Source organism: Megalobrama amblycephala, linkage group LG14, assembly GCF_018812025.1.
Source record: "Megalobrama amblycephala isolate DHTTF-2021 linkage group LG14, ASM1881202v1, whole genome shotgun sequence".
NCBI classification, from domain to species: domain Eukaryota; kingdom Metazoa; phylum Chordata; class Actinopteri; order Cypriniformes; family Xenocyprididae; genus Megalobrama; species Megalobrama amblycephala.
In genome coordinates, this window is record NC_063057.1 from 28,606,663 (window position 1) to 28,669,839 (window position 63,177).

Sequence of the window (63,177 nt, forward strand, 5' to 3'; positions counted from 1 at the left end):
TAAATTTTGCACTCTTTGTTATATTGCAGCCATTTGCTAAAATCATTTAAGTTCATTTTTTCCCTCATTAAAGTACACACAGCACCCCATATTGACAGGACCATGTGATATTTCAGTTTTTCTTTCTTAATAAATTTGCAAAAATGTCAACAATTCTCTGTTTTTCTAAGTATTCAGACCCTTTGCTGTGACACTCATATATTTAAATCAGGTGCTGTCCATTTCTTCTGATCATCCTTGAGATGGTTCTACACCTTCATCTGAGTCCAGCTGTGTTTGATTATACTGATTGGACTTGATTAGGAAAGCCACACACCTGTCTATATAAGACCTTACAGCTCACAGTGCATGCCAGAGCAAATGAGAATCATGAGGTCAAAGGAACTGCCTGAAGAGCTCAGAGACAGAATTGTGGCAAGGCACAGATCTGGCCAAGGTTACAAAAAAATTTCTGCTGCACTTAAGGTTCCTAAGAGCACAGTGGCCTCCATAATCCTTAAATGGAAGACGTTTGGGACGACCAGAACCCTTCCTAGAGCTGGCCGTCCAGCCAGACTGAGCTATCGGGGGAGAAGAGCCCTCTTGTGAGAGGTAAAGAAGAACCCAAAGATCACTGTGGCTGAGCTCCAGAGATGCAGTCGGGAGATGGGAGAAAGTTGTAGAAAATCAACCATCACTGCAGCCCTCCACCAGTCAGGGCTTTATGGCAGAGTGGCCCAACAGAAGCCTCTCCTCAGTGCAAGACACATGAAAGCCCGCATGGAGTTTGCCAAGATGGTGAGAAATAAGATTCTCTGGTCTGATGAGACCAAGATAGAACTTTTTGGCCTTATTTCTAAGCGGTATGTGTGGAGAAAACCAGGCACTGCTCATCACCTGTCCAATACAGTCCCAACAGTGAAGCATGGTGGTGGCAGCATCATGCTGTGGGGGTGTTTTTCAGCTGTAGGGACAGGACGACTGGTTGCAATTGAGGGAAAGATGAATGTGGCCTTCCAACAAGACAATGACCCTAAGCACACAGCTAAAATAACGAAGGAGTGGCTTCACAACAACTCCGTGACTGTTCTTGAATGGCCCAGCTAGAGCCCTGACTTAAACCCAATTGAGCATCTCTGGAGAGACCTAAAAATGGCTGTCCACCAACGTTTACCATCCAACCTGACAGAAATGGAGAGGATCTGCAAGGAGGAATGGCAGAGGATCCCCATATTCCAGGTGTGAAAAACTTGTTGCATCTTTCCCAAAAAGACTCATGGCTGTATTAGATCAAAAGGGTGCTTCTACTAAATACTGAGCAAAGGGTCTGAATACTTAGGACCATGTGATATTTCAGTTTTTCTTTTTTAATAAATCTGCAAAAATGTCAACAATTCTGTGTTATTCTGTCAATATGGGGTGCTGTGTGTACATTAAGGAGGAAAAAAACTTCAATGATTTTAGCAAATGGCTGCAATATAACAAAGAGTGAAAATTTTAAGGGGGTCTGAATACTTTCCGTACCCACTGTAGATACATGTGGGCTTGCAAAAATCTGCATGTGTTGATACAAGCATCCACAAACATACACACGTTCATGTACACAAAGAAACTATTTTGAGTATTACAGGTTTTCTTTTGCACAGAGAAGAACTTTATCCTCAAGTCAGTGAGGCTCAGATCAATAAGGCCTACGATCAATCAGTTTCACAAATGAATACAAAACCTGTCTTATTGAAAGAAAACAAGCTGACAATAAGATTGAATCCAAAATTTAGTGATAAGGTAGCATAACGAGAGATTTATCAGCAATTGTTTGCAGGCCGGTCATTTTTGACTGGGAACACCATGAGTGTTATAGGGTTGTCAACACAGCACAAGCTCTAATACATGCTTGTTCACCTCCTACAGCTGGAAATTTACCCAGGCTCATGCGTTTATCTGCCAAAAAATGTGTGGTGGTCAGCTAGTGTCACAGACATGCCAGGGCTGCATTCAGCCCCGACAAAACGTTGCAAAAGGTTTTTTAAATGGGAACGGTCTTTGTTAAGCGAAGTGATCGGTCTCTTAAAGGGCACAACACACCATAATGTGATGCATGTAAACACACAGTTCCCTTTCGATATTTCACTCGTACTGCATATGGGGGGAAATGTCTCCCTTTTTCCCCGCTACTGAAGCCTTTTCAATAACGCAGTGTAACTGCACCGTCATTGGTTCACTCATAGACAAGTTGTTGAACCAATGGCGGCGCGGCTCAGCTGCGCGGCCTATAGGAAGAGAGCGCGCGAACATTCCCGCCAAAAGGGGCGGGGTAATGTGCTATATAAGCGGGCGTTTCGCCATAGGCCATCAGTCCTTTCTCCTTCAGCGACGACTGTATTTCTCTTCGCTGATCCTCGCCGAAGCCTGCTCACCGGGAAAGAAGCTCTCCGCCTGAGAAGACGCTCTGCCGCCGTCGAAGAGGCCCTGCAGCAGGACCCAGCTGACTCGCCGGATCTTCACAGCGCCCGCGCCCTCGCCGACTGCCACCTTTGCACCGTCGTCGAGCCGCCGCCTCCCGCTTCCTACTACCGGCCGCTTCTCAGCGGGTCTCCTGCCGCCATCCGGCGCGCCCTTCTGAGCGTCCTCCCGCGGTTGTATCAGCCGCTTCCAGAGCATCTTTCCAGCAGTTTTCACCGCTTTGAGCACCGGCCCTCGCCGTTAAGAGCCTCCCAATCGCTGTTTTCACGGTGCACGGCATTTCAGTTCGGTCACTCAGAGCGACTCATATACCAGGGAAGAACAATCTGGGAGCAGATATGCTGTCTCGGAACAGCGTTCCCTCAGATGGGTGGATGCTCCACCCCCAGACGGTTCTCACTATATGGGAGTTCTTCAGGAGAGCGGAGGTGAACCTCTTCGCCTCAGAAGACAGCTCTCATTGCCCAACGTATTATTCGAAGGAGGACGATGCATTGGCCCACACTTGGCTCAATACCCTTCTTTATGCCTTTCCTCCGATCGTCCTGATCCCTCAGGTTATCAGGTGAATCAAAGAGGACGAACACAGAGTTCTGTTAGTGGCCCCACTCTGGAGGAGCCAGATTTGGACCTCGGAGCTGTTCCGGCTTTCCACAAAAGTCCCATGGCCAATCCCCCTGAGACGGGACCTCCTCTCTCAGGCGAACAGAACAATCTGGCACCCGCAGCCAGAGCTTTGGGCTCTACATCTGTGGATCCTCGACGGGAGCCACCTGACCTCCTGAGGGAAGAGCTAGATACCATTTCACAGGCGAGAGCCCCGTCCACAAGACGCCTCTACGCCCAGAAGTGGTCGGTCTTTGTTAGCTGGTGTTCCACACGCAGCATAGACCCGGAGGAATGCGATGTTTCTTCCATTCTAACCTTCCTCCAGGAGCGTTTGGAGTCAGAGCGAGCCCCCTCCACACTTAAGGTCTACGTAGCAGCCATTGCAGCGTTTCACTTGCCCATCGGTGGACAATCAGTGGGGCGGAACGATTTGGTCATTAAGTTCCTGAGGGGCTCTAGGCGATTGCATCCTCCTCGTCCCCTCACTGTTCCCCCCTGGGACCTCTCCGTGGTCCTCAGAGCTCTTAAAGGTCCTCCTTTTGAGCCACTGCGTCTAGCGGGCCTCAGAACCTTAACGCTCAAAACCACCTTACTAACTTGCTTTGGCATCAGTAAAGCGTGTTGGTGATTTGCAAGCACTCTCTGTGAGCCCTGCATGCCTTGAGTTCGGTCTAAACGGCTCCATGGTCGTTCTGAAACCAAACGTTGGCTACGTTCCCAAAGTGCTCTCAACGCCGTTAAGAGCACAAGTGATGTGAATAAATGTAACTCGTACACTCGTTGGGGTGGATAGTTTTTATTCAACGAAATAAAATGCACATAAAACGTGATGGAAACATATTTAGAGAATAAACTAATAGTAAATTTATTAATAAAACATGCATTAAAAAGTCTGTGACAGAATAATCAACTAGAAAAATCTTCGGACACATCGCATCTGAAATGATGCTGTGACCATTCTGAAATTCTGAAAAACTTGGACTTGTTAAAAAGCCTTTTTTTATTTTAATTTAATTTTTTACATTTTATAGATCAGCAATGCAAAGTCATAATGATGGAGACGCGTATATGAGCCTACTGTAGTACTGTTGTTGTCAATCCTAGAAATGTTTTTACCATTATGTCTGCATGTTTTAAATTGATGATATCTTATTGATATTAAAATCTTAGGACTCATTTGCATAAGACGCGCGGTTATGGATGTGCTCAAACACCTTTTATGTATGATGTGAAACTGAAGGTCAGATGAAAATCATGTAGAATCATTAACATGTATTAATGAATTAATAGTATAATAATAATAATAATAAATATCAGTATACTATACTCATAATAAACTCTGATCCAGTAAGGACAGTTCTGGGTTGAGGAAGCTTTTATGTTATTCATCAAATATCCATTTACAGATCAAGATGGCGCCGCGCATGGCAGCCACAGTGCTTAGCTCTTCAGTGTTTGTTCTGTTTTTGTTAGTTTTTCCTGTTTTCTGTTTTTCAAACACCATCAGTTTTACCAGGGATGAACTGCTGAACATTCGGCAGTTCACACCACAAAATCTTTTACCGGATTTCGATTATTCAGACGTTTTGTTGAATGTTGTAGTCGGCGGAGCGGCAGCGCTGTTTAGACGCTTCAGGACGCGCAGACGGGGAAAGCGCGCCGGCGCCCTCGTGAAGCTCAGACAGCGCGGATTAAGAACGCCGCTGCCTAGCATCCATCTGGCGAATCTCCGCTCTCTGCCCAACAAAACGGACGAACTCCTTCTGCTCTCCCGGACAAATAAGGATTTCTCGAACTCGGCTGCTCTGTGCTTCACGGAAACCTGGCTGAACGACGCCATTCCGGACAGCGTGTTATGTCTGCCGGGCTTTCAGCTGTTTAGATCAGATCGCGACGCTGAATCAACGGGGAAATCGCGCGGCGGCGGGACGTGCTTTTACATCAACGAAAGGTGGTGTTCAGATGTAACGGTGTTAAAGAAGATGTGCTGTCCAGATCTTGAAACACTCTTCATTAACTGCAAACCGTTCTATTCGCCGCGGGAGTTTTGCTTGTTCATTCTGGTGAGCGTCTACATTCCTCCGCAAGCGCACGTGAGCTCGGCTTTACAGTTACTCGCTGATATGATCACAGAGAGCGAGCAACAACACCCGGACTCTGTTCTAATCATTCTCGGGGACTTTAATAAAGCGATTCTCTCACGTGAACTGCCCAAATACAGACAGCATGTTACTTGTCCCACCAGAGACAGTAATATACTCGACCATTGTTACACAGCAATAAAGGATGCATATCACTCTGTCCCACGGGCAGCTTTGGGGCTCTCTGATCACTGTTTAATTCATCTCATACCAACCTACAGGCAGAAACTGAAATCAGCTAAACCTGTAGCAAAGACTGTAAAGAGATGGACCACCGAAACAGAGCGGGCTTTACAAGCCTGTTTCGAATGGACTGATTGGAGTGTTTTTGAAGTTGCTGCCACCGATCTGGACGAGCTCACAGAGACTGTTACATCATATATCAGTTTCTGTGAGGATCTGTGCATTCCTACAAAGACTCATTTATCTTACAACAATGACAAACCCTGGTTCACTGCAAAACTCAGCCAGCTCCGTCAGGCCAAAGAAGATGCTCGCAGAAAAGGGGACAGAGTCTTGTACAAACAGGCCAAATACACACTGGAAAAGGAGATCAGAGTGGCAAAGAGGAATTATTCTGATAAACTTCGGAATCAGTTCTCTTCTAATGACACAGCTTCAGTGTGGAAAGGTCTGAAAGACATTACCAACTACAAGACACCATCCCCCAGCTCTGTGGAGAATCAATGACTGGCAGACGATCTGAATGGGTTTTATTGCAGGTTTGAAAAATCACCATTCACACCTCCATCAACCCCACTCTCCCCCACACCTGCAATTCAGTTCAGTGAAGATGACGTGCGCCAGGTCTTCAGAAAGAACAAGAGAAGAAAGGCACCAGGCCCAGACAGCGTTTCACCAGCCTGTCTGAAAACCTGCGCTGACCAGCTGGCCCCCATCTTCACACAGATCTTCAACAGATCACTGGAGCTGTGCGAAGTCCCCTCATGCTTCAAACGCTCCACCATCATCCCCGTCCCAAAGAAACCCAAAATTACTGGACTAAATGACTACAGACCTGTGGCTCTAACGTCTGTGGCCATGAAGTCATTTGAAAGACTGGTTCTGGCTTTTCTGAAGGACATCACTGGACCCTTACTGGACCCCCTGCAGTTTGCTTACCGAGCAAACAGGTCTGTGGATGATGCAGTCAATATGGGACTGCATTATGTTCTCCAGCATCTGGACAGACCAGGGTCTTATGTGAGGATCCTGTTTGTGGACTTCAGCTCTGCTTTTAACACCATTGTCCCATCACTCCTCCAGCCTAAACTAACTCAGCTCTCCGTGCCCACCTCTGTCTGTCAGTGGATCACCAGCTTCCTGACAGACAGGCAGCAGCTAGTGAGGCTGGGGAAATTCTCATCCAGCACCCTCACCATCAGCACCGGCGCCCCTCAGGGCTGTGTGCTCTCCCCACTGCTCTTCTCCCTCTACACCAACGACTGCACCTCTAAAGACCCCTCTGTCAAGCTCCTGAAGTTTGCGGATGACACCACACTGATCGGCCTCATCCAGGACGGTGACGAGTCTGCTTACAGACTGGAGGTTGAACAGCTGGCTGTCTGGTGCAGTCTTAACAACCTGGAGCTCAACACGCTCAAGACAGTGGAGATGATCGTGGACTTCAGGAAAAACCCACCTGCTCTCCCCCCACTCACCATCATGAACAGCACTGTGACTGCAGTGGAGTCATTCAGGTTCCTGGGCACCACCATCTCCCAGGACCTGAAGTGGGACAACCACATCGAGTCCATTGTGAAAAAGGCCCAGCAGAGGTTGTACTTCCTTCGCCAGCTGAGGAAGTTCAACCTACCACAGGAGCTGCTGAAACAGTTCTACTCTGCCATCATTGAATCCATCCTCTGCACTTCAATTACCGTCTGGTTCAGCTCAGCTACCAAATCTGACCTCAGAAGACTACAGAGGGTAGTCCGGTCTGCTGAGCGAATCATTGGCACAACCCTCCCCACTCTCCAAGAACTGTACTTATCCAGAGTGAGGAAAAAGGGCAAAGAAGATCACTCTGGACCCCTCACATCCAGCACACTCCCTCTTTGAACTGTTGCCATCCGGTCGACGCTACAGAGCCCTGAGCACCAGAACGACCAGACACAGGAACAGTTTCTTCCCTCAAGCAATCCATCTCATGAACACTTGACAAACACGGAACACACAACACTATTACATATTATTTACTTAAAACACTTATTTATATCTCAATTTGCACACATAATTGTACATACAATTGTCTATAATATATATTGTCTTTTGCTTTTTTTGCACTTTGTCTATCTTGTAAATTTGTATATTATTATTTTATTCTTTTTATTATGTGTCTTGTCTTGTCGCTGTTACTCTGTTGCACTGTGGAGCTTCTGTCACTAAAACAAATTCCTAGTATGTGTAAACAACATACCTGGCAATAAAGCTCTTTCTGATTCTGATTCTGATTCTGATTATAATTGTTAATTTAATTATGTTAAAATGGTGTCATTATCACTGTCTATTAACATTAATTTATTGTTTGAAAATACAAAAGTAGGTTTTGATCTTTCATCTGTATCTCTTCATTATTGTGGCATTTTTCCCTTGTATTTTCCTTTGTTCTACCCATAGGTATTTGCTACTTGTATATTTGGCACTACTACCATCTACAGGACAACAATAGGAATAACAACTGGTCGCCACAGAAAATAAACAAGTTTTATTTTTTATTATTATTATTTTATTATTATTATTTTTGTAATGATTTACATTTGTATCATTCCAGAGCTAAGTTAAGGTATGAGAAATGTCCTGACTGCTTAACAAAAAAGAAACACCAAAAGTTAAATTTTACATTTTAAATGTCTTTATTGGCAACACACAATGATTGTTAACTCGCTTGCTTTTTTTTTTTTTTTTTTTTAAATGAAAGTAAAATTACATCATCCCAGAGCAACATTATGAATACAATCTGCTCATTTGTGACACATAACATATTCAGTTCATTCAATATACTATAAATCAGTTTTAGATGATTTTCACTTTTTTTCATGTAATAAGCTGTTAGGCAGAATCATGCAGGTATGTATTATAGATCATATGAAGAATGAAGATGAAGACCATTTTTAAGCTGAAGTATTTTTAAAGGTGCCATCGAACGATTTTTTAAAAGATGTAATATAAGTCTAAGGTGTCCCCTGAATGTGTCTGTGAAGTTTCAGCTCAAAATACCCCATAGATTTTTTTTTTTTAATTAATTTTATTAATTTTGGGGCATCATTATAAATGAGCCGATTCAGGTTGTGGCCCCTTTAAATTCTCCTGCTCCCCTGTCCCCGGAGCTCTCGCTTGCCTTAAACAGCATAATCAAAGTTCACACAGCTAATATAACCCTCAAAATGGAATTTTACAAAGTGTTCGTCATGCAGCATGTCTAATCGCATAAGTACAGTATTTATTTGGATGTTTACATTTGATTCTGAATGAGTTTGATGGTGCTCCGTGGCTAAAGTTAACATTACACACTGTTGGAGAGATTTATGAAGAATGAAGTTGTGTTTATGAATTATACAGACTGCAAGTGTTTAATAATGAAAATAGTGACGGCTCTTGTCTCTGTGAATACAGTATAAATGATGGTAACTTTAACCACATTTAACAGTACATTAGCAACATGCTAACGAAACATTTAGAAAGACAATTTACAAATATCACTAAAAATATCATGATATCATGGATCATGTCAGTTATTATCGCTCCATCTGCCATTTTTCGCTATTGTCCTTGCTTGCTTACCTAGTCTGATGATTCAGCTGTGCACAGATCCAGACGTTAACCCTCTGGAGTCTGAGGCTGATTTTGGGCCCTGGAGAAGTTTTGACATGCTCTGACATTTGTGCTTTTATCAGTTGATTATAAACATATTAATGACAAAAGTGTCATTACACTGTATTCAGCACAAACTAGGCTACCATAATATGTGAGGAACATGTATGTACATGTTTGTGTTTTTAAAGGAATAATGTTTATGCGTGGTTATTGAAAAAAACAAAAAAAAAAAGTAACTGAAACAATACCTCAAAATGCATACTAAATGTTTTTTCACAAGACTTTTGAGAATTGTATATTTTAGTGTAGAGTTTTTGCTTCAAAATGATGTGGAAATGATCCTCCCTACTCTGACACATAAAACATTGTATTGATTTTAAATTTCTAAGACACTTTTTGTTGAGGTAGGCCATATGCGAAGAGGTGTGACTCTTCATGAATAATGAAGTGATTTACACCTGGGGAGATTAAGACCCTGCCCCTAATGAGCCGCATAATGAGCCATTCAGTCAGGAATGTGACTGAGTCAACTAAGAAAATGCAAAGACAAGACATATCATTGTTTTTTTCTTTTTTATTTAAAATAAAGTTAACAATATAATCCACATATAAACTAGGGTCAAAGGCACATTTTGTGTATACAGGCAAATAAAGGTAAGGTTTATAAAAAAAGCCCACTTTTACACCCTATACATAACCTGCTTGATCACATATAGATAATCTTTGCAGCCCAATGGTCAGTGAGAGGTGGTGAACAGAGAATCTGAACAGTCACACATCTGTGTGCCATTTTTGAAAACAGTTGCTTTTCAACTGAAGACACAAGTAAATGTCACATGCCTGGCATTTCCAAGGTGTGTCTTGCCTTTTACCAAGCTGTACTTTGCAAAGCATGCAGTTCCGACGACCAGCGGTGGCATTATTCCTTGCATTTTGAACATTTTGAAGAGACTCTTAGGAGTGTGTTCATCAGCAGGACGCAGCTGTGGTCCAGGTTCCCGTGCAGGTAGGAATCTCAGAGTCTGTGGAACCATGTCAGTGTCATTATCTGTTTTCCATGACAGAGCTGAATGCCTGTTGCTTGTCTGAATGTTTTTCTTGGCCTTTTTTGCAAGGGGTTTTGGAGCACTCTCATTAGGGCTATAGCTGGAGAAAAAAAAAACAGTGAGATGGTTATTACACAAGGAGCTATACTATTTGCATCATCAATAACTAATACTAATTTAATGTTTATTATTGTATATATTAACATTACCAAGCACTAATGCTAATATATTGTGCACGCATAAGAAAGAAAGCCATACAGACACATATATACATAAACTACCATTCAAAAGTTTGTGATCACTAAGATTTTTAATGTTTTTAAAATACGTTTCGTCTGCTCACCAAGGCTACATTTATTTAATTAAAAATACAGTAAAAACAGGAATATTGTGAAATATTATTCCAATTTAAAATAACTGTGTACTATTTAAATATATTTCACAAAGTCATTTATTCTTGTGATGTCAAAGCTGAATATTCACCATCATTACTCCAGTCTTCAGTGTCACATGATCCTTCAGAAATCATTCTAATATGATGATTTGCAGCTCAAGAAACATTTCTGAACAATTGTAAACAATAAATGTCTCTTGAGTAGCAAATCCTCATATTAGAATGATTTCTGAAGGATCATGTGACACTGTAGACTAAATAGTACACAGTTATTTTAAATTGGAATAATATTTCACAATATTACTGTTTTTACTGTATTTTTAATTAAATAAATGTAGCCTTGGTGAGCAGACGAAACTTATTTTAAAAACATGAAAAATCATACCGATTTCAAACTATTGAACGGTAGTGTACATAGGCCTACCATATAGTGGGTGAACATGTACTTACTCTTTCTCATTTCCCCCTGTGTTGCTGGGTGCCCTCTTTGTGGGAATTGCAGGTGTACAATTAACAATTACAAGTATTTAACAGGTTAACAGGTATACAAGCATGCTGTATATGTCTGTCAACTGGCCATTACCGGACAAAGTGTGCGAATGTGTAAACGTTACAGTCTGCTATATCAGTTTGCACATATAGTGGGTAAACGTGTACTTACTCTTTCTCATTATCGCCTGTGTTGCTGCGTGCCCTCTTAGTGAGAATTGCAGGTGAATGCGAGAGTGATGGATCCACATTTCTAAAACAAAACAAAAAAAACTGTTATTATTAGCATATAAGATACTACTCTCATACCATTAGCTATGCATAACTGACAGGAAATTAACAGGTATACAAGCATGCTGTATATGTCTGTCAATTGGCCATTACCGGACAAAGTGTGCGAATGTGTAAACGTTACAGTCTGCTATATCAGTTAGCACATTTAGTGAATAGCAACACGTTCGCGCATTTCACAACCAAGCATATTTTAGCACATTCACGTCTATCATAATATGCTATTCAACTGCATGCAGTTAATCGATCTAACGCGTGTATCCAACGTATCTATGCATATTAATAACAAGTCGAATATCAACAGAAAAGCATTCTATTTATAAGCATTTTTATGAGATAAAGTTATATAGATAGATGTAAATATAAGGCAAATATATATGTACGCTTATATAAAAAACACGTCAAATAATTTAAGTATATCAACAGAAAAGCATTCTATTTATAAGCATTTTTATGAGATAAAGTTATATAGATAGGCCTAGATGTAAATATAAGGCAAATATATATGTACGCTTATATAGAAAAAACACGTCAAATAATTTAAGTAAAACTAAATCACTTACTCATCAGAAACTGTATCTTCAGCTGGATCAAGTCGCTCTTCAAAATACAGACGTTCATCGTCAGAGTCGTGTTCTTCTTCCGAGGAAAAAAGTGAACTCTTCCTCACTGTCCAGGACCATCTGAAGAGGCTGCTCACCTGAGTAGCGTGCCATCTTCCAAACGCGCAGGAAAGCGAATGAATCTGATGAAACTTGATGCTTTTTAAGACGCTGTTAGGGGCGTTTACAGTTTGCATACATCGCCTCAGCACATTATCTTATGAATAGAGCGCTCTGCGCGTGGGCGGGCACACATTAAAGATAATTAGGTAAGACAGGAGAAACAGTACCTCTCTTTACTTTTATACTGATTACATAAAGGGAGAATATTTTTTTTAGAATTTATTTGTTTCGTTTAAAAGTAGACACTTAAAGCTTTGCAAAGACATATCTCTCATGTCCATGTAGCATGTATAAGCCGTCTATTTTAGTTACTTTTAGTGACCTTTTAGAATGATGTTTGCAGAGACGGAGATGGCAGGACAGCACACCCTGTATATTTATTTATTTTTAAAAAGCACAAAGTTTTATTTGATTGTGAGTGTACACAAAAAAAGAAGACATTCTATAGTTTCATTTGATATATTACTTATGTCTCTATGATAAAAAATGACGGAGTATTTTAAGTCTGTTTTGCTGCAATGTGAAAAAAAACTGCAAAACGCGCCGGCGCGTTTTTAGACCTCAGAGTGTTAACCCTCTGGAGTCTGAGGCTGATTTTGGGCCCTGGAGAAGTTTTGACATGCTCTGACATTTGTGCTTTTATCAGTTGATTATAAACATATTAATGACAAAAGTGTCATTACACTGTATTCAGCACAAACTAGGCTACCATAATATGTGAGGAACATGTATGTACATGTTTGTGTTTTTAAAGGAATAATGTTTATGCGTGGTTATTGAAAAAAAAAAAAAAAAAAGTAACTGAAACAATACCTCAAAATGCATACTAAATGTTTTTTCACAAGACTTTTGAGAATTGTATATTTTAGTGTAGAGTTTTTGCTTCAAAATGATGTGGAAATGATCCTCCCTACTCTGACACATAAAACATTGTATTGATTTTAAATTTCTAAGACACTTTTGTTGAGGTAGGCCATATGCGAAGAGGTGTGACTCTTCATGAATAATGAAGTGATTTACACCTGGGGAGATTAAGACCCTGCCCCTAATGAGCCGCATAATGAGCCATTCAGTCAGGAATGTGACTGAGTCAACTAAGAAAATGCAAAGATACATATCATTGTTTTTTTTTCTTTTTTATTTAAAATAAAGTTAACAATATAATCCACATATAAACTAGGGTCAAAGGCACATTTTGTGTATACAGGCAAATAAAGGTAAGGTTTATAAAAAAAAGCCCACTTTTACACCCTATACATAACCTGCTTGATCACATATAGATAATCTTTGCAGCCCAATGGTCAGTGAGAGGTGGTGAACAGAGAATCTGAACAGTCACACATCTGTGTGCCATTTTTGAAAACAGTTCCTTTTCAACTGAAGACACAAGTAAATGTCACATGCCTGGCATTTCCAAGGTGTGTCTTGCCTTTTACCAAGCTGTACTTTGCAAAGCATGCAGTTCCGACGACCAGCGGTGGCATTATTCCTTGCATTTTGAACATTTTGAAGAGACTCTTAGGAGTGTGTTCATCAGCAGGACGCAGCTGTGGTCCAGGTTCCCGTGCAGGTAGGAATCTCAGAGTCTGTGGAACCATGTCAGTGTCATTATCTGTTTTCCATGACAGAGCTGAATGCCTGTTGCTTGTCTGAATGTTTTTCTTGGCCTTTTTTGCAAGGGTTTTGGAGCACTCTCATTAGGGCTATAGCTGGAGAAAAAAAAAACAGTGAGATGGTTATTACACAAGGAGCTATACTATTTGCATCATCAATAACTAATACTAATATAATGTTTATTATTGTATATATTAACATTACCAAGCACTAATGCTAATATATTGTGCACGCATAAGAAAGAAAGCCATACAGACACATATATACATACACTACCGTTCAAAAGTTTGGGATCACTAAGATTTTTAATGTTTTTAAAATACGTTTCGCCTAACCCAGGTGAATGTGAGAGTGATGGATCCACATTCCTAAAAAAAACAAATTGTAAAAAAAAAAAAAACCTGTTATTATTAGCATATAAGATACTACTCTCATACCATTACCTATGCATAACGGACAGGAAAGTAACAGGTATACAAGCATGCTGTATATGTCTGTCAACTGGCCATTACCGGACAAAGTGTGCGAATGTGTAAACGTTACAGTCTGCTATATCAGTTTGCACATATAGTGGGTAAACATGTACTTACTCTTTCTCATTATCGCCTGTGTTGCTGCGTGCCCTCTTAGTGAGAATTGCAGGTGAATGCGAGAGTGATGGATCCACATTTCTAAAACAAAACAAAAAAACTGTTATTATTAGCATATAAGATACTACTCTCATACCATTAGCTATGCATAACTGACAGGAAATTAACAGGTATACAAGCATGCTGTATATGTCTGTCAATTGGCCATTACCGGACAAAGTGTGCGAATGTGTAAACGTTACAGTCTGCTATATCAGTTAGCAAATTTAGTGAATAGCAACACGTTCGCGCATTTCACAACCAAGCATATTTTAGCACATTCACGTCTATCATAATATGCTATTCAGCTGCATGCAGTTAATCGATCTAACGCGTGTATCCAACGTATCTATGCATATTAATAACAAGTCGAATATCAACAGAAAAGCATTCTATTTATAAGCATTTTTATGAGATAAAGTTATATAGATAGATGTAAATATAAGGCAAATATATATGTACGCTTATATAAAAAAACACGTCAAATAATTTAAGTAACGTTATATCAACAGAAAAGCATTCTATTTATAAGCATTTTTATGAGATAAAGTTATATAGAGTTATATAGATAGGCCTAGATGTAAATATAAGGCAAATATATATGTACGCTTATATAGAAAAACACGTCAAATAATTTAAGTAAAACTAAATCACTTACTCATCAGAAACTGTATCTTCAGCTGGATCAAGTCGCTCTTCAAAATACAGACGTTCATCGTCAGAGTCGTGTTCTTCTTCCGAGGAAAAAGTGAACTCTTCCTCACTGTCCAGGACCATCTGAAGAGCCTGCTCACCTGAGTAGCGTGCCATCTTCCAAACGCGCAGGAAAGCGAATGAATCTGATGAAACTTGATGCTTTTTAAGACGCTGTTAGGGGCGTTTACAGTTTGCATAGATCGCCTCAGCTTATTATCTTATGAATAGAGCGCTCTGCGCGTGGGCGGGCACACATTAAAGATAATTAGGTAAGACAGGAGAAACAGTACCTCTCTTTACTTTTATACTGATTACATAAAGGGAGAATATTTTTTTTAGAATTTATTTGTTTCGTTTAAAAGTAGACACTTAAAGCTTTGCAAAGACATATCTCTCATGTCCATGTAGCATGTATAAGCCGTCTATTTTAGTTACTTTTAGTGACGTTTTAGAATGATGTTTGCAGAGACGGAGATGGCAGGACAGCACACCCTGTATATTTTATTTATTTTTAAAAAGCACAAAGTTTTATTTTGATTGTGAGTGTACACAAAAAAAAGAAGACATTCTATAGTTTCATTTGATATATTACTTATGTCTCTATGATAAAAAATGACGGAGTATTTTAAGTCTGTTTTGCTGCAATGTGAAAAAAAAAACTGCAAAACGCGCCGGCGCGTTTTTAGACCTCAGAGTGTTAATGATGTATAGTTTGTCAACTGCACATTAACATTTAGGCTATATAATATAACAAATATAGTAGCTTATATGAAATGCCATAGAGGTAGGAATGTTCAGACGCTTTGCATCACAGAAATACATTATATTTTAAAGTATTTTAAAATAAAAAAGCATTGTTTGGTTAGAGACTTGAGACTTCTTTTTAAAACGTTATAATGGCAATGTGTTCAACATTTTGACTGATACTGTAATTTAACATAGGCTTATACAAAATTTTCTTCACATCATGTGCAATAATACGTGCATGCATGAGACAAAAATCATGTTTTTTTTTGTCAAGAGTGGACATTAATCCTGTTATCAGCATGATCACAGAGGGTTTTTTCACAGCCTACCTGTCTGAAAGAGCTCATTATTTATGTAGCACATTAGAGCTCTTTATGCGATTCTTTTGTCTTCTCAGGTGAGAATCACCCATTATTCATGATGATTCACGCCTCCACGCATACTGTGTTTCTTGACAAAAAGTGTCTTAGAAAATTTAAATCTCTCTGTTGTTTTACATGAACGATTCAGCATAATAATTCTTAAATCATTCTGAAGCAAAAACTCTAGTCTACAACCTCCAATACCCAGAAGTCTTGTGAACACAGATTTACTATAATTTTTTGGCCTTATTTCATTGACTTAAGTTTTTTGTTTTTTCAATAACCATGCATAAATGTTATTCCTTCAAAAACACAAACATGTACATACATGTTCCTCACATATTATGGTAGCCTAGTTTGGGCTGAATACAGTGTAATGACACTTTTGTCATTTGTATGTTTATGAACAACTGAAAAAAGCACAAATGTCAGGGCATGTCAAAACTTCTCCAGGGCCCCAAAAATTCTCAGACCTCTGAGGGTTAATAAGTATGGAGGAGAACAATAATGATGCTTCGCCTTTGGCAAGCACCATTAATAAGTATGGAGGAGAACAATAATGATGCTTCGCCTTTGGCAAGCACCATTAATAAGTATGCAAGAGAACTATAATGATGCTTTGCCTTTGGCAAGCACCATTAATAAGTATACAGGAGAATAAGAATGGAGCTTTGTCTTTGGCAAGCACCATTAATAAGTTTAAATAGCATTACAGTAAGTTGGCTTTTTCAAGCCAACTTAATTATGTCTCATGGGCAAAAATGTAATCATTTTATTTAAAATAGAGAAGTTCCTTTTACAGAACCAGCCTGAGACATCACAGGTTCTCTTTCTGAAAATGCTTGGTGATTTTTTTATAAGGAATTATTGAAAATGTTACACAATGTGTGAGACCCCAACATTTTACACATACACTGATAAATAAAAAATTATACTTCAGGTTTTAAGCCAGATAATCAGTCTTCTAGGAAGATTTGACTTAAGACTTTTTAAAAGATGTAATTAAACCTTTAAATGTATGCTTTGAAATAAAAGTTAGCACGGACAAAACAATGTTTCATCCACCTCCTGTCTTAGGTTTCACAGCACGATTGCATGAAGTTACTTGGAGAGAGAGAGAGATTTTTAGACTTCAATAGCATTCTGCTATTCATGTTAAGGACATCAAAAGAGTAAGGAGTGCTTTTCCCCCTGCTCTGTGAAACATATGTGTTGTTTTATAAATAAATGTTCAATACTGTTTTAGAAGCACACTTAATTTTATACAACAGGTCTTATAATTATACAATTTATTTATAAACTTTAAAAAGAAATGAATGTTTTTTCAATTAACTTTTTGAAATATACTAAATACACTAAACACAATTTATAGTACTCAACTGTTTGAATTACTGCGATGTTGGAGTTAAGGGCTAAGTGATAGAAAAATAGTCATGTCTATGAAAGGCCTCAACAAAACATGGACATGTCCACAAAAACCTCTTATGCTTTGACAAAGTTAAAATGAATATTCAACTTGACCGGCACAAAACAGTCATAAATAAACATTAATTTCACTCCAGCAACAAGCAGGCAGGAATCCAGGAGTGTGGCAGCCAGTAGTCCTTCTCTCTCACTCGCTCCTGTTTCTCCTGGCGTTTAAATACTCTCCCCACGGCAATTACTGAAACAAGAGACAGGTGTTCGTTATTTGCGCTTAACCCACTCACTCACCGCACGTCTCCCGACTCTCTCTCCCGCTGCAGACTTCGCCAAACCACTGCCCCCTTGCCACATACCCCCACCGCCCGACTCAGGCCGGGGAGCCATCCAGCCTGCATTGGGTCACTCGATACAACCTATTTTACAGGTTGTATCGAGAGGCTGACCGTCGATGGTACTGACCTGTTCAAACGCACGTTTCAGCGTCTCATCCTGAGACTGCTCCAGGGGAAAATCATCGCGCTCCGAGAGAATAAGTCTCTCAATTTCGCTCTGTTCCCCTGAGGCAGTACCCAGTGGTTCAGTCTCTCCCGCCTGCACACTCGTGTTCCCCTCTGGTGCATTTTTTCCACAAGAGGCATCCGTACATAAAGCCCCCAATAATTCTGTAAACGCTGGCCAATTGGTTCCCAAAATTAACAGATGCCGGAGGTGCGGGTTAACTGCCACCTCAACACTATGCTTTTGGCTCCGAAATTGGATAATGACTGGCACAATAGGATACTCCATCACATCCCCATGCACACACCGCACCTTAACCATGCGGCTTGTATCCAATGCACTGGATTGTATCAGATTTTGATGGATCGAGGTTTGGTTACATCCTGAATCCACCAATGCCTGATAGGTACCCCCCTTGATACTCACAGGTATTTGGTACCACCCAGCTTGACCGGGGCAGCCTGCGGACATCCGGGACCCAGACCATTGTCCCCACTTCCATAACGGGGCACCTGTCCACGAAATGCTCCGGGTCCTCGCAACGGCAGCAGGCCGGCCCAGACCTCCCTGCCACTCCAGTGGCAGAGAGTGGGTTAAGCGGCTGACATGGAGAGAGCGGAGAAACAGGAGCGGGGTCCAGCAACGAGCAGGCAGGGACTCGTGGAGCCGAATAGGGAACCTGGGGGCGGGGCGGGACTCGAGGAGGGCCGGGCAGACGGGACCTGAGTAAAGGGACAGGCCGAGAGAGAGAAGGAGCTGGAAGAGAGGGAGAGAGAGAAGCTGATGAGAGGGGTTCGCCGACCCCGGGGCACGCCACCATGTGGTCCTCTGCAAGGTGGATAGGGACTCCCCGGAGAGCAGTGGGACCAGCCGCATCGGCCACTGGTCCCGAGGCCATCCACAGACCTTGGCCGATTTTTCAAACAAGTCCAAGAATGCCTCCGGGTCATCCTCAGGCCCCATTTTATTGAGTGGGAGGTGGGTGGGCACAGCTCGTTGGACTGTAGCTTCCGGACGAACCTCCCGGTCAATCCAGCTCCGGAACCTCTCGCGGTCTTCCTGCTGGGCTTGGAGGACGGCCTGGAACTGCCTCTCCTGATCCTGTCGCAAGTCCAGCAGGGCCTGGTATTGATCATGCTGCATGACCACAAGGGATATAATAATCTCCGCAAATGGTGTACCGGAGGGCACTGGCATGTCGGCGGCATACATCTTCCTTCGGCACCAGTGTAACAGTGTTCAGATGTAAGGAAGGAAGAGGACAGGGTTGGCTTTGCCTACTGTCTGCTTTATTAAAGTGTTCTCCAAATAAAAGGTGTGCAGACCAGCACAAAACAGTCATAAATAAACATTAATTTCACTGAAATTAAGGTTCAATTAAGTTCAATTTAAGGTGAAAAGGTTCAATATTGAAGACACCTGGTGCCATACTCTAATCAGCTAATTAACTGAAAACACCTGCAAAGGCCTTTAAATGGTCTCTCAGTCTAGTTCTGTAGGCTACACAATCATGGGGAAGACTGCTGACTTGACAGTTGTCCAAAAGATGACCATTGACACCTTGCACAAGGAGGGCAAGACACAAAAGGTCATTGCAAAAGAGGCTGGCTGTTCACAGAGCTCTGTGTCCAAGCACATTAATAGAGAGGCGAAGGGAAGGAAAAGATGTGGTAGAAAAAAGTGTACAAGCAATAGGGATAACCGCACCCTGGAGAGGATTGTGAAACAAAACCATTAAAAAATGTGGGGGAGATTCACAAAGAGTGGACTGCAGCTGGAGTCAGTGCTTCAAGAACCACTACACACAGACGTATGCAAGACATAGGTTTCAACTGTCGCATTCCTTGTGTCAAGCCACTCTTGAACAACAGACAGTGTGAGAAGCGTCTCGCCTGTGTAACGGTGGTTCCCTAAACTATTGGAATATAATTAAATAAATATTAATTCAAAATCTTTGCTAATTCGGGCGCCAGGCAGACTCAAATCTACCACATTAAAATTAACTAACTGTTTAACCCAGGATAACTCAAACCACCAGTTACACAATTTAAATGTCAAAACAATATATTGGAATTCACAAAAAACATCCAACACAAAAATTTCAATCTTATCAAATTGTAATTGTAATGTCAGAATTAGAAAAACACTTTCACAGAGAGAATCCCGACAAATACACAAATGCAAAAAAGTCCTGTGATGTAATAGGCTATGTCGCAATTAAACCATGGGGGTAAAAGTTCGTGTCTCAATCAAAAAAGGAAATCACAAAACCAAACAAAAAGATTGGCAAAACACTTCAATAAATTCAATAAACAAACAACAAACAAAATTTCAATAATCAAAATATTCAGAAAAACAACAGTTCAAAAAACAAACGTTCACCCCAAAAAGAAAACAAAAACAAGAAAAGCTTTAAAGATAAAGAAAATTAATGTGTGTGTGTGTGTGTGTGTGTGTGTGTGGGTGTGTGTGTGCCTTGTACTGAGGCGAATAATGTCGGGGAAGCTTTTGGACGTTTTTAAAGTGCGTTATTGGTAGGGAATACCTGAGTTGAGTTGAGTTGAGTTGAGGCGGGACTCGGCCGTTTTAAGACCCAACAGTTCGGCAGTCGACATCGGTGGGGCGATATGACAGTGCAGCAATTAATTCCTCTGTGTACGGTGAACTGAAGACCTGAGGTAAAAGGCCAGCGCGTAGTTCAGGCCACGCTCCTCGCCGGCATCAGAGACGAAGGATCAAACGAACTCAGCAGACGAACACTCACGGAAACAACAGAAACCGGCAGCCTTCTGTCCATGCCAGGCAACGCTCTGCAGACAGCGCCGGTGACGAAGGATCAAGCGAGCTCAGCAGACAAACACTGAAGCGATAGGATCCAGCACCTGTGGTCATCCGCGCCAGGAAGATCCATCACAACGGCATGTGCATAATTAAACGCAGCAAACTGGCGTGCACATAATTTGAACAGCCCGCGACTCAGCCTCTATTGTTGGTCGCCCTCTCCCTGCGAACTCAACACGTCACTCACTACCTGTCGTTGCTCCTTCCACTTCCTCTTTTATTCAGGTATTTCCGTTCAATCAGTCACGCCTTTCTCCCGATTGATTATGACGACAATTCATTTTAAAAAAACAGTGCGGTATAATCCCAAAACCGTCACACCTGGGCTAAAGACAAAAAGGACTGGACTGCTGCTGAGTGGACCAAAGTTATTTTCTCTGATGAAAGTGAATTTTGCATTTCCTTTGGAAATCAGGGTTCCAGAGTCTGGAGGAAGAGAGGAGAGGCACACAATCCACGTTGCTTGAGGTCCAGTGTAAAGTTTCCACAGTCAGTGATGGTTTGGGGTGCCATGTCATCTGCTGGTGTTGGTCCACTGTGTTTTCTGAGGTCCAAGGTCAACACAGCCGTATACCAGGAAGTTTTAGAGCACTTCATGCTTCCTGCTGCTGACCAACTTTATGGAGATGCAGATTTCATTTTCCAACAGGACTTGGCACCTGCACACAGTGCCAAAGCTACCAGTACCTGGTTTAAGGACCATGGTATCCCTGTTCTTAATTGGCCAGCAAACTCGCCTGACCTTAACCTCATAGAAAATCTATGGGTATTGTGAAGAGGAAGATGAGATATGCCAGACCCAACAATGCAGAAGAGCTGAAGGCCACTATCAGAGCAACCTGGGCTCTCATAACACCTGAGCAGTGCCACAGACTGATCGACTCCATGCCACGCCGCATTGCTGCAGTAATTCAGGCAAAAGGAGCCCCAACTAAGTATTGAGTGCTGTACATGCTCATACTTCTCATGTTCATTCGCCACCGCACGGTTAAATAAACACATTTGCAGAGTACATTGGTATTAAAAACGGCTTTTAAAAAAAGCCTTTAATGTTTAGAGTGCGTGGAATAGTGCGCTGTGATTGGTTGAGCAGATATATCGCTGACAATACTGTATATTATACTAATATATATATAATATACACTTTTTATTCTTTTGTTATTTTGATCCAACTGTTTCTAGTCACTTGTTGCTTTCTCGTTTGCACAGACAGAGAGATGAGAGCGACATAAAATGACCACGAGCCAGCCGGAATGTGGATGCCGTCACATCGCACATATGACCCTCAAATATGGTGTGTTAGAGTTAAAAAAATGACCCTCAACCCTTTAAAATGATCTTTCTGCAATTTGATCAGACATCCTGACAGTTCACAGGGCAACATCGCTATTCAAAATATGCGGACAAAGGTTATATCAATCCTCTGAGGATCACCAACAATGTCAAAGGTCATTGGGGTGATACTATGGTCAACCATGGGAGGGGGAGGGGAGAACTTCGTGGGTGGCCCGTGGGGGAGGTAAACGTCGTGGGTTGGCTCGCAGAGGTCACGGGGGTCAGAAAGGTCAGAGGTCATCATCAATCATCTTGACACTACATGCAGGGTATCACTACTGACTTTTATTTAAAATGTTTTCCACACTTTTGTATTTTCAGATACAGAGATCGTAACACAATGTTGAGATGACAGTTGATTAACTTCAAAATAAAAGTCTTCTAAAATCATTTATATGCAGTTTTTCTTATACAAATTCAGATGTATATTTAAAGGAATCTGTTTCCACAGTCTAGATTCAGTTCAGAATGATAGTTCATCACCTCAGAGTGTCACTCACACAGAGTCAGGACTGTCTGATGTTAAACCCTTGCTCTTATAGTCATTGTCTTGTGTACACATTTCCTCCTGGTGTTTACTACAGTTTTTCACAAAATTCTTACTTGTCACACAATTTCTGAAACCTGACACTCAAACACCAGAAACACACAAAATCTGCAAAACCATACACTAATTCTCTGCCTTTGACTCAGTTTTCAGTTTCATGAAACACTTTTTACAAAACACAGCACACAATTCTCTATGTAACGCACACAAATCTAACAGGAGGTATCTTGATTTCCTTCTTCAAACACAAACATTGTTTCTGTCCAGCTACACAAGGTTGATGTATTTCTGTTCTTTCGTACTGTAATACTGTATTCACAAACACAAATGCTCACAGTAAAACAATATATAGTTTGGTTTCAATCTTTCTTTCGTGTTTTTGGTGAATTTTTCAACATCTCTGTCAATTAATTTCAATTTGTAATGATCACAGGATCTCATGAAAGAAGAGCTTTAGGTTTTGAATACAGGGCTCTCAAGTTTTGAAATAAAAATGAAAAGTTCGTTTGTGTATGTGTGTGTGTGTGTGTGTGTGAGAGTGAGAGAGAGAGAGAGAGAGAGAGAGAGAGAGATTATGACTGGTGTTGTTTATTTTAAGTGTTTGTTGCCTTTTTCCTTCTCTTCCTCTTCCACCTGTTCCACCGTCTCCTCCTCTAATGGACCTACCCTTTTCACCACCTTCTCTGGGCCGGCATCCTGTAACCTGGCCTTTTTGACATCTTTGAAAAACAGATGCAATGATTAATGCATCCATGGCCAGGATATATTTGACATGATTTCAAAAGTGACCAATAACATAGACAATGCAATTCACTTTAATTTATTTAGTGCTAATAAAATTATTAAGTCTATTTGGAGAGAGAGATGCTTAATGTGACAAAATGTCAGTCATCGTGTGATAACGAAAATATAACTAGGCCTAGACTTGTTCTGAGCAGGTGTTGTCAGTGAACAGGCTGTAAAACTGTTGGCTAAGTTCAGACACTCATGAAAAACTGATGCTGATTATCTGGGAAACATTCTCTAACAGCAGTCAAGTTGTCATTGTTTGCGTCAAACAAGTTGTGAATTTGTTGTAACATTAAAACAGGAGATCATGCTCAAAGTGATGCGCAGAGCTCCAGTGTCTGCCTCGCTGCCTCTGCCTCTGCGTCTCCGTATAGCTTTGTTTTCTCTTACTTTTATTGAATCTCTTACTTTTATTCATTGTTGCTTATATTATTATTATTGCCTACCACATTAATCTGACGTCGCTAGCCTGTAATCTTTGAATCTAAATCGCTGTTACAACACGTTTGCATCTCGCTTGTTAACTTGTTATCAGTCTTGCGCGCTCCTTTTCAACGCGTTCATCAAACAGCTGTGGTAACTCGGATCCGTCTACAGTGGTAACTCGGATCTGTCTACAAACACGGTGAGTTATGTCATCCTTTCCCACTGTTATTTCGTGTTCAGTTTGTCACATGTTCAGTGTAGCTCTCTCTGTCAGCGACGAGGGACTTACATGTCAAATGTAGGGAAATAGTCAGGCTGACAGAGAGAATCTAAAATTATTATTCACGTCGGCACAAATGATGTTCGACTTCGCCAGTCGGAGATCACTAAAATTAACATTAAAGAGGTGTGTGAACTCGCAAGTACAATGTCAGGAGAAGTAATTTGTTCTGGCCCTCTTCCTGTTCGTCGGAGTGATGAGATAGTTAGTAGATTATCATCACTCAATGGCTGGCTGTCTAAGTGGTGTCTGCAGAATAATATAGGTTTCATAGACAATTGGAAAAGCTTTTGGGGCAGACCTGACCTGTTGAAAAGAGATGGTATTCATCCGTCCCGGGATGGTGCTGCTCTTCTCTCTAGTAATATGGCACATAGTCTCAGAACTAAAACATGACAAACTGGGGCCCAGGACAGGAAGCAGACAGACTGGCTAAACCGACCGTCTGCTAGCTGCCTCACGTTACAGAAGTCAGATAATTCCCAACACGTAGAAACTCTTGCACCTAGATATTATCAAATAGAGACTGTGTCTGTACCCCGAATTAATAAAAACAAAAAACTTCCAAACCCATTTAATGGTAAAAATTTAATTGATGTTCAACAAATAAAAAATAGAGATAATAATGATAAACAAATGATAAAGCTTGGGTTGTTAAATATTAGATCACTTTCTTCAAAAGCACTTATTGTAAACGATATTATCACAGACAATAATCTAGATGTGCTGTGTTTGACAGAAACCTGGCTAAAACCGGACGATTACACTACTTTAAATGAGTCTAGTCCTCAAGGTTATGATTATCGACACAATCCTCGACAGAAAGGCAAAGGGGGAGGTGTTGCTGTAATTTATAGTAATATTTACAGTATTAGTCAAAAGTCTTTAAAATATAATTCCTTCGAAGTGATGGTGCTTTACGTAACATTATGTAAGTTGTCATTTGTGTTGGCTACTGTATACAAGCCACCAGGACACAATACAGACTTTATCTGCAGCTAGTACTAATTCTGATAGAAAATCGGCAATCTCTTTGATAAAGTCCTTGTTGTTGGTGATTTTAATATCCATGTAGATAATAAAAAAGACTCATTAGGATTGGCATTTACAGACATTCTAAACTCTATTGGTGTTAGACAACACGTGTCGGGAACCACTCATTGTCGTAATCATACTTTAGATCTAATATTGTCACATGGAATCAATATTGATGCCATTGAAATTCTGCAGCAGAGTGACGACATCTCAGATCATTATCTAGTCTCGTGTATACTACATTTAGTGAAAGAGGCTAAACTGCCTCCCTGCCATAAATATGGTAGAACCATCACTTTCACCACTAAAGATTGCTTTATAAATAATCTTCCTGATCAGTTTCATCGCCTTAGCATACCAGACAGCTTAGAAGACCTCGATATTGCAACAGAAACTATTGACTCTCTCTTTTCCAGCACATTAGACTCAGTTGCTCCTTTGCGTTTAAAAAAGATTAAGGAAATTAATCCAGCACCATGGTACAATGAGCACACTCAGGCCCTAAAAACAGCAGTTAGAAAAATGGAGCGCAGCTGGAAGAAAACAAAACTAGAAGTATTTCGCATTTTGTGGAGAGAGAAAATGACTGAGTACAGAAAGGCCTTAAAAACTGCTAGGTCTGCCTATTTTTCAAAACTTTTAGAAGAAAATAAACACAACCCTAGGTATTTATTTGATACAGTGGCTAAATTAACAAGAAATAAAGCTTCAACTTCTGATGTTTCCAAAGAGCACAGCAGTAATGACTTTATGAACTTCTTTACTTGCAAGATTGATAATATTAGAGAAAAAATTATAACCATGCAACCGTCTACTACAGTCTTGTGTCAGACAGTGCATTGTAGTGTCCCTAAAGAAAAATTCAATTCATTTACTGCTTTAGGAGAGGAAGAATTGTCTAAACTTGTTAAATCATCAAAATCATCCACATGTATGTTAGACCCTATACCGACTAAGCTATTGAAAGAGATGCTTCCAGAGGTCATAGATCCTCTTCTTAATATTGTTAATTCATCTTTATCACTAGGATACGTACCAAAAACCTTTAAGCTGGCTGTTATTAAACCTCTTATTAAAAAATACTAGAAAAGTCAATTACAGCATTTCAAATCTCACTTTTCTATCAAAAATACTAGAAAAGGCAGTTTCATCACAACTATGTTCCTTTTTAGAAAGAAATAGTATCTGTGAAGATTTCCAGTCAGGATTTAGACCGTACCATAGTACTGAGACTGCTCTCATTAGAGTTACTAATGATTTGCTCTTATCATCAGATCGTGGTTGTATCTCTCTATTAGTGTTACTGGATCTTAGTGCTGCTTGGTGCTGCATTTGACACTATCGATCACAATATTCTCTTAAATAGACTCAAAAACTATGTTGGCATTAGTGGAATTGCATTGGCATGGTTCAAATCATACTTATCTGACCGTTATCAGTTTGTAGTAGTAAACGATGAGATGTCATATCGATCACAAGTTCAATATGGAGTACCGCAAGGCTCAGTACTAGGACCGTTGCTTTTTACTCTGTAAATGCTACCCTTGGGAGATATCATTAGGAAGCATGGCGTTAGTTTTCATTATACTCAGCAAAAAAGAAACGTCCCTTTTTCAGGACGTGCTTTCAACAATAATGTTGTAAAAATCCAAATAACTTTACAGATCTTCATTGTAAAGGGTTTAAACTGTTTTCAGTATGTTCAATTAACCATATATTAATTAACTGCACCTGTGGAATGGTCGTTAAGACCTTAACAGCTTACAAAAAGTAGGCTTTAAGGTCACGTTCTAAAAACGCAGGACACTAAAGAGACTTGTCTACCACTGTGAAAAACACCCAAAGAAAGATGCCCAGGGTCCCTGCTATCTGCGTGAATGCATAGGCATGCTGCAGGGAGGCATGAGGACTGCTGATGTGGCTAGGGCAATAAACTGCCATGTCCGCATGTGAACGCCTAAAAACGCTACAGGAGACAGGAAGGACAGCTGACATCCTCGCAGTGGAAGACCACGTTTGAGCCTACTGTTGGACGCAGGGTAGGGCTAGGGCCATTCCCCCCAGAAATGTCCAGGAACTTGCAGGTGCCTTGGTGGAAGAGTGGGGTAACATCTCACAGCAAGAACTGACAAATCTGGTCCAGTCCATGAGGAGGAGATGCACTGCAGTACTTCAAGCAGCTGGTGGCCACACCAGATACTGACTGGTACTTTTGATTTTGAGCCTCCCTTCATTCAGGGACACATTGTCAAACATTTTTAGTTTATGTCTAGGTGTTGACTCTTTTATGTTCATACAAATATTTACACATTAAGTTTACTAAAGTAAAAACAGTTGAAAGTCAGAGGACGTTTCTTTTTTTGCTGATATATTTCTATGCTCTATATTTCTTCACGCCCTGCGAAACTTACCAATTCACTAAATTAACAGAATTAAGTGACTAAAAAACTGGATGACCAGTAATTTCCTACTACTAAATTCAGAAAAAACAGAGATTCTAATATTTGGACCAAAAACTACTTCACGCAGAACCTAGAATACTGTCTAACACTTGATGGCTGGTCTGTTAAGTCTTCATCGTCAGTAGGAACCTGGGTGTGCTCTTTGATACCAATCTTTCATTTGAAGGCCATGTTAGTAGCATCTGTAAAACTGCATTCTTCCATCTGAAAAATATATCTAAACTACGACATATGCTCTCAATGAAGAATGCAGAACAGTTAGTTCATGCGTTCATGACCTCAAGGCTAGATTACTGTAACGCTCTACTGGGTGGTTGTTCTGCTCGCTTGATAAATAAACTACAGCTCGTACAAAATGCAGCAGCTAGAGTTCTTACTAGAACTAGGAAGTATGACCATATTAGCCCAGTTCTGTCATCACTGCATTGGCTTCCTGTTAAACATCGTATAGATTTTAAAATCTTGTTAATTACTTACAAAGCACTAAATGGTTTAGCTCCCCAGTACCTAAGCGAGCTCTTAATACATTATAGTCCTTCACGTTTATTGCGATCTCAGAATTCAGGCCAGCTGATAATACATAGAATATCAAAATCAACCGCAGGCGGTAGATCCTTCTCCTATTTGGCACCTAAACTCTGGAACAATCTTCCTAGCATTGTTCGGGAAGCAGACACACTCTGTCAGTTTAAATCTAGACTAAAAACACATCTCTTGGCATACACCTGGCATACACATAACACATTATCAATTTATATTTTCAAATCCGTTAAAGGATTATTAGGCTGCATAAATTAGGTCAGCCAGAACTGGGAACACTTCCTATAACACCAGATGTACTCGTTACATCAGAAAAAGAATGGCATCTACGCTAATATTAGTCTTTCTGTTTATCCCGAGGTTTACCGTAGTCAACCGGATCCGGGCCGTATCCAGCTGAGACCAAGGACCTGCGCCTTGACACGACCACAACGCAGCCCTGAAGTATCATCAGAGATCGAGTCAACTAGATCATCCATTGTGAAGACATCATCGACACGACAGCCAGTGCCACAGTTCCTCAACAGACCGTCCATACCGGCGTGATGAATACGATCCTCAACTGGACACGACCACAACGCAGCCCTGAAGTATCATCAGAGATCGAGTCAACTAGATCATCCATTGTGAAGACATCATCGACACGACAGCCAGTGCCACAGTTCCTCAACAGACCGTCCATACCGGCGTGATGAATACGATCCTCAACTGGACACGACCACAACGCAGCCCTGAAGTATCAGCAGAGATCGAGTCAACTGGATCATCCATTGTGAAGGCCTCATTGACACGACAGCCAGTAGCACAGTTCCTCAGACCGTCCATACCGGCGTGATGAATACGATCCTCAGCTGGATGGAACTGAAATAAATACTCTGATTGTTGCGATCCTATCAGACTTATGATAGCAACCTGATTGTAACAAAGCACTGTTCGCCAGAGGAGAACTGGCCCCCCGACTAAGCCTGGTTTCTCCCAAGGTTTTTTTTTCTCCATTTTAACACCTATTTGACACTTGTTTGCCACCTGATGTCACCTGATGGAGTTTGGGTTCCTTGCCGCTGTCGCCTTTGGCTTGCTTAGTGAGGGAAAATTGACATTCAATAGTATTCTTGACTTTTATTCAACAGTGCTTCTGATCTGCCTGCGTTGACACTATTATTTAAGAGCTGCTGTGCAGCCAAATTATGTACCAGTTATCAATGTAAAGCTGCTTTGACACAATCTGCATTGTAAAAAGCGCTATATAAATAAAGGTGACTTGACTTGACTTGACAGTGTATTCCTCTGTGGGTGAACGAGGATGATGGCGAACAATTCCAGGTTATGCTTTTTTTTTTTTTTTCAATGGTTGTTGCATTAAATCTTACCCAGATACAATAGTGCTAGTCAATCTAGTCAAGTGTGACAGTCACTGATTCATCATCAGCTCAAAGCATTATGGGTAGAATCTCTCTACATTCTCATTCATCAACAGTTTCACGACTCCAACATAAACCCCAAACCCAGGATAGAGCGGTTGAGTGAATGTGGTCTGGACTGTGTGGATGAGGCTCATTGTGTCTCTCCTGATACTGTAGAAGGACAGAGTTCCTGCACTGTGATCCACATACACTCCTACTCTATAGTCACCATCATCCAGCAAAACATCATAATAATCACCCACTCCGGTTCTCCAGCTGATGGGCTTTACAGGGAGATCAGTCTGTATGTCATTGTGACTGAATGAGTAACTGACAGGAGTGCAGTTTAAACTCCAGGACTGATCATTAGATCCAAACACACACTCTTTACCCTCTCCCTTCCTGCTGATGCTCTTATATGACACTGATATAGACACTTTTCCATTCCACTCAACCTCCCATTGACAGTGTCGATCACACACACTCTCTTTACACAACACCTGAGGAACATCATCAAATCTGTCTGGATGATCAGGATACGACTGATCTGTATAAGATTTAAAAATCATGTCCCTCTGAAGCAGACGGAGGTCTTTATACACTGTGTTCAGATCCAGAGTGAACAGATGGTAATCTGATGGAGATAAAACACATCATTGTATCATTTATTACAGAAACTTTCTATCTTCAGTTCAGATCTGACAAGTTACAGTTTTTTTCAGTTGCTAACAAGCATTGTTCAATACCGAATCCACATTTTCAAAGCCCTTCACACAGTCAGCATTACCAGCATGAATGTTGGCCAAACAGTTAATCTCACCTACAAAACTCACCCAGACCAACATAACACTGGCAACAATTCTCATTCAGAAAACACACATTTCATTCACAACACACTGACCTAAAAAACACTAACAACAGGAAGCATTACATAATTGATGAACTTTTCTTTTTTACAGTTTCAATGATTTTCCACATAAATCAGGTCTTCATATTGAATACTGTAACAATATTTCACTTTATTGAAAGCATTTTTAACACGAATGAATCAGAAATTAATCAAAATTTCATTTTTTTTGTATGAATATAATACTTGAAAATTATAACCAAAAGGGGAAAAAAGAGGGAAAAAACTCCAGGGCTTCAATGATAATAAAAAAAGAATAAATAAAATACATTCTACACATTACTGTAACAACATGTGTAGTTGTTCATTACAGTAAATTACAGTGATGGTTCTAGTCTGCTCTCTCTCTTGCATTTGGCCACAAGTTCTCATCAACATCACATCTGATGTCATCAATTAGCTTGTAATGATTATATTTTTAATTTTTGTCTATAAAATTGAGAATATTTTAAAATAATTACTGCATAAATGCTTGGAATTTGCCATCATTCTGTTCTGAATGTGTTTTTAATCATTTTGAATGCAGTGTGTTAGCATTAGGAAAATGTGCTGAAAATACATAGTATTTTGCATGTTGTGGAGTACGAATGGGAAAAGAGTTCCTGAATTTTGAAAAGTGTGGTCACTGAATGCATTTTGTCTGGAAGCAATGAAAAATGGTTCACAGTTTGGTCTGCATTGACTTCTGTTTCGCTGGCTGTGTGAAGAGTTTTGAAAATGTGGTTTCAGTATTGAACAATGCTTGTTAGCACCTGAAAAAAACTAATTTAGGATTTTTCAAATTCTTATTACAGAAGCAAATCTGAACTTGATTCAGGATTCTTCTCCTATCTTACAGAATCTCATCTGTAATTATTAGGAAATCTTGAGTTCGGTACTCAACTCTCAGGTCTGTTGCCAAGCAACCAATAATAATAATACATTTAAGAAATGTCATTCTGTAATAGAGTTTGTGCTAAATGAGATTCTGACTGAAATCACCATGGTTACCAAACAGATAAGATGTGTGTGTGTGTGTGTGTGTGTGTGTTAGACGTACATTCCCGTACTCCTGGTGTAATCCAGTTCTCTCCTCCATGATCCACACTGGAAAACACACACAGACACAATCAATCATAGACATAATGGTTTTTATACCGTACAAACTGTATATTCTCTCCTCTTACACTAACTCTACCATAAATCTACCATCACAGGAAACTTTCTGCTGTTTTACATTCTCAATAAACATGATACTGTGTGATTTATCAGCTGGTTTCCTCATGGAGACCATAAAATGTCCTACAGTGATTTCAGATATTTCCATCTTTTTGGGCACATGTTGATCCACAGATACACGGCAGTGCATTGACTGTAGGCGATTAATCTAATTATTGATTACAGTTTCTAATGACATCTGAAAGGAGTGATTGGTTGTCAGTTTGTGTCTACATGTGAGTTTTTACCAGCTTTTTCCACTTTTGATGTCTGTTAACAGCACAGCACAGTTAAACACTGATTTAAGATCAGATGCTCGAGGTCCAGGGTTAATCAAGCTTTCAAATGTATAAAGTCAGATTTCTGTGACAATGACAGTAAAATGTAAACAATAATGTGTCCATAACAAACATGTCATTCATTCAACAGCCCATCTCACACTCAATTCTTCTGACTGAATGTTTTTTCAGGTTAAGTCATATTCCTTTTAACCCACACTCTTTTTTAATAGACTATAGCGTTTAAAGGGGAGAAGTTTGAAACTTTGTTTTTTCGCCATCATATTGAAGTCTCCTGTGACTCACTGTGCAAAGACAAATGGAAGCCCATTTCTGCCACAGTTGAGTAAACATATAATTCTGCAAGTCATAATAATGAGAAACTTTATCATAATTAGAAAGTCTTATTATCTCATAATAATGAGAAACTATGTTCAGGGGAAAAAATCTCGTAATAATGAGAAACCTCTACACATGCGCAGAGCAGCAGAGCCATCTAGAGACATCTGCTGGTCAAAGCTGTGTAATGCGAGAACACAAACATGGCACGTTCTGCGAAAGTGTAATCTATATATCATAAATAACATTAATAATAAATTATCAGTGTATGAGACGGTCTTTTATTCATTAGTAAAATTCATTTGTATTTTTGTGTATGAACAAGCAGCAACACAGGATGGTGATCATGGATTTCAAACAGATAGAGGATAAGACAGCACACACCTACACAAAGTGAAAGACATGTATAATGTGTTCTCGCATTTACACGGCTTTGACCAGCAGATGTCGCTAGTGTGCCAAGCCTTTCTGCTCCGCTGCTCTGTGCATGCATAGAAGTTTCTCATTATTACGATAAAGTTTCTCAGAATTATATTTTTTACTCAACTATGGCAGAAACAGGCTTCAGACACGTACCTGGCTGTTTGATTTTTTAGCCCATGAACTAAAAGCCTTTCCATTCTCACCCATTTCACTAAGCCAAGCCCATCTCCATTTATTTTTTACACTTTTATCGATCACCGATACATCGGAGCCTTTTCTGCAACTGTGTCCATGTTAGCTGAAATAAAGTTCTACCCAAGCAGCAACCTCCCCCAGTTTCTCTGAAAGCCAATACGGAAGAGACTTAAACTGCGATTCATTGACTGGCCACTAGAGACAGGCTATAAAAGAGCAGAATCTCATTGGCTACGCTTACATGCACCAATTTTCGTCAATTCAAATGAATCCGATTGTTTGTGCTTTAAACATTGTAATCTGATTCAAATATTCGTTTATATGTGTTTTATACATTCTGATTAAAACTTTTGCGCACGCGCTCTGTGTGTGTGATGTCATATCAATCACACTTGCGGTAACCCGGGTTGTCAAAGCAACAAATATTGGCAATATTAAGAGGATTTGGCATTTCCAATTACAGTTTTTTTCAATTGCTAACATACTTTTGTCTATTCTGTAGTCACATTTTCAAACCTCTAAACACATTTAGCAGAACATCTGTCTGTTGTGGCCATACCATTAACACAATTCATGTCGTTTTCACACAAAATGCAATCAATTAACACGTTTCTTAAATGCTTAAATTTTCTTTTCATATAAACTTACCCCATACCAAAATCATGGATCTTTCTCATCTTATTTGCAAATGCTTAAACACAGCAAGTCAGAAATGAAGACCCAATGATCCAATCTTTAAATATAGGATAAAACCTCTAATTCTGCAACAACAGCAGCTCAAAAGTATTGAAAAAATATATAAAACAAATACTGAAACAATTGATAAGCATTTTTAATTAGCAGATCACTGAAATATTGAGAAATAACAGATTCCAGTCTCAGTTAGAGGCATAGCCAGGTGTTGAACTTCTTTCCATTACATGGACATACACAGTAAAGACTCTTTGAATCAGATTTGTTCAGTGTGGATGAAGAACAACACAGAGGAGCAGAGAGAAAATAATATCTGAGTAAGGAAGAGGAATAGATTAAGGAGGAGAGGAGAAGTTGGAGCAGGACAAGGGAGAAGAAGAGGTATGGGAGAGGAGGAAGAATGTGTGCTGGACTGTGCATCTCTGTTTTTTAACTTACACATGTGGAACCTATGAAAGCTTATTTCTGCCATGAATAGAAAATAAAAAAGGTAATTATGTCTTTTTATCTCACAATTCTGTCTTTTTAAACTCAGTTCCTATAGTTTATATATCACAATTCTGAGGAAAAAAAGTCAGAATTGTGAGATGTAAACTCACAATTGCAAAATAATAAATAAATAAATAAATAGAATTGTGAATTAAAAAGTCACAATAACCTTTTATGCTTTTTTTATTCTGTGGTGGAAAAAAAGCTTCAGCAGTAACCAAAGGCCATGTATGTTGGATTTGTTGTTGATCAATGGCAGCAGTTTCATGTTTCATTTCAGTAAAAGCTTTTACTACAACGATTCCACTACCACTGTTCATTATATGCAGCATATGTGGTCTGCGTAGGGCACTAACTACCAAGGGGACACCATCCCACCCTCTATGAGGGCACCATCAACATCACCCAACCACAGAAAGAGATTTCAACAGAGGGATCAACTGAAGTTCAGCATAGGGACTCATCTGACCAGTAGCTGCCCTGAGCAATTCTGTTACTTTCTTCTTCTTCTCTTTTTCTACTGTACATTCTATAAAATAATGACCCACTTCTGTTTCCAAGAATGAACACATTCAACACTCAACCAAAAATGTAGAATGGCTTACATGCATTATACTATTACTGCAGTAAAAGGAAACTGAATTATAAAAACAATGGATTTGATATTTTTTCTGTTGGTAGAACTGAAAAATGACAGTAATGCAGTTTTCATAATGCCATCAACTGTTAGTATTTTGCGCTTTGATTGACTATATGTTCATGTTGGATAGAGAACTAGTGCTAGTGTTTGACAAAACGACTTGATTTTAAATCAGGTTTGCTGTGTTTTGATAGAGTTAATATGCGTTGAAAAAGGCTTTTAGCATTTTGAAATGTAGAGTTTGTGTTTACATAGTAGCACTTACCTTGATTTCTATTCTTCTTCTATCTATTTGTGTATTTATTAAAAAAAAATTCCTTGCTACGAGCACTTTACTGACATAACTGTGACTTCACACAGCACTTACATACTGTTGTTCTCATGTTGATTTGATTGATTCTACTACTCTCATTTGTAAGTCGCTTTGGATAAAGGCGTCTGCTAAATGACTAAATGTAAATGTGTAAATGTATAACAAAATATGGTTTTGGGCAGAAAATTAACTATTTGGCTAATTGTGTGATGTATGCGTGTTGCTGTGTTAAGAGTTTAGAAAAAGTACCATAAGTATTGCTAAATGTTTGTTAGCAATTGAAAAAAACTAATGTAGGCCTGTTACATTCTATTATTATAACTATTAGGTTCAATTTCTTTAATTATTACATTAATATTATACGTGCAGTGAGGATAATAAATGATTTGTCTATTAGCTCATCTTTGAAATGATTTAAACATTTTTAGGTCTATTATACAATGAATTATAGGCCTTTAATTAAAAATATTAAGAGTGTAGGCTATAATATTTCCTAACACCGCAGTCAAGCTTTACTTCAAGCACGAAAAACAACCTGTTTAACATGAAATACATTCTCATTTGTTTCACTAGCCTATATGTACAATCGTTATCAGCATATTATGTTGAAATTAGTCTCTGAGAGAATATGCTCCATTATTGCAGCGTCAGACAGCTCCGTCACTGTTTACTCTTAGTTTCTGTATTGAATACTGACTGAGGTTGACACACTCACAGAGTTTGCAGGTTGCTTCTTGTGTGATATCCATTGGCTCCCCTTCTTGATTTAAAATGGAAAGATTTCCAACATTATGAACAAGGGATACAGCTACACCACTGCCTGTTGGCATACATCTTTACAACTAAAGACGTGAATGTGAACTTGCTCACTGTGTAATGTGTGTCAGCATTGCACTGCGCATGTGCCCCAGAGACTTCTGAGTACGACTGATAAAGTAGTCGGATTCAAGTGTTTACATGGTCATTTGTTGTCTGTTGGATCGGATTAGAAAGTGAATAAACCACCCCCTCCAATCCGATTGTAAATGTAGCCTTTGAGTCCCATGTTAAAATGCCCAACTTTACAGCAGAAAAAACATGTTTACAAGTTGGTTCAAATTGTGGTTTTGGTCTATACTGCTAATTTTGCCCTTCATGACAACTCTGAGGGGGGTGAATTTTTTTTATTACTCATCCGTTTAAATTATATTAAGCCTTAAAGTTCTGCATTATTAAGGGCGTGATCACTTGAGTGACAGGTGGATGCCGCTGCTGTCTGTGAGCCGTCACTTTACCTCAGCTAATTCCAGCCGCTGAATTTGGCATCTCAGCCGTATTTGTGCTTTTTTCTGGATTATTTTATACAATTATAAAATTTGGCTTGCTGCATAATATTCGAGACACATGTGCGTCTGTGTAGATGTGCTCGCATGCGGAAGATAAACAGAGAACGTTGTTTGGATCGTGGCATTGGCTAAAAGTTTTGTTCCTGAGATTTACTACAATGACAATAGCATGAGGATATAAAACTCTGACAGCACTGCTTGGATATTATAACTAAAACTGCTGCACTATTTTGAAAAATTATCCTTTGGACACGGGCTCATTTGTTTGTTAGATACTATACAGTTTTACATCATAAACACTGTTCAGATTGCATTATTTCTTGAAGAACGATAATGAAGGGCAGATCATTCGTAAGAAATGTGATGCAAATAATAATATCAATTTTTCATGGATTTAACGCTTTCGTGGACAAAAAGTACTGTTTCTTGTTTTGCAATGGACACTCATGAACATTTTTACCCAAGTTCCACGGATTGGATTCATCTCGTAATCTCTATTTCATTATAAAAGTTTGATTTTTCATGTTGTTATTTGCACACCCAACTCAAATTAATTACTACTTTTGGAGCATTTATATCTTAAACACTGTTGATTGACAGTAAACCTTTAGAACTTTCTAATGATATAGGTTGTTATCTTTATTAATATTTTAGATCGTATCTAAGATAGATAGATAGCTCCTTTGCCTGCTAACATGGTCATGTCGAGCTAGGCGGGCGTGGTTTCAGTAACCAGTCACATCAGCTCAAACCACTTCCTGCCTCTTTTTCCCATTTTCAGTTATCCAAGAGTGACAAGCGGTGATGCGCAGCTAAGATGGCAGCGGCCTCATTTTCGCTTCTAATTCAATTTCAATTTCAAATTTCACTTCAAATGCATGCAGCGATCCACAAATTCACGGGAAGCAATTCACAAATGTACAGGTGGCGATTCATAAATAAATGCAGGCAGAGTTGTGCTTGTGACATAAAAACATATTTGTGAATGTTTACCACTGTGTGGCATCCCCTCTTCTTTTTATAACAGTCTGCAAACGTCTGGGGACTGAGGAAACAAGTTGCTCAAGTTTAGGAATAGGAATGTTGTCCCATTCTTGTCTAATACAGGCTTCTAGTTGCTCAACTGTCTTAGGTCTTCTTTGTCGCATCTTCCTTTTTATAATGCGCCAAATGTTTTCTATGGGTGAAAGATCTGGACTGCAGGCTGGCCATTTCAGTCCCCGGATCCTTCTTCTACGCAGTCATGATGTTGTAATTGATGCAGTATGTGGTCTGGCATTGTCATGTTGGAAAATGTAAGGTCTTCCCTGAAAAAGACGACATCTGGATGGGAGCATATGTTGTTCTAGAACTTGGATATACCTTTCAGCAGTGATGGTGCCTTTCCAGATGTGTAAGCTGCCCATGCCACACGCACTCATGCAAACCCATACCAGCAGAGATGCAGGCTTCTGAACTGAGCGCTGATAACTTGGGTTGTCCACAGAACAGTTTTCCACTTTGCCACAGTCCATTTTAAATGAGCCTTGGCCCAGAGAAAACGCCTGCGCTTCTGGATCATGTTTAGATAAAGCTTCTTTTTTGACCTATAGAGTTTTAACCAGCAACGGCGAATGGCACGGTGGATTGTGTTCACCGACAGTGTTTTCTGGAAGTATACATGAGCCCATGTTGTGATTTCTATTACAGTAGCATTCCTATATGTGATACAGTGCCATCTAAGGGCCCGAAGATCACGGGCATCCAGTATGGTTTTCCGGCCTTGATCCTTATGCACTGAGAGGCTCTTTTTATATCAAATCATGTTGCCATTTGACCTAATAAGTTGCAAATTGGTCCTCCAGCTGTTCCTTATATGTACATTTAACTTTTCCGGCCTCTTATTGTTACCTGTCCCAACTTTTTTGGAATGTGTAGCTCTCATGAAATCCAAAATGAGCCAATATTTAGCTTGACATTTCAAAATGTCTCACTTTCAACATTTGATATGTTATCTATATTCTATTGTGAATAAAATTTAAGTTTATGAGATTTGTAAATTATTGCATTCTTTTTTTATTCACAATTTGTACAGTGTCCCAACATTTTTGGAATTGGGTTTGTATTTGCTGCATCACGCCGTGGCACGCTGCACATGTCAGGAAGACGTGTTATAGCTGGGGATCTGTGAATGATCATAATTCATGCATAGCCTTTATCCCGATTCACTGATCCTGATGTTAATATAAAGAATATACTCCAAGTATCTTGTGTAGAGGACCCAGTCCGAATGATGTCTGAAACTTTACTGATGAGTTTCATTAAGTTTTATTGTACATTAGCTACCATGAAATGTTCATTTTTAACTCCAGATAATCACTGTAAGCTTTTTCAGGGTTGCTTAAACTGGTAAACTTTCTATCCGTAAGAAAACTCTGATGAACCATAATAATGTGCACAACATGTTCCCTTGTTCATTACTGCAGTGATCAGTAACAGTCATACCCGTCAAAATACCCTTTTTGTAAGACAGATAATGCAGACCTTATATATAATTACACCCACAAAAATATGTACAAAATAAATGAAAAGATTAAATCTCAAAGTCTGTTACATTTTGTAAACGGGGTGTTTTTAAATCACACAAAAAACACTTCGGCTCAATTTGAACAATGCGCCCATGGTGGAATAGTACTGAGCTCCTTTCAGTTTGTTCCTGCCCCGACTGTAAAGCAAAACGTGATTGATTGTAGCGAGAGTGTGCTGCGATTGGTCAGCGCAACGTGGCCGTTATCCGATTGTCTTTAGTTGTTGGGTGGAGTCGACCTATTTGTGGATTTAGAAAGCTAGAATTGTTCCAGAATCCACAAATGCATGTGGTGATTCACAAATGCACAGGAAGAGATTCAAAAATGCATGCAGCGATCCACAAATTCACGGGAAGCAATTCACAAATGTACAGGTGGCGATTCATAAATAAATGCAGGCAGAGTTGTGCTTGTGACATAAAAACATATTTGTGAATGTTTTTTATTAGCAAATCTCGTTTTATTTATTTGTGAATTTAATAAATTTTTGTGAAACTCCTAACATATATTTGTGGATTCTCAATTTGTGAATATGATTATTTTTTGTGAATATCTTTTGTAACGTAGTTCGTAGATACGGGAAGGAGGTGGCGTTAACTGGGAAACGTTTAAACTTAACTTTAATATATAAAATATACAAAGAACAAAAGGAAAGTAATGCCAGCAGACACTCGTGGACGCCTGCCGGCCACACAAACATAATAAAACAAAGTAAAGTTTTAGGGGCCCATTTCAGAAAGGAGGTTAAATGAGGGAAACTCTGGGTTTTCTGTTTCAGAATGGGAGGTATGTCAAACCCGAGAAAGCAGGTTAACTCAAGCCTGTTTCTGAAAGAGAGGTAACTTATACTCAGAGTCAGTTACCATGGTAACTTACTCTGGGAAACTAACCAGGGCTGCTTTCCCAAAAGCATCGTAAGCCTAGGTTGATCGTAAAAACGATCGTACGAGTGATCTTAATATTAAGGTCTGTTTCCCAAAAGCATCGTAACTTAAGTAGCACTTGAAAATGATCGTAGATCTACGAGTGCTCTGGAGTAATCGTAAAGCCCTAAGTGCATCGTAAGAAGACAGAGTTATGAGGTCACCTACAGGACAACCGGCAGATTACACCTTTATTCAAGTGCAAAGTGTATAACAGCTGCTTAGTATAACCTTTTTTGACTGTATTCCTCTTAAATACTCTTTGTTGTTTAATATGAAAAGAAAAGGGAAGAAAATAAAAAAATAAAAATACACATGATGTCATAAATAGTGCTGATAAAACATGTCTGCAATAAAAAATTTGTCTGTACACCTGTAGAAATTGGCTAGATGAAGTACATAATTTGTGCTACTGTCACCCTTAATATATACCCTTTATATAGGCTTTATATAGGCCTACCACCCAAGGCCTAAAGCTCTATGAAATACTATAGGAGTTCTTCCAAGTGTTTCTGAAGTGAATGACTTTTTTTCAACCATAAACAAAATTTTAAAACATAAACAAGTTTAGATATTAACTTCAAAAACACTGAATCACTGTTTGATTGATTTCACACACACACACACATAAATTAATTATAGAATATAATATAATATATATATATATATATATATATATATATATATATATATATATATATATATATATATATATATAAAGTTAAATATAGACACTATAGTTGAATTATGCTGTGACATATTATACCCAAAAATTCTTCATACAGTGGACTACCAGTAAAATTGATACAAATTTGGAACCAAAAATTATTTAGACACTTTGACCTGACCATGTTTTTCTAAAGTGTTATTTGAGATCTTGTCATATTTTATTACCATTAAAAAAAAAAAAAAAACTTTAGGAATAATCTGTAATAATGAATTCAATGTTCAAGGTGTCTGAATAAATTGTGGTTTGACTGTGTATTTCCAGACGATTTCTTTAAGCTATATATATAGCTTAAAGAAATCGTCTGAAAATTACATGTTTGTTTAGCTCTACCTCCTCCAAAAGAACATTAATTTAATCTTTTTGAAAGGTATCTTTATTTATTTATTTATTTATTCTAAAGCACATCAGGTTACGATTATTAGGTTAAACGTTAAATGATACGTTCTATAAAGGTAATATTCAGCACTTGAGAAACAGACAGCGACTCTTAAGTAGCACGTACAAAGCGTTCTCACGCGTTCATGATAAGGGCATTTTTGGGATACGCACGTGGACTTGCAGCGAACGTTCGTAACCTCGCACGTAGAAAGTGCTCTTAAGAGCTAAGATACATCGTTATTGGGAAACCCAGCCCTGGTCGGGAGCAGGTTTTCTTTGGCAAACCCAGAGTTTCTTTCGGTCTCCTCCTCCACTGAGCAAGTGATGCTTCAATAGTTAATTCATTCCTTCACGCTGCACAAATGCTTTTCTTACGAAGTATTTTTTGTCCTATTTCAAGTACAAATACCAAAAAATTCTTAAATCAAGATGGATTTTGCATATAATAAAATTATATAAGATATTTAGTCTTGTTTCCTGGGGGGATCTAAATTAAGTGCATTTTATCTAAGTAAAATTATCAATATCTGCCAGTGTGGTCATACAAATAATCTTAATGCAATCGGAAAACAAGATTATCCAGAGTGTCTATTACTAAGTGCAAATTTACAGTAGCCCCACCCACCAATGTCAGACCAGATTAAAATTGACGTACGTTCTTGTGGCTGCAGTGGTGTAGGCAGTAGTGTGTTGGGTGAGGAGAATTAACTTGTGTTGCGACTGACTGGGTTCGAATCCGCATTGTGCTGATCCATTTCAGGCTAAGTCAACTCAGAGTTCAAGTTTTAACTCAGAGTTGGTTGAACCTCCTTATTGAAACGGCCCCAGGCCTGGTCCTCTCGTCCTTGACTGTCATCGCTCCCCCTTTTATGCTTCCAAAGATCCTCCATGAGAGATTCGAGACTGGTGCAACGTTATCATTCGCGTCATGGCCTCGTGCCGTTCCCTCACGGCTCTCGCCCACCATGCTCGTCACATCTTTACATTTATTTTTGGACTATAATCTATTTATTTGGAGATTAGCTACAAATCTACCCCCATATGGGAAAACTAAGAACAAAGAATGTGACCAAGGGAAACATAAACAGAACCCTGACATTACTCCCCCCTCCCGGAAGGTGTGACCTCAAAAAAAAATCCAACTGATCCAAAGATCCATCTTGGGACGATGGAGGGAGACACCTCTGGACTCGGGACAAAGGAGAGAGCCTCTGGACTCGGGACAAAGGAGAGAGCCTCTGGACTCGGGACAAAGGAGAGAGCCTCTGGACTCGGGACAAAGGAGAGAGAGTCGCCTCTAGACCTGGGATGAAGGAGAGAGAGTCGCCTCTGAACTCGGGACGAGGCTCTGGAGTGGCGGCCATCTCGTGACGAGGCTCAGGGATGGCAGCCATCTTCATCACTGCACTGAGGACTTGGGGATTTGCTCGAGGATAGCAAAGGATGGATCCCCAGAAGTGGACTTTAGCCAGGATGGTGTTGTAGTTGTCAGTTCTTCTGTCATGTGCCATGGTGGATAAACACTCACGATGAGAAGGAATGAAGAGCAGAAGACTTAATCCAGGACTTAATCCATGATAATCCAGGAAACAAGAGTGACACCATCAAACACCAGCGTAAAATACAGACGTATACTACAGAAGTAATACATTGACGAGAACCAACAAAGACTGAGGGAGAACAGAGGGAATATATCCAAGTCAAACAAAGGGGCAAATGAGACTAATTAACAAGACACAGCTGGGAATAATGAACTCAAATCAGGGTAACCAAGGGAACAAACAGGAAAACTAAGAACAAAGAACGTGACCAAAGGAAACAGAAACAGAACCCTGACAGTGTACAACCAAGATGAAAGTTACCATTTGTGTTAAGAACAAATAAGGCTCCATTGTGTGAAGCTGATCAGATCCCAATTTTGTGTGTAAAATCATGTAAATAGCTTGCCATTTTTATTTTACTGTTAGTTATATTTATTTGTTTGGTCAATGTCTTTGTGTGTGGGGGTGCTTTGTTTTTTGTTGTTGTGAGTTATAAGGTGAAGGCTGAAATAACTGAAATCATTTGACGAAAGTGATATGGAACTGTAATGTGGTCAAGACATGACTGGAACTACCTTAGCTGTGGGTTTATTAATCTTAGAAAGCTCATCATCCAATCAGAATGAAGCGTTCAATAGCATAACTAGAGCCAAACCTCTGTAAATTATCTATTTAACTTTTGTAAATGTATGAAAGCAATAAAGTTTTACTGGTTTGTAACAAGTAAAGATGGTAATGCTGTTTTTGTAGCCGTTTAATCAAAACTATTCCTGCTTTACATACTTGAGTTTGCCCAGTGTGCAGGTTGGATCATCCAGTTTTTCAGAAAGCAGCTTGACTCCTGAATCTCCTGGGTGATTGTAGCTTAGATCCAGCTCTCTCAGGTGTGAAGGGTTCAAACTCAGAGCTGAAGACACATAATGACAGCCTTCCTCTGTCACCATACAGCCAGACAATCTATAGACACACACCAAACAGTGACTTGAATTTATATACATTTCATAATAATAATAATATGTTATATTTTGCTGTTTTATAAAAGCACAAAGCCATATCACGGTTTCGATTTTAGTTCGTTGGAAAAATACAACGTTAGAGACCATTTAGACCAGGGATTCTCAACCGGTGGGCCGCGGCCCACTAGTGGGCCTTGGAGCGCCATCTAGTGGGCCGCGTAAGCAGTGTTAGACTACACCCAATTTTTTTTTTTTTTTTAAATTGACAAATCATAATTATGACAAAAACTGACCAAAAACACATATTATGTGACAGTCAAGTCAAGATGCATTATCTAAAAGGTAATTTATTTTTAAATATCGCAACACCAATCACGTCGCAATGTCAAATTGAACATCTGTTCATGAACATGCTGTAACATTATGTTACTATAAAATGGATCATTTTCTGAAAAGGAATGCTGATTTCCCCTCTTCTGGTCTATGTATCCTTGCCTCTGCTGAACTATTTTTATCCTCGGTGGGGAATGAACTTCTGTAAATGAATAGAGAAAATGTTACAGGTATTTTAGCATGGATGTTATTATTAATTAATTTGTTAAAAGAGTGTTCCCCTTGTTTGTCTGAACCAGTCATTGGTCCTACCTGCCCTGTTACAAGAATAAATGGTTAAAGTTATTGAGTAAACCTGCCAAGTCCTTTTTTATGTAAGGACAGTTTTCATCTATATAGCTGATTTGACCTAGTCTGCTACAGTGGCATAACAGATTAACAGTGGAGAATACTATTGTACTTTTTGAATTTTCTGTTATTCTTTGTTCATACTGTCATATTTGGAAAGGTGGTCCTCGGAATGCTTTTACACAGTCATTGGTGAGTTGCAAAAGGTTGAGAACCCCTGATTTAGACCATTTATGTTTTACATTTTCGGTTCATTATGAAAAAGTGGTGGCGGCGGCACAGGGTCATTGATGGGAAAACTGAATTAATGTTTAGCCGATAAATGTGCTAAAGTTGTCATATCAGTTGTTATATCATAACAAAAACCCTTCAACCGGACCGAGACAGAGTCTCGAGGCCTGTCGCTGCTCTGAGTGAGTGACAGGAGGCGTGGCTCTGTTCAACTGCGGCGCACGTGAACTCGCTGTCGGAGAGAAGAGAGAGAGAAAGCGCTACCGGTTTATGGATACTGTAGAAAAGCGGTATTGAACTGCTTAACGTATTTTAATAGAGAGATATGTTTAGACAAAATATATTTTAACAACACTGGTAAGAAACCTCAAACCTGAAAGATTCGGGGCTTTTGGAAAAACATTCGGGGCTCCAGCCCCCTTAGCCCACCCCTAGCGCCGCCCCTGGGCCGCATTATCCTAATGGGCAACATGGGCTGCAGCCCAGAGCCCCGAACACTGGGGGGCCCCCGAGACAATCCTCTTTTGCATTGTAAAACGCATCGTCATCACACACCCAAATCAAGAGTCACAGGCTCAGTGAACACGCACGCAAAAATACAACCAGGACAGTGGCGTAGCATCTGGGTATGCAGGGTATGCACATGCATATGGGGCTGGGTGGATTGGTGGCCCGCTATTACGGGCTTAACACCAAGTTATACTTCGGCCATTCGCATCGCGTAATTTTCATCCTCAGGAGGGTTCGCGGACATCCGCACTCCCTGTCCACGTGCAGCCCAATTTTTTTGTGATGGCACAGACCGTGTGTGTGTACTGTACAACAGCCTGTGCGCAATTGAATTGAGTGCTTGAAAACAAAAGTCAACTAGATAGTGCGCAGTGCACACACTGAACGCATATTTCCGCAGCCAAATACTTTTAAAGGCTCGCACGCACGTCTGTGCGTGAGACAGAAGCCGTGTACATGTTCATAAAAATGAAGTATAGAAATAATGATGTCAATAACTTGCTAAAGCCTATCTATGTTAAATGTTACTACTAAAATCTTTAAGAAGCTGAATAAATGGACAAAGAAAGGGACCATGACTTAATGATGAGCTATTGTATTTGACCGTCATTTTTAAAGTCATATTGGTTTTCTGAAAAAAACGGCTACGTCTGCACATTTTAAGATACTGCACAAGATGTGAATAAATGTAACTTGTACACTCGTTGGGGTGGATACTTTTTATTCAACGAAATAAAATGAATAAAACGTGCATTAAAAAAGTCTGTGACAGAATAATTAACTAGAATAATCTTCGGACACATCGCATCTGAAATGATGATATGATCATTCTGAAATTCCAAAGCCAAAGTCGAATCGATCGGATATAAACTTGGACTTTTTATTTTTATTTTATTTTTTACATTTTTGAAATAGATCAGCAATGCAAAGTCATAATGATGGAGGAGCGCATATGAGCCTACTGTAGTGCTTTTGTTGTCAATCCTAGAAATGTTTTTACCATTTTTGTCTGCATGTTTTAAATTGATATCTTATTCATATTAAAATCTTGGGACTCATTTGCATAAGACGCAGGATTATGGATGGCTGCACTACAGATGTGAAGTTCAGGCAGTAAAAGGCAAAACACCAAAGATTAAAATATATTGAGAATAAGATCCATATCAGTATTGATTAAAAATTATAATTAATAATGATAAGTTAATGATTAGTTTGCGTCCACACAGCTGAAATGTTTGTCTGTTTTAGATCCATGTTATGTGCACGCTGCCTTCCTGCACTTTTACAGAGTAGGCTATCACTTGGATGTACATTGACGAGTCTCCGTCATTTTGTCTCTCATGCAGGGATGAGGGCTTTGAAAAAACTGATATTTTTCAGTTTGATATGCGTTTCTGATGCAGAAAGTTGATCCTCGACCTCGCTGTCAAGGGGGAGGGGGGTGAAGGGGGTGCCTTTGCGTTCGTTAGCCCAGGGCCCTGCGAAGGCTTAACGCAGCATCGGTATCGGTAAGTACCAGACAAAAAGTATCGTACTCGGTCCTTAAAAAAAAAAAAAAAAAAAGGTATTCGTGCATCCCTAGTATTTACTGCAGTGGACTCCAACTCAGCTCCTGGAAGGTCACTGTCCTGCAGAGTGTATCTCCACCCTAATTAAACACATCTGATCCTGCTAATCAAAGTCTTCAGGATTAGGAGACTTAGGCAGGTGTTTTGGAGCTGGCTGGAGCTAAACTCTGCAGGACAGTGGCCCTCCAGGAGCTGAGTTTGAGACCACTGATTTACTGTGAAACTAATTTGCTGCTCTGAAACACTGAAAACAGGATCATGAGCTGCTCATGTATAAACAGTACTGCGCCGTTTCACTTTGAAACATGGAGCATGTAAGAATATATATTACAGCTCACCATTCAAAATTCATACTAAGCCATATCCCATTGTCTCAAATATGTATTGCATGAATTCATAAAAAAAATTGTCAGCCAACTTGTGTTAATTGTGAATTTTGGCTGAGATGTTAATGTTGTCCCATACACAGTCACTAGATGGCACTACTAGCTTGTTCAGTGCTATCGGAAGGAAACCATGCATGAAATAGATGGTTTTGCAAAAAACAATATTTTTCAAATTTAGCAAAATCTACAGATTTAGTACTTGTTTAAGGCCATTTTGCAATTTAAATCTTTACACAGTCCACTACCATCCCTTCACCCCTAAGAATCTTTTTCTATGACTTATGCAATCCATAAGGGTCATACCTCTCAACTCTGAAAATATGGACATCTGTATAAATATTTAAAAAGAATCACACTCCTTCAAATGTTGTTTTGTCTCTTGTCAAGTCAAGTCAAGGTCAAGGTCAAGCATTCCATTGAGAGCAGATGCCACATTTTGTGACAAAATCATTTATTCTGATAGTATTTGTTAATTATTTTAAAACAGTTTACCTCAATATCTCCAGATGGCAGTTTGGGCTCTTTAGTTCATCAGAAAGAAGCTTCACTCCAGAATCTTTCAGGTCATTGTTACTCAGGTCCAGCTCTCTCAGGACAGAGTTTGAGGACTGTAGAGCTGAAGACAAACTCTTGCAAGACAGAGCAGTGAGATCACAACTATGTAGCCTGTGTAGAGAACAAAACCAACAGTAATGCAGAAATGTTTATTAGGTTGCGTTTAATTTGGAAAAATTTCTGACTGAATTGTAAACAAAGCTAAAAAAAAAAATTATTATAAAAAACATTTTCAGTTTCTTTAATTTATTGTAAAATAATAATAATAAAAAATCTCAGGTTCCTGAGGTTTGCCTGATGCCTGACACAGCTTGTCTGATGATGGAAAATCCTTGGCATTTAGTATCACCACACTACATAGATGACATATCAAATGTTTAAACTGAGAAAATGTATCGTTTTAAGGGGAAAATAAGTTGATTTTAAATTTCATCTCAAAAAAGTCGGGACAAGGCCATGTTTACCACTGTATGGTATCCCCTCTTCTTTTTATAACAGTCTGCAAACGTCTGGGGACTGAGGAGACAAGTTGCTCAAGTTTAGGAATAGGAATGTTGTCCCATTCTTGTCTAATACAGGCTTCTAGTTGCTCAACTGTCTTAGGTCTTCTTTGTCGCATCTTCCTCTTTATGATGCGCCAAATGTTTTCTACAGGTGAAAGATCTGGACTGCAGGCTGGCCATTTCAGTACCCGGATCCTTCTACGCAGCCATGATGTTGTAATAGATGCAGTATGTGGTCTGGCATTGTCATGTTGGAAAATGCAAGGTCTTCCCTGAAAGAGATGATGTCTGGATGGGAGCATATGTTGTTCTAGAACTTGGATATACCTTTCAGCATTGATGGTGCCTGTAAGCTGCCCATGCCACACGCACTGATGCAACCCCATACCATCAGAGAAGCAGGCTTCTGAACTGAGCGCTGATAACAACTTGGGTTGTCCACAGAACAGTTTTCCACTTTGCCATAGTCCATTTTAAATGAGCCTTGGCCCAGAGAAAACGCCTGCGCTTCTGGATCATGTTTAGATATGGCTTCTATAGAGTTTTAGCCGGCAACAGCGAATGGCACGGTGGATTGTGTTCACCGAGAAAGTTTTCTGGAAGTATTCCGGAGCCCATGTTGTGATTTCCATTACAGTAGCATTCCTGTATGTGATGTAGTGCCGTCTAAGGGCCTGAAGATCACAGGCATCCAGTATGGTTTTCCGGCCTTGATCCTTACGCACAGAGATTGTTCCAGATTCTCTGAATCTTTGGATGATATTATGCACTGTAGATGATGATAACTTCAAACTCTTTGCATTTGTTCTCTGAGAAACTCCTTTCTGATATTGCTCCACTATTTTTCACCGCAGCATTGGGGGAATTGGTGATCCTCTGCCCATCTCGACTTCTGAGAGACACTGCCACTCTGAGAGGCTCTTTTTTATACCCAATCATGTTGCCAATTGACCTAATAAGTTGCAAATTGGTCCTCCAGCTGTTCCTTATATGTACATTTAACTTTTCCGGCCTCTTATTGCTACCTGTCCCAACTTTTTTGGAATGTGTAGCTCTCATGAAATCCAAAATGAGCCAATATTTAGCTTGACATTTCAAAATGTCTCACTTTCAACATTTGATATGTTATCTATATTCTATTGTGAATAAAATAAAAGTTTATGAGATTTGTAAATTATTGCATTCCTTTTTTATTCACAATTTGTACAGAGTCCCACATTTTTTTGGAATCGGGTTTGTATTTGCTGCATCACGCCTTGGCACGCTGCACATGTCAGGAAGACGTGTTATAGCTGGGGATCTGTGAATGATCATAATTCATGCATAGCCTTTATCCCGATTCACTGATCCTGATGTTAATATAAAGAATATACTCCAAGTATCTTGTGTAGAGGACCCCGTTCGAATGATGTCTGAAACTTTACTGATGAGTTTCATTAAGTTTTATTGTACATTAGCAACCATGAAATGTTCGTGTTTAACTCCAGATAATCACTGTAAGCTTTTTCAGGGTTGCTTAACAAACTGGTAAACTTTCTATCCGTAAGAAAACTCTGATGAACCATAATAATGTGCATGACACGTTCCCTTGTTCATTACTGCAGTGATCAGTAACAGTCATACCCGTCAAAATACCCTTTTTGTAAGACAGATAATGCAGACCTTATATATAATTACACCCACAAAAATATGTACAAAACAAATGAAAAGATTAAATCTCAAAGTCTGTTACATTTTGTAAACGGGGTGGTTTTAATCACACAAAAAACACTTCAGCTCAATTTGAACAATGCGCCCATGGTGGAATAGTACTGAGCTCCTTTCAGTTCCCGCCCCGACTGTAAAGCAAAACGTGATTGGTTGTAGCGAGAGTGTGCTGCGATTGGTCAGCGCAACGTGGACAATCTGATTGTCTTTAGTTGTTGGGTGGAGTCGACCTATTTGTGGATTTAGAACGCTAGAATTGTTCCAGAATCCACAAATGCATGTGGTGATTCACAAATGCACAGGAAGAGATTCAAAAATGCGTGCAGCGATCCACAAATTCACAGGAAGCAATTCACAAATGTACAGGTGGCGATTCATAAATAAATGCAGGCAGAGTTGTGCTTGTGACATAAAAACATATTTGTGAATGTTTTTTATTAGCAAATCTCGTTTTATTTTTTTGTGAATTTAATTAATTTTTGTGAAACTCCTAACATATATTTGTGGATTCTCAATTTGTGCATATAATTATTTTTTTGTGAATATCTTTTGTAACGTAGTTCGTAGATATGGGAAGGAGGCGGCGGGAACTGGGAAACATTTAAACTTAACTTTAATATATGAAATAAACAAAGAACAAAAGGAAAGTAATGCCAGCAGACCCTCGTGGACGTCTGCCGGCCACACAAACATAATAAAACATAAGGTAAGTTTAGGGGCCAATTTCAGCAAGGAGGTTAAATGAGGGAAACTCTGGGTTTTCTGTTTCAGAATGGGAGGTATGTCAAACCCGAGAAAGCAGGTTAACTCAAGCCTGTTTCTGAAAGAGAGGTAACTTATACTCAGAGTCAGTTACCATGGTAACTTACTCTGGGGAACTAACCTGGTCAGGAGCAGGTTTTCTTCAGTAAACCCAGAGTTTCTTTTGGTCTCCTCCTCCACAGTGCAAGTGATGCTTCAACAGTTAATTCATTCCTTCACGCTGCACAAATGCTTTTCTTACAAAGTATTTTTTGTCCTATTTCAAGTACAAATATCTAAAAATTATTGTAAAATTATTATAAAATTAAATTAAGTGCATTTTAAGTAAAATTATCAATATCTGCCAGTGTGGTCATACAAATAATCTTAATGCAACCAGAAAACAAGATTATCCAGAGTGTCTATTACTAAGTGGAAATTTACAGTAGACCCACCCACCAATGTCAGACCAGGTTAAAACTGACGTACGTTCTTGTGGCTGCAGTGGTGTAGGCAGTAGTGTGTTGGGTGCAGAGAATTAACTTGTGTTGCGACTGACTGGGTTCGAATCCGCATTGTGCTGATCCATTTCAGGCTAAGTCAACTCAGAGTTCAAGTTTTAATTCAGAGTTGGTTGAACCTCCTTATTGAAACGGCCCCAGGCCTGGTCCTCTCTTGTCCTTCACTGTCATTGCTCCCCCTTTTATGCTTCCGAAGATCCTCCATGAGAGATTCGAGACCGGTGCAATGTTATGGAAATCACATTCCATTGAGAGCAGATGCCACATTTTGTGACAAAATCATTTATTCTGACAGTATTTTGTTAATTATTTTAAAACAGTTTACCTCAATATCTCCAGATGGCAGTTTGGGCTCTTTAGTCCATCAGAAAGAAGCTTCACTCCAGAATCTTTCAGGTCATTGTTACTCAGGTCCAGCTCTCTCAGGACAGAGTTTGAGGACTGTAGAGCTGAAGACAAACTCTCGCAAGACAGAGCAGTGAGATTACAACTATGTAGCCTGTGTAGAGAACAAAACCAACAGTAATGCAGAAATGTTTATTAGGTTGGGTTTAATTTGGAAAAACTTTTGACTGAATTGATGTAAGCAAAGCTAAAAAAAAAAAAAAAAAACATTTTCAGTTTCTTTAATTTATTGTAAAATTATAATAATAAAACTAATAAAATGGGTAAAGCTCAGGTTCCTGAGTTTTGCCTGATGCCTGACACAGCTTGTCTGATGATGGAAAATCCTTGGAATTTAATATCACCACACATTGATATTTATTATGAAGAGTCTTGTCCATCAAATCACCTGTTTAAGATTAAAGCCCAATTAAAATAACTAACTGTATATAAATGATTGTAGCGGAGACTCTTACAGTGCTCTTCTGGTGTTTTTGATCACTGGCAACAGTCTTCTCACTGCTTTATCAGATCTACTGAATTTCTGTAGTTCAAAGGTCTCTTGAGTCTCTTCTGACATCTGGAGCACAAACACCAGACCAGACCACTGAGCAGAGGAAAGCTTCTGTTCTGAAAAATTTCCTGAGCTAAGATTCTTCTGGATTTCCTCCACAAAGTCATCTTTCAGCTCACTCAAACAGTAGAAGAGATTTATGGTCCTCTCTACTGATTTCTCCTTCTCTATCTTCTTTTTGATAAAGTCAGCAGTGCTTTTCAGGTTCTCTGTTTTGAATTCCAGTCCTGGCAGTAGTTCCTTCAGGTCACTCTGATTGGACTCCAGTGAGAGACCCAGAAGGAACCGGAGGAAAAGATCCAGGTGTCCGTTCTCACTTTGCAAAGCCTTTTTGACTGCAGCCTTATGGAGCTGAAAAAGTGGCTTTTTGGACAGAGTCCATTCCAGTTTTCCTGTCCATGATTGAAGAAATGGGTTTTCTTTCTTGTCTTTGCTGATCAAAAACACATAGAGAGCAGCAAGGAACTCCTGGATGCTGAGATGTACGAAGCTGTAAATGCTTCTTGCTGAAACAGCTTTTTCCTCCTGAAAGATCTGAGTACATAACCCAGAGTAAACAGACCCTTCACTGACATCTAGTCCACATTGCTCAAGATCTTCTTTGTAGAAAATTAGGTTTCCTTTCTCTAGTTGCTGAAAAGCCAGCTTCCCAAGCTTCAGAATAATCTGATCAAAATGCATTGCATTGGCTTCACGATCATCACAGTATTTTTCTTTCATGTGTTGCTGCTGAGAAATTAAGAAGCTTGTGTACATCCCTGTGAGAGTTGTTGGTGTTTTGTCATTACTGTCTTGAGCCAGTAAAGGCTGAAGAACAGTGAGGGAGATCCAGCAGAAGACGGGGATGTGGCACAGGATGTACAAACTCCTGGATTTCTTGATGTGATGGATGATGTTTCCAGCAACCTCAGAACAACTGTTTTTGAAGAAGTATTGCTCTTTCTGCTCATCGTTAAATCCTCGAACTTCAGTCACCTGATCAATGTAGTTTCGGGGTATCAGACTGGCTGCTGCTGGTCTGGATGTGATCCAGATGAGAGCAGAGGGAACCAGATGTCTCTTGATAAGGCTTGTAACAATCTTATTCACTGTTGTTTTTTCATAAACATTTGTAAATCTGCCTCCCTCTTTAAACCTCAAAGGGAAGCGACATTCATCCAGCCCATCAAAAATGAACAAGACCTTACCATCACCTTCAGGAAGAGAGGGCAGTTCTTTAGGATCACTAAAGAAGTATTCATGAATCAGTCCCATGAGACTGCAGTTCTCTGTAATCAGGTTTAGCTCACGGAACGGCAGAGGGAAAATGAAGGCTATATCCTGATTTTCTTTTCCTTCAACCCAGTCAAGGATGAATTTATTGACAGACACAGTTTTTCCTACCCCTGCGATCCCCATCATCAGCACCTTTTTGTTTTCATTGACTTTAAAAATATTATTGCACTGGATTGGTGTGTCCTTGGCATCATATTGTTTCTGATTCAATTCAATCTGTCTCACCTCATGGTCATTTTCTCTTCCTCCAGTCTCATTCTCCACCACATATAAATCAGTGTAAATATCGTTCAGGTTTTTCTGATGACCCGTCAGTGAATTACCAACCAATATCTGCTTGTATTCCTGTTTTAATTTGTTCTTCAGTTTAAGGATGGTCTCTGTGTAATCATGAAGAGTAGCTTGACTGTCGTCTGCAGATGAGCCTTTAAAAAAGATTGAAACAAGTGATCATGACTTTCATAAATTCTTAATGAAACATAAATGTAATTTGTAACCTGGTCTGCAGTTCCAATTACAAACATAACTACATCACATGTGATAAAAACTGCACTTCTGCTATATTCAATATACTCTTGCACCACAATTGTGTTTACATGCACATCTTACACTGATTATGCTTAAGCTGGGAACATATATGGTGATGGATACACCTTGATTAATGCTGATAGTGCAGTAATGTCACTGTAAACCATTTAACCATTAGTAAAATCAGACACTGATCAATTAAATGTACTTAAGACTATAAGATCTGCTGCTGATCTTCTTGGTCCTGTAGTTGTTGCTTGCTGTTATATTTTCTTGTTTCCATGTACAGGCAGTGATTGTTATTTACCCCATATCTCTTCTGAATGAGCTCTAACAGCAGCACATCTCCATTTTGCCTGTCAATAACATCACAACAAATTAAACATTACCTTGCTTGAGTTTGTTCTCCAGCTGCTCAGCCAGATTATTCTGGTTTATCTTCCTCAGGATCTCCACCGAGATCTTCACAGCTTCTTCTGGTCCGAAACACTCCACCATCTTATCCACAGTTTTTAACCTATCTGTATTCTCCATGTCAGACTTTGATATGCTCTCATGATCATTCCTTAAGTGCCACTGAAACACCTTTAGATCATCTTCTAACAGTTCATACAGTGATTTATTGAGCTGCTCTTTAACTGATGCCATCACCCTTCACCGATTAATAGCTGCAGGACAAAATAAAAGATCTGAAGTAGGTCCACATATTACATGTTAAACTAAGCACTTAAATGTAATTTGGATTATGAAATGAAGCTGTGATTGGATCAGGACTCAGTGAACTCATTCAAACACATCTGTTTAAGTCCTGAAATTATCCTTTGTACAAGATAATATAATATAATTCAAGATGAGTCTCAGGTCTCCCATAGAATGTGTCTGTGAAGTTTCAGCTCAAAACACCCCACAAATCAATTATTATCCTATTCTGTAAATGCTGCTTTTTGAGTTGAAGCAAAAACATGATGTTTTTCTGTGACTCCTTAACCCTTTGAGCGGTACGGTCCCACATGTGGGATTTTTATTTCTGTGCCCCTGGGCGTACGGTCCTACATATGGGATTTCGAACGTTCAGCGACGTCACATAACTGCCAGATTCAAACTGCACTTTCACGCTCTGGCTGCAAGACGGACGCGCGCAGCTCTTGTATATATATCACAACTATGCAGTGTTTTCAGCCACATAATGTTTCTTTTAAGGTTTCAGACATTTAAATACGCATAAGCACCATTAAAACAATATATTTAGAGTTTATAAAATACACACTGATGTCAGACATCAGTGGAAGGAGCAATAACAATCCATTCATATACAATTTGCCGACATTTATTCATATCAGACACACATAATGGGCCCAAGAAACGACATAGTTTACTCTATTATTCTTCCAGTTCACCAGCCACTTACTTGCATATATTTCGGGAGAAACTGATGAATTCACCTGCTGTAAATCCGACTGACAGAACTCTGTGAACTGCAGCGCAAACTAAGATGGCGGCGCCCATCTCGCGTTATAGATCAAGATAAAGATCATATATAAAGGTTTTTAAATGACAAAACACACTCACTTACACATATTTGAGGATCGGAATATCAGATAGTTGATGACATGGTAAGCAAGTTTGTGAATATTTTAAATAAACAAGGAAAAACAAAATAATAGCGATCCATCGGTCATACAGCGTTATTGTGGCTGCGTTCAGCGCTCGTGACACGCATGACGCGTCGCTATGGAAACATTAAAGGCAAACGTTCTAAAATAACGGTCGCCTTAAAAAAACTCACTCTGGGGGGACAGTTAGAATATTTTAAACTCACGCTCGAAAGGGTTAAATGAACACTCCACTTTTTTTGAAAATAGGCTCATTTTCCATCTCCCCTAGAGTTAAACAGTTGAGTTTTACCATTTTCGGGCAGGGGGTCACAGGCGCTGCGTAATATCATTGCGCCTGCTGCACCCATGGTACGGCAACAAAGTTCCTTGATTATTACGCCGGAATGAGAGCATAGTTCCTAGCCATATCGGCCTAGAAAATCACAACTTTTCATTTTCCATCGGTCTTAGTACACAATGTAACTACAGAAGAGTCAAATTTAAAATAGAAGAAAATATAAAAACTCTTTGGTCATTTTTTAACGAGATGCTAACGGTCTAATGAGATTCAATTAACTATGCTAAGCTATGCTAAATGTAGTACCGCCAGAACCGGAGATCGGCTGAATGGATTCGAAAAAGGTAAAACTCAACTGTTTAACTCTAGGGGAGTTGGAATATGAGCCTATTTTCAAAAAAAGTGGAGTGTCCCTTTAAAGGATTAGTTCACTTTCAAATGAAAATTATCCCAAGCTTTACTCAGCCTCAAGCCATCCTATGTGTATATGATTTTCTTCTTTCTGATTAGCACAATTGGAAAAATAATATATATATTAAAAAATATTTCTCTGTGTTCATCAGATCATGTGCTTTATTATGCATATTTTATCACATATTTCACACATCTGCATTCAAAAGCAAACAAATTGTATGTATTTATGTTTGCTTTATTTTCGCAGTGGGATATTTGAGAGGTATTTCTATATTTCTACAACACTGTTGTGTTCAACACTTCCAGTTAATTTCAGTGCTGCTGGTTTCAATGAATGACTCTGTTATGAGTTCATCATATAGACAGAACGAGGCAGTATTATATCAAAACTGTCTACAAATGACATGAAGATGATGAGCGATAGTTTCTCTCTCAAAGAGATCAGAGCGCATGATAAGAAATACTGTTTGAGGAATCACAGACTCACTAATAAACACAATACAGCAGAGAAAACAGTGATTTCACAGCATGTGACAACAATATCTGCCTTCTGTGATTCACTTACCAAGACACTCTTGATCATCTGTTCGATCGTGACATGAGGAACTCAAATAAAATCATCAGTATGACTTCAGCACAGCTTTAAAGTCTCAGAAGCACAAAGTTACCAATGACACACACACACACACACACACACACACACACACACACAACTAAACAAAGATGAAACACTCACCTCAGATAATATTTGTAGATCTTTTCTTCTCCTCTGAACTGTCGGGTTGACCTGGAATTTCTTTGACTTCCAGAAGACACTTAATAAACAGAAGAAAGAGTCAGACGTCAGCACACACCCTCAGTTTCCTGTCACTGTATATATTTGCCTGAATATTTTTAAATACTACACACATTTGCTATTTAACGCTCCCAATCAGCGGCATGTTTTCAAACACGACAGCATTTTCCTCCCACTGGATTCACTCGATTTACTGCTGTAATCCACTGAAGCTTTAGGGCTGGATCGGTTAGTTCTCTGTATTTAAAAAATATACTTAGTTACCACTTGTAGTACACTATGGGTTCAAATGTACTACAAGTAGTATCTAAATACTTTTTTAAATACAGAGAGTATATTAAAAGCACATTTTAGCGTTGGCAAAAACGCATTAAAAGTCTTCTGTTTTCAGTTAAAAAGGTGTCATTTAAGCTGCCCCTAAGGTGATAAAAAACAGCATATTCTAGTATTTATTGATAAACTTCATTCGAATGCTGCTGTAGGTGTCGCACAATAGGCAACATGTTAATATAATCATTTCTTAATTCTGTGCTTTTACTTAATTAAAAATATTATAGTCTTATCCATTTCTGATAATTCCAGGTTGCACAGGTTGTTTACACATTTAACTCGTGGCCATGAGAAATAAGACTGCTGCGTCCCAATTCACATACTATCAGTCCTAAATAGTATTCTAAAAAAGAATTAGTATGTCCCAAATCGTAGAATGTTGAAATGAGTATCCCAAAGATACCCGGATGGTCTACTTTTTCCGGTTAGAATCCGAAGTGCAGATCCGTGCACACTTGTAATGGCTAATATTGCCCATAACACATTGCGCTGTTGATGAGGATTCGATTAGAACTACAAATACGAGTAAAAAGTGTTAAAAAACTACAAACACAACGGATGTGGAGACCGACGGTTAAACAGAGCGGTTAAGATAAAGGGGCTTGAATGATTAATAATCAGTATCTAAACTGACGAAAAGATATTTATTAAATGTTATCCACATTATATTTCATCTGCAACAGCATTGTGGACTTTTATAACGATGCGTTTGGTCATTAACTTTTAAATGCATCAAAGATTTAAGCAAAGATGAGGAGATCTCCCCGTATGGAAGAACCATGACTGGCAGATCAACGTGCGACTACATTTCTCTCAGAAATGGTAGGATTTAATGTGGAGGATTTTATCTGTGACAAGATGATTGACAGGGCAGTTTAAATGATTACAGGCTGCGTAACTAATCGACAGAACGTCCGTTAAAGATGCTGTTATGACGAGGTCTATGTCCCAAAGCTTGCTCTTCGGCTACACTCAAAAGTATGTACTTACTCTTTACAAAAACAGTACATACTTTTAGGACGTAGCATAAGTAGGTGAATTGGGACGCAGCAGAAAAAAACACTGGGAAACGTTTCTAGTTCTCTCTGGGGCTCACAGTGCATTTAAACGGTAACCGTACTTCATGAACTAGAGCACTAATGAGTGAGCAGGGGTAGAGAAGAACAGGAATTAGGCTACTAATAACCTGTAGAGGAGTAGTCAAAGATAAAATAAGGGGAAGGACCAACCTAACTGAGACAGGAAAGTACGTGAGAGCTCAAACAGAGGGTGAAACCAAGTGAGGAGAGGCGAAGAGAGAGAGGAAGTGTTAACACATCACACTCACACCGTATCTAAGTGTTAGTCGGATGCTAACAGCTAACGGTTGACTGAAAAGGGCTTTAACTTGTGTACCTGTAGGCTGCTAAAGCTAGCTTTGGCTCAAATCTCCATTAACAATACTGTAGTGAGATCACTTCGTCACTCAGTTTAATTCATGTCAATAATCTGAGATTTCCTCATCAAATTAATGCATTTAAAGCTGTAACAATAAACAGTATAACACAAACTATATAAAAGCCTTTTAGCTTTTCCTCATGGCGAAACCCATAATAGCATCACACACCCATGCGTTAGGCCCGGCTACCACGTGCTCCACTCCTGAACACACACTGACACACTCAAAATAAACTTTTACTCTCTTTCAAATAACACACACACGTCATCAACATTTAAACTCGTTTTCTACATGCATTATAATAACTTTAGTGATCCGTTACCTGAGAATAAACGGAGAATGATCACAACAGATGATGAGTGATGTTTTCCAGTGATGCCGTTTACTCGTATGAGCCAATTCTCGCGATCTCACCTGATAACGTTCACCCGCATGGAGAAACTCTCGCGATACCGTGAGAGAGAGCGTGACATGAGCAATCGATCTCAGATTAACGGATCTGCTCTAAACTTCACTAGAATAAAGAATTGATCTCAGACTAACGGCTCTATTACAAACATTACAAAATAAAACAATTAGTAATGTTTAACTAAAATGACTTTAAAACAATGAATAATGTTAAACTAAAATGACTTTAAAACAATGAATAATGTTAAACTAAAATGTCTTTAAAACAATGAATAATGTTTTACTAAAATGTCTTTAAAACAATGAATAATGTTTAACTAAAATGACTTTAAAACAATGAATAATGTTTTACTAAAATGACTTTTAAAACAATGAATAATGTTGAACTAAAATAAGTTTAAAACAATGAATAATGTTAAACTAAAATGACTTTAAAACAATGAATAATGTTAAACTAAAATGACTGTACACTGAACAGAACTATGACTGTATAACTCTCAATATTAAAAAACTCTATAAACTGTACTATACATTGTAGTCTAAATATAGTCAGTGATGTATGATATCCACACATGATTAATCAATTTCCTCAAATCACAAAATCAATACTTGGATATTTTAAAAATTATATTGCTCCTTGATGTCCTCATTTTTTTTAGTCAATACAGTGGCAGCGGACCCTAATGTGTCAATACAGTGCCACCAACTGGTCAACTTTTGCAAGTGCAAAAAAAAAAAAAATAACAGAGACTGTTAAAAGTTCTGGAATATGTTCAAAATACATGAACACAATGCTAAAGAGCAAAAAATACATGTTTTATAGTGTTTACAATATTTATTTTTAATAATTGTTTTCTCAAACACATATTTAATCTGTTCTTCGAATGCGCGTTGTCCACTCTAGTGGACATTTCACCAACTCCTTATAAAATGCATGTTTGAAAAAAATTAAGGTGATTATGTTTTTTTTTTCATGCCTAAAGAGTAATAAAACACTTTTGAAAAAGAAGTAGCATATCATAATTCGTGCATGAAAGGGCTAGAGTGGATGTACAGATGATTGTTGAAATTTCTCCTTTTTCTAAACCTCGTCACACTGAGGAAAATGACATTTGCTTTTCATAATAATAGCAACAGGCTTCTCCAAAGTTATAGCATTACACCTTCACTTTGCCATTTTGGTTTAAAAAAATCGTGATAGTATTGTATCGTGACTTCAGTATCGAGATATGCATTAAATCATGACATGAGTGTCGTTACACCCCTAGTAAGTAATGATGTTTTATTCAAGTTCAGGAGGAGCAAGTTCAGATAATGAACCCAATTAGCACAGGTGGAGAGCATTCAGTTAATTAACTCAACTAATGTCAAGGAGGTATAAATTCAGCAGCTTTACCTCTGTTTGTTGACACTTTATCAGTTTATTTCCTCTTCTTGTATCTCCCTCCAAGCATGCGCAGACACAACTTTTCTTTTCGACTTTTCTTCAAATCCACCGTGAAAACTCGTTGGCTGCATGCTGCACGAAAGGGAAATAATCTTATAATTTTCCTTGTGAGTGTTCAAGTCCTAGAGAATAAAACTTTATTGGAGCATACAAAATGTCCGTGCTTGCCGCTTGCTTGCAGGAGCTGAGAATCTGACGTGAAGTCAGCATTTGCGCATGAACTTGAACCGAGCCTTCAAAATAAAAGTACTGCAACTTATAATAAATAAAATAATGTATAAACACAAATAACAAACACAACTTAAATTATTAATTATGAAAGTGATTTTAGAAACCAAAATAAAAAGTTATACATAAATTATATACACAATTTAAATGGCAGCATTTACACTTCTAGTTCGATCTATTTTTACCACACCGGGGGGTTCGGGCCAAAATTCAGAGCTGGGAGCAAAATACACATTACTTTACTCTTTAATTATATGGATATGTGAACTGTGCATAGAATAAGCAGGTTATTCAGTCTAACATGAAGTTAGAAGCACCAAATAAATAAATTGATTAAAATTACATTTGTAGCATTAGCCACTCTCTTCACTGGTCACATGGTTGATGTAATTCTGCTATAGCAATATTTCATTTGTTGTGTAAATAGTAGGGTGCAATGTCACAGATATCTATAAGCTCATACATTCACTGTGCTTTTTAGGGGATGTAAACCTAAGTGTAAATTGTCTTTTTGTTAAAATCCAGATGACGAAAGGGAGGAAGTCACGCACCTCATGGAAGTCATCGGAGTATCCAGTCAGCAGGGAAGTCTCTCTGACACTTCTGTGCAGCGACTTCAATGAGTTTAACATTCCCACCACACTGTACCATGAAGATCTCATTGAGAAACTCAACCTAAAAATTACACGTGTGCATAAACGTGTTATGGAGATCAGTTTGCTGATGAAGATTCAAATCTGAATAGTTATTTCATTTTTCATTGTTCAATCAGATTAAATTTTATAGTAATAGTTAGATTACTCTTTTAGTTTAGCAGTTCAGATCATTTTTCATTTCAGTAATAGTAATTTAGTAGTTCAAATTGTAACATTTGTAGTAATTTAGTAGTTTTGATTGTTTAGTTTAGCAATAGTATTGATAGTAGTGTTTTGTATTTAGTTATTTTATTTTCATTTGAGATCATTTATATTTATTTATTGTCTTTATGTTGTAAAATATGAAAAGATTTTGTACTGAAAAAGTTTTATTTAAAAGTTCCCTCAATAATGATCCACGTCCAACAAATGTAGGCATTCTAGCACTGACACCAACCTTCTCCTCAGCCTTCCACAACAAAAGAAACAAAAACCCTTGTTCACATTATGTATATTTTTCATATTCAAGATTCATAAGTATTCTGTGCACTTCTCTCACCCTCAAGAAGGCAACAGAACATCACAAACTATGCTGTACTTACTTCTGACTTATTTTCCAGACCTGTAAGGATGACACTGGTCCGAAATGGAAAGGTGGTCGCCTTGGACCTGTCTGAGGTGTGCAGAATCACGTGGGTGTTACCCAATCATGTGGGCATTGTTAAACCACAATGGGTGGTTTTTAAACACTTTACCTGACTCGCCTTACCCACTGGAGAAGTACTTTATAATGTAAGGAAGTCAGGTAAAGTGGTGGTCAGATGCCCACTGACTGAGAAACAGCCTTTTTGTTCAGCTTGACACACCCGTACCGAAAACACGAATTGAGCTGTTCTCTGTTTCGGAGAAATATCTGAAACATTAAGAATATTGAAAACAGAGCCATCTTGTGGCAGGTAAATGTATAGCAGTCATAAACCCAAATGTGTACAGCTCGGTTTTCTGATAATATAATTCAATTATTAAAGCGTCACAATAAAATTTGCGTAACAAGAAGTGCATGTTGCGTCTTGTAACTAATTTAATGATTAAATGTACGAATTTGACACAATATGATGCATTCATCTAGCAGACGGCATTCCTAGAAATGTTTAAGCTGTTATGACAGTAACTTTTTGTAACTGAAAAACATCATTATTGTCAATTAGTGCTCTTGATCATTTAAAAATGGTTAATGTCTACTAAAAGAATACAGTAAACATTTTTGTGTGGGTCATTCTTGTAGGCTATGGCGCACTGACAGGAATCGTTTATGGAATAATTATTTACGCACTTATGGCTTTAATTTATAGATGTGTTTAAAAATATAGAAAACACTGAACTAATTAAGTTTTAAACTTTAGTACACACACAAAATCATTTTTTAAATAACATCTGATAACTGTTATGAATAATGACATATAATAGTTATTACTCTTACATGACTATTGTTTTAAATTGATTGTAAAAATAACGTTTATTATTTGCATTATGCATTGTGTATTGTGTATTTTTTTCGTACCCTCAAGATGGCGACACCAAGTCTTTATCAGGCCCAGGGCCAGGACCGATTCGCTGCAGATGCCAACCGGACTATTTCTGCAAAGCAGCCACCTTCAAATTAGATGAAGGAAAAAGAAAACGCTCATGTTTTACAATTAAAACAACTATTGTGCTCAGTGACGGAAAAAATATATATCTGTTGTCGACCAAATTTTAAAGAGGGTGTGACGTATTTTCAAAAAAACGTCACGGTCAGCAACAGATGTGGCTGCCAAAAGTTATATTTTTCCAAATTGTCGTGTAAATTCAGGCCATCTCCAAACAAAGCAGGACGAAAAGGCTGCCAGAGAGGCCCTGTGACCCGCACCCACTGATTGACTAATATGGCGTTTTTAATTCACCTGTA

General features: G+C 39.0%; 2 protein-coding genes across 8 annotated transcripts; both read right to left on the reverse strand.

The window, feature by feature from the left end:
• Positions 1-9,290: 9,290 nt before the first annotated feature.
• LOC125245207 lies at positions 9,291-15,504 on the reverse strand. 3 transcript variants are annotated; one of them, XM_048155732.1, is made up of 4 exons: positions 14,855-15,504; positions 14,158-14,238; positions 11,110-11,190; positions 9,294-10,154 (listed from the first exon to the last, which is right to left on the reverse strand). In XM_048155732.1, the coding sequence occupies exons 1-4, from the start codon at positions 15,004-15,006 to the stop codon at positions 9,818-9,820; spliced, it is 651 nt and encodes a 216-aa protein (XP_048011689.1). In that variant the 5' UTR covers positions 15,007-15,504; the 3' UTR covers positions 9,294-9,817. The 3 variants fall into 3 exon arrangements, 2 of the variants coding, with proteins under 2 accessions (XP_048011688.1, XP_048011689.1); XM_048155731.1 differs by lacking the exons at positions 14,158-14,238; positions 14,855-15,504 and adding an exon at positions 11,792-12,326 and having other exon boundaries at positions 9,291-10,154; XR_007179451.1 differs by lacking the exons at positions 9,294-10,154; positions 11,110-11,190 and adding an exon at positions 13,084-13,935.
• A 1,254-nt stretch (positions 15,505-16,758) lies between these two features.
• On the reverse strand, positions 16,759-60,568 carry LOC125245180 (NACHT, LRR and PYD domains-containing protein 3-like). Of its 5 annotated transcripts, none has more exons than XM_048155679.1 (10): positions 60,316-60,568; positions 56,684-56,762; positions 54,030-54,308; positions 51,740-53,537; positions 51,205-51,378; positions 47,345-47,518; positions 43,304-43,477; positions 31,529-31,575; positions 18,351-18,680; positions 16,759-17,664 (listed from the first exon to the last, which is right to left on the reverse strand). In XM_048155679.1, the coding sequence occupies exons 3-10, from the start codon at positions 54,286-54,288 to the stop codon at positions 17,555-17,557; spliced, it is 3,066 nt and encodes a 1,021-aa protein (XP_048011636.1). In that variant the 5' UTR covers positions 54,289-54,308; positions 56,684-56,762; positions 60,316-60,568; the 3' UTR covers positions 16,759-17,554. The 5 variants fall into 5 exon arrangements, with proteins under 5 accessions (XP_048011636.1, XP_048011635.1, XP_048011634.1 ...); XM_048155678.1 differs by lacking the exons at positions 16,759-17,664; positions 18,351-18,680 and adding exons at positions 29,333-30,216; positions 56,857-56,980; XM_048155677.1 differs by lacking the exons at positions 16,759-17,664; positions 18,351-18,680 and adding an exon at positions 29,333-30,216 and having other exon boundaries at positions 60,316-60,438; positions 60,518-60,563.
• Positions 60,569-63,177: the final 2,609 nt, after the last annotated feature.

Bases quoted from the DNA above. Each gene is read 5' to 3' on its own strand.
- LOC125245207 (XM_048155731.1), bottom strand. From the start codon at position 12,027: ATGCAAACTGTAAACGCCCCTAACAGCGTCTTAAAAAGCATCAAGTTT. The intron at 11,191-11,791 runs GTAAGTGATTTA...GTTTTGTTTTAG, and splicing joins GAAGATACAGTTTCTGATGA to AAATGTGGATCCATCACTCT. The intron at 10,155-11,109 runs GTAAGTACACGT...TTTTTTCTCCAG, and splicing joins ACAGGCGATAATGAGAAAGA to CTATAGCCCTAATGAGAGTG.
- LOC125245180 (XM_048155676.1), bottom strand. From the start codon at position 54,288: ATGGCATCAGTTAAAGAGCAGCTCAATAAATCACTGTATGAACTGTTA. The intron at 51,379-51,739 runs GTAAGAGTCTCC...TTCTCTACACAG, and splicing joins AAAAACACCAGAAGAGCACT to GCTACATAGTTGTAATCTCA. The intron at 31,576-43,303 runs GTATGTAAAGCA...TGTGTTTTCCAG, and splicing joins TGCACACTGGGCAAACTCAA to TGTGGATCATGGAGGAGAGA.